At 47.6% G+C, this 72,089-nt stretch overlaps 1 protein-coding gene across 1 annotated transcript; it reads right to left on the reverse strand.

The window, feature by feature from the left end:
* Nucleotides 1-5,002: 5,002 nt before the first annotated feature.
* On the reverse strand, nt 5,003-48,894 carry HOMEZ (homeobox and leucine zipper encoding). Its single transcript, XM_086923758.1, has 2 exons — nt 48,466-48,894; nt 5,003-9,919 (listed from the first exon to the last, which is right to left on the reverse strand). The coding sequence occupies exon 2, from the start codon at nt 9,700-9,702 to the stop codon at nt 6,976-6,978; it is 2,727 nt and encodes a 908-aa protein (XP_086779884.1). The 5' UTR covers nt 9,703-9,919; nt 48,466-48,894; the 3' UTR covers nt 5,003-6,975.
* Between the last annotated feature and the right edge of the window lie 23,195 nt (nt 48,895-72,089).

Raw genomic sequence — 72,089 nt, forward strand, 5'->3', positions numbered from 1 at the left:
GGTTGCAGAATTGTTTAAGCTGTGCAATCTTGTAGGAATACAAATCCTCAATAATAAACTCCAATTCTTCCTCCACACTGGGTGCCTTTCCACTCAGACATGATGCTTTGAAGAGTTACTCAAAAATTGTACCAACCGAAAAAAAGTAGTATGCGGTGGCGTAGTGGTCTGCACTCACTAGTGATGTACACCAATCACTGTGGGTCTAGTACAAATTCAAGTTCAAATCCCACCGCTGACCAACAATGTTAGAACTGGGGTCTCTAGTTGGCAGAGGTAGGTACCACTGTCCAAATAGGGACCCTTGCTTCTAGTCAGGGTAAGGAGGAAACCCTCTGAGATAACCCCTGCTCAACCCCTTGGTAGCTTGGCACGAGCAGTCAAGGCTTATCAAAGGCAATGTGTAAAGTATTTGTACCAAAACTCATAGTAACACAGTGAAAACACCACAAACTGACTCCACAACAGTTTAGAAAAATAAAAGGTATTTAATGTAAACTACACAAGACCAAAACGACAAAAATCCAACATACACAGTTCAAGAATATGGTTGCAAAAGAGTTCTTAGGTTTAGCGATAAAATAATCCACAGATGCGTGAAAATATCACAGTGGCATCACGTTTAGCCACAGTACCTTGAAATGCGACAAAGTTTCAAAACAGAAGCTGGTGCGGTGGAAAACAAGTGATGCGTTACTCCTGAGACCCTGGGGGTGCGGTGGCGACAATTCCGCTAGATGTAGCGGCGTGTAGCGACGAATCCGGTCTATATGGGGAGGAAGGCGATGACTTGAATGGATTCCGGTGCGGACATTTCCGTAGTGAAAAATGCTCTCAAAGGCACGATGCAATGATTCTTGGGGGCTGCGACGATCTCCGGGGCGACGATGCGCGGTCCAGCGGTGATCTTCCTCTCGCAGCTCCTAGATGCAATGGCTCTACGATGTTTCTCGCAGCGACACGATGTGGTGATCTCACCCAGCGGCGAGAGGCTCTGCGACGATGTTCGCAGCGGCGGAAATCTTCCCGCTAATGAAGGGTGCGATGTCTTTGGGTAGCGGTGACAGGTGCTGCGACGATCTCCGTCTTCGTAGCAACGGGAATTTTCTCACTCGTCGGGTTTGTGATAAATTTGCTGTAGCAAAGTCTCTCAAATCTTGGTTTCCAGCTTCCCAACACAGGTACAACTTCCAGAGGCACCCCACATTGACCACGTACTCCAGGAAGGACAGAACTCACTCAGTAGAGTTCAGGGAAGCTGGGGATGAAGTCCTTTTGTTCCTGGGAGTTCATAACAGGGAGCCAGCTCTCTCTCAGGCCCTTGTAGATTTCTGCAAGCAAGGGGACACAGCACAAAGCAAAGTCCTTCCCCTCTCCTTGGCAGCAAAGCAACAGCAGGTCAGTCCAGCACAGCAACAGCAGGACAGTCTTCCTTCTTTAGTTTCAGCTTTCTCCTTGGCAGAGGTTCCTTCTTGATTCCAGGATGATCTGATTTTCTGTTGTCAGGGGTCCTGTACTTATACCCCTAAAAGTCTTTTTTCCCCTTTGTGCAGGAGGGCTCTTAGCCCGGTCTGAACCAGTTCAGGGTGTTCCTTGAGCACTTTGTTTTCTTGGCTTCTCCTTTCCTTTCAGAGTGAGGGGCAGGGTCGTCAGCAGCCCAGCAGGAGGTGGAGCCAGCATTGTGAAAGGCAGGTACAGCCCTATTCAGGCCCAGGTGCTATCCCCTCCCACCACTCAAGATGCAGATATTCAGCCTCGGTCACTCTCAAACCAGATAGTCACCGTAAAAAAAACCTTTCCTAAAAGATGGGTTATTAAATTCTGAGTTCAGGGATACTAGACTTATGTCCTACCATGCTCCTATGGGAAGATATGCTGGTAGCCACTGTAGCCAGCATTCCCCATGATAGCCTATGGGCAAGGTAGCCTTACAATAGTGAAAAACGAAAATGGCTGCCAGTCACTACCAGAGCATGTCACCTGCACTAGTACATGCTCTACCTTTCACATACACTGCACCCTGCTCAGGGGGTACCCTGGGCCTTCCATAGGGGTGACCAATGTGCACAGAAAGGAAAGGGTTTGGCCTGGTCAGTGGGGACACCGAACAGGAGGACATGGCAGTTCACAGATTGCACACAGGCACTGCGGAGGCAGGCCTGAGACACTATTTTAGGGCTATTCCTGTGGGTGGCGCATTCAGTGCTGCAGGCCCACTAGTAGGATTTGTATCAACAGCCCTGGCATACTCAGTGCACTTTACTAGGGCTTTCTTGGTGAGACAAATATGCCAATCATGGATAACCAATTACAATCACAATTTACACAGGGAGCACTTACACTCTGACACTGATCAGCAGTGGCAGAGTGTCCAAAGCATCTAAACCAGCAAAAACGAAACCAAGCACAGCATCAAATATACAGGAGGTAAAGGCAAAAAGATAGGGGGAAACCACACCAAGGATGCCAGGTCTAACAATATTGTCCTCTGTTTTGGAGTGCTAATTGTCACTAATGCAGACGACAATTAGTGGTTGCATTGAACCACACAGACAGAGCCTCTACCCACCTCAGTCCTTGCCTCGAAGAGGTAACCAGATGGATGAAAAAAGTCCCACCGACACTGAACGGCGACAAAACTGAGCTTATGCCCCACTGCAGTAATTTTTTCCCTAATGCGCATTCCATCTGGCCAGCCTGTACGGGCCCTGTGCCCTCCCAAAACCAGAAATAAAGAGCCTAGGCTTCTGGCTGGACATGGAGCTCAGTTTTAAAACCCAAGCTAGAACGATAATCGCCACTTGCTTTGGCATGTTAAGAATGCTTCCGAAGGTGCTCCCTCTGCTTCCATTCAAACCTAGAAAATTGATGGTCCAGGCACTAATAATATCACACCTGGACTACGGAAAAACACTTTATACCTGGGTGCCCCTAGCTCGGTTCTGGCAAAACTCTAAATCGTACAGAACTGTACTGCCAGTATCCTTTTGGGGATTCCAAGTCGCCAATCGGCAAGGCCTGTCCTGTAGTCTCTCCATTGGCTTCCGATCAGAGAAAGGGTTCACTTCAAGGCCTTGTGCATCACTCACAGGGTGTTGAGAGGGAAAGGACCAGCCATTATCTCCTCTCTGGTCCAACCCTACCGAGCAAACAGACGCTTACGCTCCGATGATCTCTATCTAGCCTCCGTTCCCAGAATCAACAGATCCAGAAGTGGTGGCCGACTTTCCTCATATAATGCGGCTAAACTTTGGAATGCCCTCTTGCTTCAGCTACGAATGAAATCCAGCCACTCTGTCTTCCGTAAGGGACTGAAAACCAGGCTCTTCCCTAAATGATCCTGCTGCAGCTTTAGCTCTGTACCGGTTAGTGCTGGGATGCCTCCGGGTAACCACGTACTTTACAAATGTTACTTCATTCATTCATTCATGATAGAGCCTAAGGCACCAAAGAACAAATTCATACGGGTCTGCAACTAACACCTGCTTCCTTCAGCACAGTTTGAAGCCTATATAGTCTTCAGTAGAGAGAGTTCCCTAGCACCTTCACTGAAAATATTGTTTTGAAAGTCGATGAAGAATCAATAAAAATATGCATCAACGGATGTGATAAAAAAGCAATTGGTGTCAGCACATAAGGGTGGAGCATATATCTGGCCCATACCATCACTTCAGGGGGCAGAATTAAGCCACCACAGAGTCCTGTGGCACCACCTATTGGCGCAGGAGCAATTTCTAGAAAAAAGTTTCCAGATCCATTATGGCTCGTAGGGGAATTCACAGGATGAGGTGGTTAGAAGTGCATCTTACTTATGGGCCACATTAAGGGTGGCCTTTAAACTATCTGGTGACAGATTCAGAGACTCTAGCAGCGTTTGCAAAGGATCCTCCGGTGGGATGATAAAACCATGGAGGTCCGAGTTTTTTGCAGAAACTGATCCAGAGAAGCCAAAAGCCTCAGCCTCTTTTTAGGCATAAAGAACTCCTCAGGAGCTAGATTCCAATGAGGCGACGTCAAACTGATTGGTGGTATATGTGAAGGTGACATCAGACAGGAATTGTTTGACTTCAAAGACTTGCCAGACTGGTGTCGTAGTAGATTTTTCAAGGTCAAAAACTAGCCTGTTCCTGATAGCATGCAAGTTGATTCATGATGCTTTCGATGAGGGGTGATGCAAGTGAGGATGGCGATATTTTTATTTTTACTGTCTCCTAGATCTTTGTTCTCTTGGTCTCTCTCTCTCTCTCTCTCTCTCTGACAGTCTGTATGAGAGGCATGTCAGTGGAATCAGAGTGCTCCATGGAGGCAATATTGGTATTTTTCGTCTCCTTTGCCCTCAGATCATTTAGCTTGTCATGAATCCTGTAGCCTTCCAAGGGCTAGATGTAGGTAAATCAGATTTACAGATCCAAAAATACCGAATTTTACTGATTCGGTATTCATGAATCGGTAAATCTGATGTAGGTAATTATTCGATAACAAATACCGAATCGGTAGGATTCGGTATTTACCGAATCGGTAAAAATACCGAATTGTCAAGGGGGACAGGGTGTCACTTTGACACCCTGTTGCACCCCTGTTTCAGGCTTGTGTGCCATGTGACACACATACATGCCCACAGGTGTACATGCACAGATGTGCATGTACACAGGAATTCATTATTTACCACCCAATAGTATTGGGTGGTAAATAACGATTTTTTAAGGGCCTGTGCCACCTACATATTGATTTACAGAATCGGTAAATTTAACGATTCAGTATTTTACCGCTTCTGTAAATTTACCGAAATCGGTAAATTTACCGATTCTGTAAATCAAAGGCCCCCTACATTACAAAACCCAAATATCGCTCGGAAACGGACGAAATCGGCCGTTACCGACCGGTATTTGGTCTCCAACATCTGGTGGCCCCAAGTCTTTAAGAGTCAAGTTGGACATTTTAATACAAAACTCAAATTCCTTTATGGATTGAGATAATGGTAACAAACCACACACAAACTTGGTATGTGTCAGTAGCAGCCTTTTTTTTTTATTACACAGAACAGGATAAATCCTAGACAACAAAAATACCACATCTTCGGAGTTAAAGACACCAAGCCAAAACAAAAAGGAATAACTGATAGGAATAGGAGAAAAAACATCCAGAGTGTGCCGGGATCCCACATGCACGAGCCGGAAAAGATAACGGACTATGTAAGGCAACTGCCAGTACAAGGCATCATGAGAAAAAGAATTCCATGGACTCTTCAAAGGGGCAGAGTGTGTTGTTAAATCTCCTAACAGAAGCTGATCAGACTGCCCTTTTCCTCAATATTCAGATATTTTAGGCAGCAGGCTACGCTATATGAGATGTAATGTAACTGAGCTCAAAATTAAAAAACTTGTGTCTTAATAGGCTTTTTGATGGTAGTTTCTCATTTGATCAGGCTGGGCTCTTCGCCGTATACATGAGATGTAAAATATTCCGGGTCTGCGCACGCTAGGTATAATTCCATTGATGTATAATTATCATTGAGTTACATAATCTTGGTTTGAACAAACGTAAGGTATGTGTCAGTCATCATCCCTAGGCTATGGAGAGAGACCTCGAGTATACATTGTGATTTTCTACTTCCAAAAATTGTGACAGTACTGAGCGTAAAACAGCAACGAAGCACTTTCGTAATGCCACAAGCCTTAAAATAAAAGCAATCACATTAGTTTAATTCTATTTGACCTATTGATAAATTAAAAAAATAACTATTTTACTATTACATTGTTATTCGGCTGTAGTGTTGTCTCTCTCTCTCACACCGTTGTTTTCCAAGGTTCTCAATATATAAAAGAAAACATTTTCAAAATTCTTAGTATGTGCAAATGCTAGCCTAAAAGAAAGCAACAGAAATGCAAAGATATAGCTTGTTTGAAGAGCAGCTTCATAAAGGAGTCAGATTACATACATACATACATACCTTCATGTCCATATTCAAAGAGGTTTTGCCATGAGTTTGTTTAAAAAAAATGTTTGGGATTTGCACTATTAGGAGTACGGGTTATATATACACCAATAACCAATCCACACTACAAAAATACTTTTCTGTGAGACGTCTATATTCAGTCAGCAGACTTGAAAAAATAATGAAAAAGAAATCTGTCCAGAGGAGGGCAACTTTATTGTCCAGGTCACCCTCTACCAGTAGGCACTATATTGATATATAGATGTCTTGTGTAGGCCGACTGAAATGGCATACTATGATGTAGGAAAGACACCTTTACAGGCCTGTCCTGTGTTCGATGTTTTTATTTCTCCGACTAGTAAATTACTGAAATATGGAGTATAAAAACAACGTTTTTTGGGCTGCACAAACAAATTTAAAAAAAATGAAACCAGGCCACTGTTTGGTTATGTATAATTCAGTCAGCCCCCATCGGAAGTTAATGGGGAAGGTTGAGGGGGATAAGGGGGCAGCAGGAGGCGTCAATGTGTTACATCCCTCCTCTGGAGTGTTGAGCAACAGGTAGGGCAGAGAAAAAACTCAGTCACTAATGATGCGAAAAGGAGTGTTTCTGAGCATGCTTTCTCAGATAAGATGGGATGAGCAGCTGCTACCGAGCTTTCCATTACATTCTGATCTTTGTCTGTGCCCGAGTACCTGATTGCGGCCAGACATATAGCTCTACACAGTGAACACCGACAAGTAATGAGAGGACCAGAATCTTGAGACACTGGCCTGGATGTACCAGGAACACTGTAAACACTTTATAAATATCAGATAGTGTTACCATTGTAAGTCTTTCTTGTCCACGTGTGCTAAGTGTGGGAGTACTTTGAGACAAAGTGATTCAGTTACTGAGGGATCTGGTAGAATTTCCTTGGTAAATGACAATTCAGTAATTGTCTTAATTTTCAATTAAGTCTTCAAGTCGCTTTAAAATAGTCCACTGGTTAAAAACAGTGGGCTGCGGCAAGGACGAGGATTTGGGGAGAATGTGCTATCTAGTCCTGGATGATCACATCATCATCATCATCATCTTCCTCATCTTCATCAGCATCGTCGTCTTCTTCATCCTCATAATCTTCCTCCCCCTCACCCTCACCCACAGCTTCATCCTCCCCCTCCAGCCCTCCTATATCATCCGCCTCCAACAACCCATCGTCATCAAGGCAGATCTCCACTTCTACTTCGGCTGGCTCAATGGCTTTCCTTTGGAACCAGTCCTGGACCTGCTGTAACCGTAGCCCAGACTCTTCCACCAACCGTTGAGTGTCACCCTCATTGATCTGTCGGTGCAAGTCCCAGTACCGTTCCAGTACACTATAGTCAACCCGAGGGATAGAGGCCTTCCTAGGTGCAGGAGGAGGTGGTGATGGGGACAGTTTTTGCACCTCCATTGGCTCCTCTGGTCTGCCATTGGGAGGTGAAGAAGGAATAGGAGGTGTTGAGCACCCACCTTTCCAAGGGCTTTCATTGCCTGTGCCGTTCTGAGAGGGCTCGAAGACTGGAGGAGTGGCTGGCAGGCTTGGGCTGGCATCGTCACTGTCCAGCAGCTGCAGTTGCTGCTGTGCCTGCTCCAACCAACTTGGGCAGCCCTGCACATTGTCACGGAACCACTTCAGCTGGCCATGTTTCAAAGCATACCGGGTGTCCCCAAACCACTGAATTATCTCTGGTCGTGGTAGGCCAGTGATTTCCTCCAGCTTCTTGTAGTCCTCACGGCGTGCCCACTGGCACTGCAAGAAAAAAGACTTAAGTATTGCTAGCTGTTCTTTGGTCTTGCGCTGCCGTCGCATGATTGGGAAAAAGTTGCCATCTTCATTGGCCATTTTCGTGTACCCCGGTCCCTGTGCACCCTGGGGATTTGTGGGGTTGGCCCCATCCAGGTCCCAAGAAGAGGCCTCCAGCCTCTTCTGCAACTCTTCTTCAGAAGGCAGACATACCACTGCATCACTCACCTCAGTGCCATCTACATCAAACATATTCCCAGCAGCCGCCGAGGGCAGCTTAGCAGCAGATTGACTCTGGGCTTCCAGAGAGGGGGAGCAGAATGGACTAGATAGTTCCCAGTTCCTCGAACGCTGATGAGGTTTATAATCCAGGCCATTGTCCTCCAGTCTGGGGGCTGTTCGGTCCTGCCATTGCTCTGATAAAGGGTAACCATGCTCTGAAGAGTTGCCTGGCTCCTCCTTCAACTGACTTACTGAACCTCTCAGATTTGGCTGGGAAGACTCCCCCATTGCTTCTTTATGAGGAGATGGGTGAGGGTCCAGTGTTAAGTCATCTTCTGTCCTTGGTCGCTTAGAAAGGTGGTGCTGCATGTCCCCAGACAACATTGTTTTAACAGACTCTTTTGTAACACAGTATGATGCCTGGCGTGTATTGGTGAGCGATGGTGGTCGAGAGTTACTTTGAGATGCTGGTCTGTTGATGTACAATGGGGGGCTAGAGTTAGTCTGTGTTAGCAAGCTCACATTACTGTGAGACGGCGGACGTGGGTTCTGCACAGACGGCATCATGCTGGTGTAGAAAGGCAGGCCGGAGTTGGATGGTAGTGGTGGCCCAGCATTAGTGTAGGGTGGTTGCCGTGAGTTGTTCTGCAATGGTGGTGTTGTGCTGGCATAGAAAGGTGGGTCACTGCTGGACTGCATAGCCAGCCCAGAATTAGTATAGGAAAGCGACCGTGAATTGTGTTGTGATGAAACCGTGCTGGTGTAATAAGGCAGGCAAGAACTGGGCTGTAGTGGTAGCCCAGCATTAGTGTAAGGGGCATGCCGCAAGTTATGCGATGGCAGAGGCAGGCCTGTGTAGAAAGGTGGGCCAGAGCTGGACTGCACTGGTAGCCCAGAATTAGTATATGAAGGTGGCCTCGAGTTGTTCTGTAGTGGCAGCATGTTAGCATTGTATGATGGTGGCCGTGGACTACTGTGCAGTGAGGGCACTGAGTTTGTGTACAATGGCGTGCTGGTGTTGGATAACGATGGTGGCCGTGTGTTGTTCAATGAGGACACACCGGTCATAGATGCCGGTCGTGCATTTGTCGCTGATGAAAGCGCAGCCAGAGATGGCGAGCACGAGTTGGCCAATGAGGCTAGCCCAGTCAGAGATGGGGGGCGCGTGTTAGCCAACGAAGATAGCCCTGTCAGCGAAGGAGGCCTGGAGGTGGTCAAAGATGAGAGGCCAGTCAAAGAGGGAGGGCGGGCATTGGTCAATGATGAAAGTGAAGTCAGTGAGGGTGGACGATGAACCATCTCCACTTTACCAACTTCAGTTTTCCGGAAACTGTTGAAGGCAGCTGGTGAGCTGGCTGTGTCTCTGGTTGTTGCCCTTTGCTCTGTTGGTGTTGGTCCGCGTCCGGCTGCCCGCCGTGCCATGGCTACTAGAGGCTTGAAGTGTAGTGCGTCTTGGCTGCGAAGGAGTCGGCCTCGTGTCTCTTCTATCTCCTCTGAAGACCAGCTGATGCCACAGCGGATTCGCTGCACCATGAACCACGTCTTGACCTTCTCCATTTGCAGCCCATAGCAGAGGCAGAGAAGGGCAATCTCAGGTAGACTGGGGTATGGGAAGTAACTAAAGGTGTGGATAAGCTGTTCATTGTCGTCCAACTCACTGGTCAACTCCGACTGCGTCCAGATTAGCTGTAGGTCCTCGGATATAGGTGGCAGACATATGAGTCCATAGGAGCTGGTAGGACAGCCACCTGATCCCTTATTGGCCGTGGGGGGCATGGTCCCAGCTGGGTCAGGCCTGGATGATGCAGACAATTATTCAGTGAGATGTCTTTTTCCTCGTCGTGCCCACCTATGTCCCTGTGGCAGTGTGTCCTGAGCTCTGGTCAGTTCTATGGTGCTCTCGACTTCCTTGCTTTTGCACAGTTGGCACTTCTCCCCTTCTGGCAACGGTGTCTACTACCTTGACATTATTCTGTTTTGGTCATCAGTACACCTACGGAGGAATCAAAGTAGAGTAAGTTCAGTTTCATCTGAGGAAGGTTAAATAAAATCATCTTATTCTGAGCACCCATGCACGTTTAACCTGGCATTCCTAGTAGCTTAATGCTGCATCCTCGTTCTACCCATCTCATCATCATACTGCTTTACCCCTAAACATCTCATGTCACACATCAAAGGCAAGAGCTATCTCACGGGGAAAAGCCAGGACGGGTTCCCAAGGCAAGCGCGGAGATACCCCTTCGGGGATCGATTCAGGCGCTATATAAGAAACATAATAATAATAATAATAATAATAATAATAAGAGCTGCAGAGGTCACCAGGCTGCTCAAAATCCCAGATCGCAACTATGCTGCTCTCTCTAATTCAGGTCAAGGGAAGGGTCCGCTGGCACATTATGACCAACTTCCATACAGCGGTGTGATCAAAATATAGACCTACTGTAAAACACATTAACCCTAAAAAAAAGAAGACTAAGACAGTGCAATAATGGAATGCAGCAAGCTGGTATTCGGAAGGTTACACTATAGTGGCAACGTTATGTGGTTTGCGGGAAAGGCACACACAGATTTGCATTTCTATAGGTTCTACAGGTTTATTCCATAACATACAGTAGAATATTCTCCCCAAAAGCATTACTATAGCCACCTACCATTTACAACTGCCATCCCCAAAGTACAAACCATGGAGGCAGATGAGTTTGTGTGCTAACTGAGAGGAGCATTTGGTATGTCTTACACCCAGAGATTAAGACACATATCGACACATCCTAAAAACAGGAAGAGAACAACTCTTTCAAAGCCTTCTACCTGCTACTGTCCGGCGTCCAGCAAAGTCTTTACAGCCCTAGAGTGAGTGAAGTGCAGTGTCCTAAGGAAGTATGAGGCCTGCGTCTTAGAAGGGTTATGGACAAATGCCCCGCATCACTCCTAAGCTAGATTCGGGAGAGACAGACGTTTGCGGTCCACAGCGCAGTCTCGTTCATTAGGCCCTAGAAAGTTATAACCGGACCAGCGGTTATGTTCACTTTAAGGTTCTCTCCTTGCGGTACCCACCCCCCTCTGAAAATATGGACTCTGAGGAGGATCGATCTGCCACCTCTGTCTGCTTTATCAGGGACAGCTGGACCTTGAACTTGGTCTGTCTATTTCGAACACTGCTAGCATTCGATCACAGACCTGTGCTTAAATGTATTTCTCTATGCACTGAAAGGTAAGAGCATTGTGTTACAATTAAATGAATGATACGTAGACCATGTGTGTGTATGTGTATATATATATATATATATATATATATATATATATATATATATATATATATATATATATACAGTGAAAAAAACAGGGTTTCACAATCGTTATAGTTAGGAATTAGCATTTAAAAAACCAGTGAAATTCACTGAAAAAACTATAGGTTTCACACCAGTTATAGTTAGCTGAACAGTTTACTCATACATAACCATTGAAATTCCCACGTTATAGTTAGTTGGACTCACTATAACTCGCGCGCCCGCAATCCACTGCTGATGATGTCACATATTACATCATTCATGAAATGGTCAGTGACATCACTGATGACATCTCAAATAACATCACTGATGACATCATCCAGTGTCTGTGTGTTTCTGTAAAGTGAAAATTTTAAGTTATCAAGACTGATGCAAGCTCTTTCACATAAGGCTAGCCCCATGTGAAAGGATGCATTGCTGGAATTGCGTCACTTTTGTGACACACTCCAGTAATGCATCACTTTTGCGCTTACAGATATGTCAGAAATACTGACTTATCTGTAACTCCTTGCGACATAATGCGTCATATATTAAATATGACGCATGAGTAGAAGACTGAAGGCATCATTTATGAGGCTATCCGTCACTTTCATGCCACCGGTGCGTCAGTATTTGTGATGCACCAGTGGTGTAAAAAATGCACCTTGTTGAGTCATATTTACAAAGTGATGTATCAAGGTAAATGCGTCACTTTGTAAACCCCTGCGCCACATTATACCTGCGCCAGGTTTAATGTATGCAAAGGGGATGTATTGACGCAAGAAAGGGTCGTAGAGGTGACGCAGTGAAATCTATGAGATTTCACTGCGTCACTTTTCGGACGCCATTGTGTCAAAATCTTGGGCCTGCCTCACAGCAGGCGTAAGACAGATGCAGGCCCTTTTACATGGGACTTTCCCCATGTGAAAGGATGCATTGCTGGAGTTGCATCATTTTTTGTGACACACTCCAGCAATGCATCACTTTTGCGCTTACAGATACGTCTGAAATTCTGACGTCTCTGTAAGTACTTGCGACATAATGCGTCAAGACTGAAGGCCTCATTTATGAGGCCATGCGTCACTTTTACACCACCGGTACTTCACTTTTTGTGACGCACCAGTGCTGTTAAAAATGCAACTTATTGAGTCATATTTACAAAGTGACGCATTTAGGTAGATGCGTCACTTTGTAAACCCCTGCCCCACATCATACCTGCAAAGGTGTAATGTATGCAAAGGGGGTGTATTGACGCAAGAAAGGGTCGTAGAGGTAACGCAGTGAAATCTAAGACAGATCACTGCGTCACTTTTATGACGCTGTTGCGTTCAAATCTTGCGCCTGTTTCACAGCAGGCGTAAGACTGATGCAGGCCCTTTCACATAGTCCTGGCCCCATTTGAAAGGATGCATTGCTGGAGTTGCATAATTTTTTTGTCACACTCCAGCAATGCATCACTTTCCTCTAAACACTCAACATTTTTTTTTCTCTATTTTTTTACACTCTTTTTCCCCGTGGTACGCTCAGGGTCCGCGTACCGGAGAGCGTACCGGGGAGCGCCACCAGCGCCCACCCCGCGAATTTTTTTTTTACAAAAAAAAAAAAAAGGTTTTTAGCCCTTCATGGTCCTTCTAGGCCCCCCTCAGAAAACCTAGGGGGTCAGGGGGTGTCTACTCTGCCCCCTTTTAATTATATCCCCCTTTCTTTTTTCACCTCTTGTGTCTCGATTCTACCGAGACACAAGATGGCGGACTCTCCGGACTGTTTAGAATATTAACAGGCACCCGACAGCCAATCAGCTTTCGCTCGCGCACACCCGTAGCGCGTCGGGTGCGCTCCCCGGTACGCGCACCGGAGAGCGCCGGCAGCGCGCCTATAGATATATATGTGTTTTTGAACTTAATTTTCATAAAAACCACTGGAGCAATTTTCGCCAAACATAGAAAAGGCACATCTGCGTACCAGTCCCTACAATTTTGCCAAGTTTGGCGTAATTCCGTTCAGCGGTTCGGGCTGTAGACTTGTCAGACCGTCCTATGGAAATTAACATGGAGAAAACACGTTTTGGGACCCCCCTTTTTACTCAACCCCCACTTCACGAATCCCCCCGAAACTTTCAGGGAAGGAGCGGAGCGCAGCGAGACCATTTTAAGAAAATTACAGGCAGATCCTTCAATCAGCACCAAAGTTATTCCCAATAGAATGTTCGGAATTTCCTATGGTAGCCAATCCTAACTATAACTACCTACTATAGATTATTTATATATATATATATATATATATATATATATATATATATATATATATATATATATATATATATTCACAACACTTTCCACTTCTCGTAGCAGAAAACAGGCGAGCACACTGGAATCTGATTAATAAATTTTATTCTGCAAACCCCCCTTGTTGGACAGGCCACATGAAGGGCTCGCTCCCCCTCCGCACGACCGGGCCCGAGCCCGGCCCCTCAAGTGTTACACGCCACCATTCCCCGTTTCCCGTCCCCTCTGGGACCCCTGCCTCTGAACATCTCGACCTCATGGGCCCGATCCCCTACCGGCCCACTCGCCCGACCTGGGCGCCATCTTGGGCACAGCACCACGAGGCCGCGTGGCCTCCGACCGACCCTAACCCTGGGCCTGGCCAGGCCTCCGACATCCCGGCACCACCATCCACCCAGGAGGTGAGCGGACTACTTGGCAGGTCAATGGGAGAGAGAGGTGTCGATGGCTCTCCCCCGCCAGGTGCCGATCGCCCCCAGCCTCCCCGGGCGCTGGCTCCACCCCCCTGCTGGGTGTCTGGACTCCCTCATCCCGGACCTCCCGACCTCCAAGTGCGAGGGTCCGGACATCAAAGGGCGCCAGACCTATAACTGGGGCAGCTCCAGAGCAGGAAGGCAGTTGTATCCTGGAGTCGAGAGACACAGAGAAGAACTCATCCTTGACGGACTACTGGCGCTGCCGTAGCCCTGCCTTGTGAACTATCGTCCTGCCTGCTGGTGCTGCCGCAACCTGCTTAAACCTTCATCGTCGTCGGGACCTGCTGGCGTGGCCGCGGACCGTTTGTAACTACCACCTTCATCGGGACCTGCTGGCTCCGCCGCGGACCGTCGCTACCTTCAACCATCTCGGGACCAGCTGGCTCCGCCGCGGCCCGATCATCTAGAACGCCGAGCTCGAGGATTGAGAGCTATTTCATCTATGCAATTGGTAACAAGACTGTCCCGCTACCCTTTTCCCAATCCAGAGACCAGAACCGAGGGGACCCCTGAGTCCAGACCTCCTTGTATCATTTTTCCGTACTTGAAGAATTGCTTATAAAGTATCGTTGAACCTTATCCTTGTGTGGTGTACGTCTGTGGGGGGGGAAGTTACTTGTCTGTACGATCGCTGGAGACGGCTCTCCCCGGAGACCTCTCCCTTATCCTCGGCCGACCCTCCCGGTCCGTCTAACATTGGTGGCCAGCGGCGCGATCCGAATCACCGCATAATCGTACAGAGAGTAGCTCACCCCACGACGAAATCACGATGACAACCAAAGAAAGCGGATCCACCGAGAAATTCCAGATGGAGAAATTGGAAGAATACAACCATCGTGAATTAAAACAATTCTGCATTGAACTAGGTATCGCTACCACCGGTCTAAGTACTAAAGACGACTTCAAGCATGCCCTTGAGTCCTGGGCAGAAACCGGGGCCGTCAGGCCCCCGGACCAAAATGTCGCAGCAATAGAAAAAGACACCACGGCCCCCGAGGAGCGAAGAACGGGTCTCTCGCAAGACGAGATCCAGGAACGAGAAAGAACACGACTACATGAACTAGAAATGGCCCGGCTCAAAATGGATGGTGAACTCAAGTTAGCCGAACAGAAACTGAACCTAGAACATTTGCGGCTCCGAGAAGAACGAGAAGAGAAACAGAGACAAAGAGAGCTCGAGGAAAAGAGACTGGCATATGAACATGAGCGCAAATTAGCTGAGATAGACTTACGCAAGCAGAACAAAGAATTAGGGGTGCCCGAGCAACCCCGCACCCCAGGGGCAACAGAGAAAAAGGTACACATCCCCAAGGATGTCGTTCGAGAATACTTCCGAGGGGACGACATCCAGCAATGGTTCAAGGCCTACGAGATCGCTATGACCTCCCACCGGATCGATCGAAGCGACTGGGGAGCCGGTCTATGGGGGAGATTCCTCAACGAGGGCCGCGATGCCCTGCTACAGCTACCAGAGCACCTGATGACCTCCTATGACCACATGAAAGCTGCCCTCCTCACCCGCTATGGGCTCACACCCGAAATGTACCGTCAGAGGTTCCGAGACTGCACCCGGATCCCGGGTACAACTTGGGTGGAATACGTGAACTATTTCAGCCGAGCCTTCGAGGGTTGGATCAAAGGAAGCAATGTCACAACTTACGAACAACTCTTCAATCTCATGGTGTGGGAGCACCTATCAAACAACTGCTTCATCGAGCTCAGGCAGCACCTCCTCGACAGCAAATTGACTGATCCACGGCAGCTCGCCGCCGAGGCTGACCGATGGGAAATCACCAGAGTGGGCCGAAATGGGTCCTATGTACAGAACCGGAACCACCACGGTCAGCACCGTCCCCGAGGAGGAGGAGGGGGCCAAGGACGGGGAAGGGACAACGCTCCGGCCGCCACTGCTACCAGCACCACACCCCCGGCCAACCGGGGCAACACTCCGGCGCGGCCGGGGTACAGAGCCAATGTCACGTGCCACCGATGCCAGCGAGTCGGCCACTACGCAAACGACCCAAATTGTCCACAGAGCCAGACTCCGAGACCCCGCCAGATGGCTGCTGCTGCCCTGGGGGAAGAACAAGTCTCCGAGGAACATGAAGAATATGAGCAAGAACACCAAGAATGGGAGCCAGCCGCCATGGCTCTAGCATGCTTAGGGGGGAGAGACATGGTCCCGCGGGTCCCCCTACCCGCCAACACCCGGAAGTACAGTCAATGGGTGAGCATTAATGGACGCCGGGCCGAAGCCCTACGTGACACCGGGGCCAGTGTAACAGCCGTCCGCTGTCACCTGGTGACCCCAGAACAGATCCTACCAAACATTCTCTGCCCTGTCCGTTCAGCCGATAATTCAGAGAGTCTATGTCGGATGGCTTGCGTCCCCTTCGAGTGGGGAGGAGTCTCCGGCATGTTGAAGGTGACGGTCCGAGATGACGCCCCCGTAGACTGTCTCCTAGGAAATGACCTTGAAAGCTCTCCGTGGGCCGCCGTAGAGAGGAGAGAGCACCTGGGGATGTTGGGCATCCCGGACTGGGCGTGCGTCACCACCCGGTCCATGGCCGCCCGTGCCATCCCCCGACCCGAAGAACCTGAATGGCCGGCACCTCCTCCCCCGGTCGCTCCAGTAGAAGACGTCGACCGTGCCGTCCCCCCAGAACAAGCACCAGAGGGGCCCGCTCAGCCTCAGGACCTTTCCGGCCTGGATCAGTGGCATCAAGAGGGGGGGCCCACCCAGGAGCAGTTTCGCCAAGAACAGAAAACCTGTCCCTCCCTCGAGGGACTCCGCCAACAAGCCCTCGCTCAGAGCGCAGGGGATACTTCCGGAACACATTGGGTCTATTGGGACAATGACCTGCTATATAGTGAACAGAGAATCGCGGAGTTAGGGGCCAGTCGAGTGCTAGTGGTGCCCCTCCGCTTTAGAGACTTCTTGCTAAACCTGGCCCACGATGTCCCCCTGGCTGGCCACCTGGGTCCAGATAAAACCTACAGCCGCCTGGTGACCCACTTTTTCTGGCCTAAAATGAGGAACGATGTACTCCAGCACTGCCGATCTTGCCCCACGTGCCAAGCCAGTGGGAAGAGCGGCCGCAAACTGAAAGCCCCCCTGCAACCATTTCCAGTTGTCACCACCCCGTTCGAGAGGGTGGGGATAGACATTGTGGGGCCCCTCGACCCCCGTACAGCACAAGGACATCGGTTCATCCTGGTACTAGTGGACCACGCCACCCGCTACCCGGAGGCTGTCCCCCTACGAACTGTGACAGCCCCGGTAGTCGGCCAGGCCCTGATGGGGATCTTCTCTCGTGTGGGCTTCCCCCGAGAAGTCGTCAGTGACCGGGGCACAAACTTTATTTCAAAATACATGAAGTCCCTCTGGCAACAGTGTGGGGTCACCTACCGATTCACGACCCCCTATCACCCTCAAGGAAACGGACTCGTTGAGCGGTTTAACCGCACGCTCAAAGGGATGATTGGGGGGTTGGAAGAGCCCCTCCGTCGCCAGTGGGATGTGCTACTACCGTGCCTTCTCTTTGCCTACCGAGAAGTCCCCCAGAAATCCCTCGGCTTCAGCCCGTTTGAACTCTTATATGGACACCCGGTACGAGGACCGCTCAGCCTAGTCAAAGAAGGCTGGGAAATGCCCCCTCTAAAGAACCCTCCAGATGTTTTCAAGTACCTCCTAACCCTCCGCAACCAGACCCGACGATTCAGAGAGATGGCAAAAGCAAACTTGGAGGCCAGTCAGGAGGACATGAAAAGGTGGTACGACCAAAATGCCTCCTCCATCGAATTTGAACCCGGCCAACAAGTATGGGTAATGTCCCCCACCGAACCATGCGCCCTGCAAGACAAATGGACGGGGCCCTTCAAAGTAATCGAGCGCAAGGGCCCTGTCACCTATCTCATCGATATGGAATCTTCACGGAACCCCCTCCGGGTTCTCCACGCGAATAGACTGAAACCCCATTTTGTGCGTTCAGAACTCAGCCTCCTGATGGCCACCGACAATGGAGCCGAGGAGGACTCCGAACCCCTCCCTGACCTCCTACGGACTCGGGAGAAAGACGGCTCCGTGGATGGGGTCCGACTCTCGGAGGCCCTCACCCTGGAACAGCGCCAAGAATGCCGAGACCTCCTGCTGCAGTTCGCCAGCCTCTTCTCCCTCACCCCAGGGGTCACCCCCTGGTGCATACACGACGTGGACACGGGGGACAGTCCCCCTATCCGCCACCGGGCCTACCGCGTACCAGATCGGGTACGGGCCTGCATCCAAGAGGAGGTGGCCAGAATGCTCCCGCTCGGGGTCATTGAGCCCTCCGACAGCCCCTGGGCCAGCCCAGTAGTACTGGTCCCCAAAGCGGCCGCCCCCGGCACCACCCCGGAACTCCGGTTCTGCGTCGACTACCGGGGCTTGAATGCGGTCACCAGAACAGACGCCCAACCCATTCCCCGGGCAGATGAACTAATCGACCGCATGGGAGCTGCCTGCTACCTCAGTATCTTCGACCTGACGGCGGGCTACTGGCAGATCGGCCTCACACCCCGGGCCCAAGAACGATCTGCGTTTTCCACTCCTGATGGCCATTATCACTTCAAGGTCATGCCCTTCGGCATGAAGAATGCCCCAGCCACGTTTCAGCGGCTAGTGAATCAGGTCCTGGCGGGACTTGAAGGATTCAGCGCCGCCTACCTAGACGACATCGCTGTATACAGCCACCACTGGTCCGACCACCTCCGAGAGGTGCTACAGGCCCTGCAACGAGCTGGCCTCACGATCAAGGCCAGCAAATGCCAAATTGGCCAGGGGTCCGTGACCTATCTCGGACACCAGGTGGGAAGCGGTCTGGTGGCCCCTCTGCAGCTCAAGATCGCCGCCATCCAGTCTTGGCAGCCCCCCATCACCCAGACCGAGGTACGCGCATTTTTGGGACTTACAGGCTATTACCGGCGGTTCGTGAAAGACTATGGTAGCATAGTGGGGCCCCTCACGGAACTCACATCCAAAAATCAACCAAAGAAGGTCAACTGGACCCCAGACTGTCAAGCAGCCTTCGAGCAACTGAAGGCCGCCATGTGCTCCGCCCCTGTGCTCCAGGCCCCCGACTACAGCCGGGAATTCATCGTCCAGACGGATGCCTCCGACCATGGCATTGGGGCGGTCCTGTCTCAATTGAACCCCGAAGGCCTTGACCAGCCAGTGGCTTTCATCAGCAGGCGACTCCTGGCCCGAGAACAACGCTGGAGCACCATCGAGAGAGAGGCCTTCGCCGTGGTATGGGCCCTCAAAAAGCTCCGGCCCTATCTCTTCGGCACCCACTTTCGGGTACAGACCGATCATCGACCCCTGCAGTGGCTAATGCAGATGCGGGGGGAAAACCCGAAACTACTACGTTGGTCCATCTCCCTGCAGGGGATGGACTTCACTGTGGAACATCGACCTGGGCAAGACCACGCCAATGCGGATGGCCTGTCACGCTTTTTCCGCCTCGACGAGGAGAGTCCCCAAGAGGATGGGTGACTCTCCCCGCCTTCAGCTGGGGGGGACGCATGTTGGACAGGCCACATGAAGGGCTCGCTCCCCCTCCGCACGACCGGGCCCGAGCCCGGCCCCTCAAGTGTTACACGCCACCATTCCCCGTTTCCCGTCCCCTCTGGGACCCCTGCCTCTGAACATCTCGACCTCATGGGCCCGATCCCCTACCGGCCCACTCGCCCGACCTGGGCGCCATCTTGGGCACAGCACCACGAGGCCGCGTGGCCTCCGACCGACCCTAACCCTGGGCCTGGCCAGGCCTCCGACATCCCGGCACCACCATCCACCCAGGAGGTGAGCGGACTACTTGGCAGGTCAATGGGAGAGAGAGGTGTCGATGGCTCTCCCCCGCCAGGTGCCGATCGCCCCCAGCCTCCCCGGGCGCTGGCTCCACCCCCCTGCTGGGTGTCTGGACTCCCTCATCCCGGACCTCCCGACCTCCAAGTGCGAGGGTCCGGACATCAAAGGGCGCCAGACCTATAACTGGGGCAGCTCCAGAGCAGGAAGGCAGTTGTATCCTGGAGTCGAGAGACACAGAGAAGAACTCATCCTTGACGGACTACTGGCGCTGCCGTAGCCCTGCCTTGTGAACTATCGTCCTGCCTGCTGGCGCTGCCGCAACCTGCTTAAACCTTCATCGTCGTCGGGACCTGCTGGCGTGGCCGCGGACCGTTTGTAACTACCACCTTCATCGGGACCTGCTGGCTCCGCCGCGGACCGTCGCTACCTTCAACCATCTCGGGACCAGCTGGCTCCGCCGCGGCCCGATCATCTAGAACGCCGAGCTCGAGGATTGAGAGCTATTTCATCTATGCAATTGGTAACAAGACTGTCCCGCTACCCTTTTCCCAATCCAGAGACCAGAACCGAGGGGACCCCTGAGTCCAGACCTCCTTGTATCATTTTTCCGTACTTGAAGAATTGCTTATAAAGTATCGTTGAACCTTATCCTTGTGTGGTGTACGTCTGTGGGGGGGAAGTTACTTGTCTGTACGATCGCTGGAGACGGCTCTCCCCGGAGACCTCTCCCTTATCCTCGGCCGACCCTCCCGGTCCGTCTAACACCCCTTCACCCCCGACAGACGCGTTTCGCTACTCTAGCTTCGTCAGTGTCAGGAAAAAAAACAAAATTATATATGAAGAAAGCAGTCCCTCTTAGAAAAGAAAGGCAGGAACCTCTGCGGGGATTGAAGGCAAGACTCTTTATTTCATTATTTGTGGCCTCTTCAGCGCCTGCGGTGGTGAAAACGGGAGTCCTCACGCTCTGCAGTTATGAATGCACCCCTCCACACCTGATAGGTGAGAATGTCAGCTCCGCCCCTCAGCCAGAAGTAACACAGGTGGTGATGTAAAGGGTCCGAAGAAATCAATGGACTCCAATGCCCAGGATGCACCAGTGGCTCCCAGGTAAGTAGTGCTGGGGGACGGTATTGGAAAAAACCAAAGGAATAGCTGTGGGAGAGGGGCTCTGCAAAGCGTTCTTGCCCGCAAAATGAAAACAAACAGTCTCGCCTCGGGTCCCCAGGACCTCCACCACCTTAGGTCCAAGCAACAGTGTAGCGTATATATATATATAGATATATAGATCACAGCTTTATTTTTCAAATAGGATTCAAGTTATGTCTAATGCTATGCCCCACCAGGAGCAGCCTCCTTGCTGCTCCACCCTTCCACATCAACTGATTCCTTCTTCCACTCAATGCATCCTCTCTGTTGCTGCCCTTTGCCTTGCTGCTCAGTCTATGTGATGTCATCAGAATGTTGAGAGTGTTTAATCACTTACTAGATTATAACCCCTCATCAGAATTGAAAAAATACAATCATGCAAGATCAATGTACATACAGGCAATAAGACGAATTATAAATAAAATGTGCGGTGGTAGACATACACACATACAAAAAAGTCAACGAGCGTCAAGAATAACACAAAGCTTCAAGATGTAACACTAAAGGGTAATTTTGCAACCCTTAACAACAGGATGATACAAATACTTCAACCAAAAACAAGAGGAAATCCAGAGAAACTACAAGCATTTGCAATGCAATAGGTCTCGCATTAGGAAAGTTTGAGCTATTGGTATTGTAAATGACACATTTTTTATTTATGTGTTGGTTTTGAAAACAGCAAAATTAATAGCTTTGTCATTTACAATGCCAATAGTTATAACTTTTGCAACTGTGACACCTATAGCATTTGTAATGCACTATGTGTTGTATTTATGTGATTTAGATGTATTGATATTACAAATAACAATGGCTTTTAATTTTTTTAAATAATTAATACTTAAATAACTTTTGTGAAGATTATGTTCTGTGTATTTTATTGTGACGAAAATCCAAGAACAGAAGTGAAATATTAACTTTTTTTGTGACAGACATTTGTAATAAAGCTTGAAACATTGAGAGAACATATTTGAACCAGTTGTTGTTGAATGGTTGCACAGATTGATGCTGTGGTGGCGCCGAGTGATGTTGTGGTGGCGACGAGTGATGCTGTGGCGTTCAGTGATGCTGTGGTAGCGCATAGTGATGTTGTGGTGCCAGAGTGATGCTGTGGTGCCCCTGAGTGATGCTGTGGTGCCCCTGAGTGATGCTGTGGTGCCCCTGAGTGATGCTGTGGTGATGCTGAGTGATGCTGTGGTGATGCGATAGAGTGAGTGCAATAGATAGATAGAGTGAGGGTGATAGATAGATAGAGGGAGGGAGGGCGATAGAGGGAGGGCGAAAGATAGAGGGATGGAGGGCGATAGAGGGAGGGAGGGCGATAGATAGAGTGAGGGTGATAGATAGATAGATGGTTGTGTGTGTGGTTGTGTGGGGGGTTGTGTGTGTGGGGTTGTGTGTGAGGGGTTGTGTGTGAGGGGTTGTGTGTGTGAGGGGTTGTGTGTGTGAGGGGTTGTGTGTGTGGGGTTGTGTGAGTGGGGTTGTGTGAGTGGGGTTGTGTGTGTGTGGGGGGTTGTGTGTGTAGGGTGTTGTGTGTTGGGGGTTGTGTGTGGAGGGGTTGTGTGTGTGGAGAGGCTTTGTGTGTGGAGGGGCTGTGTGTGTGGAGGGGCTGTGTGTGTGGAGGGGTTGTGTGTGTGGAGGGGTTGTGTGTGTGGAGGGGTTGTGTGTGTGGAGGGGTTGTGTGTGTGGAGGGGTTGTGTGTGTGGAGGGGTTGTGTGTGTGGAGGGGGGTTGTGTGAGTGGAGGGGGGTTGTGTGAGTGGAGGGGAGGGGGGTTGTGTGAGTGGAGGGGGGTTGTGTGAGTGGAGGGGAGTTGTGTTTGTGGAGGGGCTGTGTGTGAGTGTTGCCAAGGGACACGGCCCTGGGACTGAAGTAACTTCTGATTAGGCCGATGTGTGTGGTCGGACAAACTGCAGTCAGTGCAGATAGCCATGGCTGAAGTGTGCTGACCCGACGAACCAGGCTGCAAAGGGTTAATTCCAGCAGTAGAACAGACCAAAGGATCAAAGGTGACCCCCCAAAGTCACCCATGTCTGTCTATGTGTGTGTTTGCCATTTATTTTTTTGATTACATGAGGTTTGTGAAACACTAAAAGCGGTCTCTAAGCCAGACCAAAAAATTGTTCCATCAAAGGAGGCGTGGCCGTGAAGCAGCTAAATATGGAGCAATCGGAGCTTTAAACTTCACAAGTCCAAGTGTAACGCGCCATATCATTTACTTTTAATCGCGTAACATGCCACATAACTTGCTTCTGTTGTGCCGCATAATTTAGCTATGTCTAGGACATACCCTAGTCCCCAATACCACAAAATTTCACTAGGCTTGTTCACAGGAAGAGGCGATGCTCAACTTCTCGCACACTATGTCAGTAACTTGTCACATCAACCCGCCTTGGGACAGACGGCCACGAATCAGCCGTGCAGGTGCACACGAGGCGTGCGTGGGGGTGTAAACCTGAGCCAGGCCCACTTTACTCATAGCCGCTGGGTTCTGTCAGATCAACCCAAGCACTGCCTAGAGCTCAACACTAGACCCCATTGAGGATCACGCTACCGGACCTATCAAGGCTCTCACGCAGTCCCCGGCACCCGTCCGCGGCTGCTGTTCCATCATACTAGGACTTCGCCTCCCGCTCCCCGGTTGAGAATTGTATTGTAGGCATGAATTCCTATGTCCTGAAGATGATCCTACCATTTTAATAAGGATCGAAACATCGTCGACACTCTGCACTATATGCTAGACTATATTATATATGTGAAGTCGCAATAGTGTATTTATGAATTATCAGTCTGCCAAATGTGAACTGTATGCAGACTTTTCCTTCTTGCCTAAACCCACACTCCCTATGTATGTCACGATTGTCCTTGTGTGGTAGTTGGACACGGCTGTGTCCCTCTTGATACTACATGGATTAATGATTATAGAAATATACTTGTTATTAAACACTGTCTGACTGGACAGACAAATATAGAAACAATTCTTGTTCTATATTCATCATCTCACGCTATCTTTACTGTCTAGGGACCATTGTGTTGTAAAACGGGTTCTGTTCCAAGTCACTCCTCCGCGCTTTCGGCCCCACGTACAGTTACCCACACTGGAAGCACATAGCGCACTGAAAATTGTGTTTTTTCTATCGGGGCTAATGGTTTAAAAAAAAGTCGAAGCAATATGAGAAACGGAGCGGTGCAGGTGAACTAGCGAACACTTGGTGATGTGCAAATGTGCAATGATAACTACTTGTTACATCCAGATTTTCTCACAATATTGTTAGTGTTATATAGTTCTATCCATACAACTGCATGTCAGTGCGAATTCGGTGTCCTTTTCAATGGAAAATGTGCTGTCTACATGACAGTGTCTACCACACCATGATTTTGTAATAGATTTGTAGTAGTGCCCTCCAAATGCAGCACTGATTACATACTATATTCTTACCACTGTCCTGCGGAATGGGCATGGCTCATTTGCTATACCTGTTTTTCTTCAGTCGCTAAGACTTCAGTGATGTAACATTGCGGGCAGCACCCCCACTCTAAAAATAGTTCAGACTCCACTGTCCCCTGCGCATCCCTGATGCTGCGGATGCTTTGTGAATTGAGCCCATAATGTGTAAGTGAATAAGCTCTAATCTTTTCCTGGCCATTCACACACTATATTCTAAGAGACAGTGACCCCATGGCTTTAATTTTATTACTGGCTTGATTAGAAAGCACTAGACAGGCAGTAAAAAGTCTCAACATTGTGACAGGGTGGCATAGGATATGAAACAAACATTCTCTACATTCTACAGACTCATCCGACTAAGGCTACTGCCTTTCACAGGGGCTGATCCATGGTCGAAGGCAGCTGCTCCAGACGGAGAAACGTCATCTCTTCTCTCAACACTGCACAGCGTCTTGACAAACATGAGGAGCAGTACGTCTCATAATGATGTCTGCTTGTGAATCAGTGACAAGAAAGCAGGGGCCTATATATCAAGCCATTTTCCCGTTCGCAAACAGGCCGATTCTCAGAATCGGACCGTTTGCGAACGGAAAAAGGCCGTTTGGGATGTATCGTCCCAAAAAGGCATCACAAATTAGAGGATCGCAAAATTAGCGATTCTCTATTTTGCGATTGCATATAAGGAATCGCAAATTACGATTCCTTAAATGCAATGTATGAAGCACAGAAAAAGTGAGATTTGGCCTTAAGGAATCGCAAATTATCACCAACTTCAAGTTGATGGTAATTTGCTATTTCTTTGAAAAATGCACCTTTTTGCATTTTTCAAAGTGCCATGTGGCGCACATACATGCCCTTAGATGATGTATGTGCGCCACATGTGCACACATACATATTTCAGGGGTGCAACAGGGTGTCCTTTTGACACCCTGGCACCCTTAAAATTGCATTCTCAATTTGTGATTCTCTAATTGTGAATCGAAAATTGAGAATGTCTTCCCATTCATTACGATGGGTCTCCTAGCCCATAGGACTGAATGGGAAGGTATACCTTAATTGCGATTCGCAATTTGCGAATCCCAATTAACCCATTTACCGCGGCGGCAATTCCGCCGCAGTGCGGGGGCTTTGATGAGTGGGCGGGGCCGCGTCGGCCAACGGACTTGCGCATCACTACGGAGGTAGTGCTCACGACGGCTGTTGGTCCAACAGAGTAAATGTATAGAGGGGTCCCCGTGGGTGGGAAATATTTTATGCACAAACAATAGAGATTCAAGGAAACTAAGATGGTACTCAAAGGAAAAAGATGTTGTCATTTATTCAACAACACAAGATAGTCCAACAGAAGCACGCAACGGGTTAAGGAATGCCAAGGAATCGCAAAACATCTGCAATTTTTTTATTAAATCCTGTTTTGCGATTCTCAAATAGCGATTCTCTAAATATCGCTATTTTGAGAATCGCAATAACGGTATTTGATACATATGCCCCTAAATTCCTTTTGTTCCACCAACCCCTGTTTTCTAAAATTGCAGAACGTTTTATTACCTGACTGACAAGTGTAGGTGAAGAGTTCCTAGACACACCTTTTATCACCTTTTTTTTATTTTAAAGCAGAACCCAATCACCCACCTTCAAAGTTTTGTTTTGTTTTTAAAATGTTTCCTAGAATCCAAATGAAGCTTCATGTCATTTTGTTTAGTCTCAACCCAAGATCTAATAGAGTCCAGTGATTCAACTTCTTGGCCGACTTTGCTGGAAAGCCAGATGGGACACAAGTTAGTGTGGACCTTTCTTCCTCTGAGCAAAATGAAAGGTGCAACCCCAGTGGTACAATGAGGTTCGATATTATATGACCAAATCTTATTCTTCAAGAACATTTTAACATCCAAACCTGATTATATTGTAATTTGGACACCCACCTTAATCAGTCTGTTCCCCTTTCAACTAGCCCATTGGAAGAAGGTGAGTAAAGAGCTACTTTTAGAAGAAGAATATCATGGTGCTCTAAAAACCTACACATCCGCTGAGAAATGAAATGAGTTTCGTTGTCTGCGACAGTTGATTTAGGTGGTCCCTCCAATTTAAAGATATGTTCTGAAAATGTTATGACATCCGTCAGGAGTGGGACCATCGCAAAACCAATAAATCATCCACTTTGAAAAATAATCTACTAATAAGAATAAAAACCTATTATCAGGAGGCAAAATTTCATAAAGACCAGAGAAGTCAAGACCAACTTTATCCTAGGGTCCCCTTGGAAAAGATACAGGATGTAAGGGTGTTTTAATGGTTTTCCACCTTTTGTCAGAGAGTAAGCACTCTACACACCCGACTCTCCAGAGCACGCCACTAATAATATTTTTTAAGGTGCGGATAGGTTTTTGTGACGCCAAGGTGACCATAATGAGAGGTCTGGATAATTTCCTTACGCAAACTTTCTGGAGGAATGAACAGATCATGACGCATTACCATCTCATCAGCAACTGAAAGTCCTGTGGCCACGAAAGAACATTATGAAATTTCACCAGAAAGTGCTCTATTCTCTGGCCAACCTTTAACAATGAATTTGTTAACTTTATTAAGGGTGTGAACTTTGGCATATTCCTCTCTCAATGTGCATTCAAGGATGGGGGCACAGTCCATTATAGCATCCACAGCTGCAACCGCCCATTCTGTATCTTCTGGGTCATTTTCTTCACACTCCAAAGACATGCGAGATAAGCAGTCTGCTCTGAAATTCTTCCCACCAGGAAGATGCTTGATAATAAAATGATATTCGTGTAGTGTAGAAAGTAAGTCTACTAGCCTGGCAGATGCCTTGTTTGTTCCAACACCGAGAATGTACATTAGAGGTTTGTGATCTGTAAAAACATCAAACTTACGACCCCAAATGTATGATCTGAACTTGTGCATTGCCGATACACATGCAAGTGCTTCTCTTTCGATGGTGCTGTAACAGGTTTCTGCAGTTTGTAAAGTTCTAGAAGCAAATGAAATGGTATGTTCTTCACCAGCCATCCATTGCCCAAGTACAGAACCCCACCCAGACAAAGTTGCGTCTACACCATATCATTGCAGGCTCCGCACACGCTTTTTGTTGCTTCGTGTATGACAAACTGGGCAGCTCAAGTCCACGTTACATAGCTGTGGGCCCTTGCTGACCGCTCTCTCTTGCCTACACTGCAGACAGCAGTGTTCACAATTCAGATCGAGTTAATTAATTTGTGCTTATATAGAGCAGGAATCACTCCCGAAGGGGTACCTCCGCGCTTCGACCGCTGCGAAACCCTTCCTGGCTTCCCTGAGAGATGGTCCCTTAATGGGTATCTCCAGGGTGAGACCAGGCATCCCCGGCAGTCTGGTGGGGCCGTTAGTGAAGATGGGGCAAGCTAGTGCCCAGAGTTGCCGAGTGTGATCGCTGATCAGAGTGGGCACCGAGGCGAGAGAATTATCGAGTCCGCTGACCCTGGTCCAGAAACCTGCCTCGTCGGGAATCGAACCCTGGTCCCGGGCCGTCCTCTGCTCTAGGGTCTGCCGCCTCTAACCAGTGAGCCACACTACTGCAGATGATGCAGTGTTGATGGCAACAGACATTGCTCCTAGTACAGCCTGCCGCAGCGCGCATCATCGCTGGCTGTGCACATTCTGAATGCTTTTTATGTGGCTATCTGAGTGCACTAGAACTGCTGGACCCTTTATGATACAATCATTTTGTGTATTATTTTAGATCTATTGCCTGCGTCTCAGTATACCACAAATTATGGTTGTTTTACAATAGAATTTTTTCTGTATTATTTTACATCTACTGTCCCTACCTTACTGCAGCACAAACTATTGACTCTTTTATTACTGAATCTGTGTGTGCGATCGATGGTAGCAGCATTCAATGAGGGCTGGTTTACACTCATCCCACACGCATCCAGCACAGACGTCACCGGTACGGGATTCTAGTTTTCTCCCAAAGAAATAAATACATTATATACATCTTTTTTTGTGAAGATATAAAACATTACTTAATTTTTAAAGTTAAAAAGAAGAATAATAGACTTCCAAAATATTATTTATAAAATTTGAAATAATATAGGTTTGTTATAAATATTAAAATATGAAATGAACATTTTTAAAAACCTTCGAAATTCACTGAAAAAAACATAGGTTTTAAAAACGTTATAGTTAGGAATTAGCATTTAAAAAACCTTAGAAATTCACTGAAAAAAACATAGGTTTCAGGGACGTTATAGTTAGTGCAACATTTCACTCATAGAAAACCATAGAAATTCCCCTGTTCTAGTTAGTTGAGCGAACTATAACTCGTGCCCCCGCAATGCACTGCTGATGACATCACATATTACATTATTCATGACATGGTCAGTGACATCACTGATGACATCTCAAATGACATCATTCACGTGAAAATCTGATGCAGCTCATCAGACCCTAATATAACGCTTGATACACCCACTCTAAAATACAGACTATCATTTTCGAAACCATGAACACACCAATACCAGTTAGTACATATCCACTCACTAATTCCTAGGTATACACACACATCCATTCATTCACCCATAGAGTCACTCATACATAGTCAGCCATCAATACAGCATTGTCATATCTAGTCACATATCTATTCAGATACTCACACACTGCCTCTCATTCATACAGTTATTCACACACCTAGTCAGTAATGGAAATAATGAATCACACTTTTATTTATTCACCTGTACAGTTATACTCATACCACCTCACTTATTTAAACATATACTAACACATACTTACACTCTAATACAATAACTAATACAAGCACACACTGATCCATACAGGCACTCTCACAATCACTCACTCTCACATATAGTCATTTATAGAGTCAAACACTCATATATACTGCCTTTCACAGATGCAGTTACTGACACATGTGACACTGAGGCATCCATTCACTCACCAAGACACTCATAACTACACTCACCAAGCCATACAGCCCTTCACAGATACAGACTTGAACACATATACCCAGTGAATTATCCACTCACACATCTATGCACAGATCACATCCCCCACCCACCCATACAAACACTCAGGCACCCATAAAGATACTCAGACAAGCAATCAATAGCTCATATAGATTCTTATTTAGCTGCTAACCAAAACATGTAACCGCTTACAGACCAACTGACAACCTAAACTGTTTAAATGTCTGTATCAGTCGCTAACACATGCATTAGGCAAGACACAGTTAATCACTCAGTTATACAGTCAGTCACACACCTACTTAATCATCCATCCTGACTCTTATACACCCATTCACTCTTCAATACACCTTGGTGTGTATATATATATATATATATATATATATATATATATATATATATATTGTATTGTTGTAGGTGTACTTGTATAGCGCGGTCCTGTCGCCCCAAGGGCATCCTGGCGCTTGAGATCCGGTCAACAACACTTCCACTGCTCAGACATTCCTAGGGAAGAGATGCGTTTTTAGGGCTTTCCTAAACGGGAAGTAGTCCCTTTGACTTCTCAAAGGGAGTGGCAGGGAGTTCCAGAGTTTGGCCGATGCGACACTAAACGAGCGGCCACCCATCCTTACTCTCTGGAACCTCGGAACCACAAGCAATTGTGCCGAAGAAGAACGAAGGGACCGCGAGGCAGAGTACCAAGCGAACATATTCTGCAGTGGCACTGGGCCCTGTCGATGTACCGCCTTAAACACTAGGCACGCCGCTTTATACAATACACGCAAGTGCACCGGCAACCAGTGTAGGTCCCTTAAGGCTAAGGTGGAGGAGCTAAGGTTAGGGCAAGAGAGAGCCAGCTTAGCGGTCATGTTCTGCACCCGTTGTAACTTCCCCAGCAGATTTTTTGGAGCCTCCAGAAGCAGCGCGTTGCAGTAGTCTAAACGACTCAGTATGGTCCCGCGCACTACTTCTGGCCTGGCCTGCTCCGGGAGAAGGGGCAAGACTTTACGCAGCATGCGTAACAGCATCATGCACGTGGAGATGGTCTTATTAACATGCATGTCCAGCTGTAAATTTGGGCCAAAAATCACCCCCAAGTTACGAGCTGGCTCCGCGGCCGACACTGTCTCGGGGAAAGTAGATGGCCAGAAGTTCTCTGGAAGTACCAGAGGAATCCGGTCCATGGAGCAGTGGAGCACCTCGGTCTTTGTGCTGTTGAATTGCAAGGAATTGGCCTGAAGCCAGTCCGCTGTAGCTGCCATGCAGCGATGGAATGTCTCAAGCGGGACCGCATTATTTCCTTCCAGGGAGAAGACCAGCTGGGTATCATCAGCATAATTGAAAGCCGAGATACCAAAAGATTTTATAAGCTGGACCAGAGGGCGGAGGTAAAGATTGAAAAGTATAGTACCTTTCACAGATGCCAAAAGGCATGCGATGGTTGTGGCTGTTCCATTCCAAGGCTGACCTGGTCTGTATGTTTCGCGTGAAATCTAATGCCATTTGTTGTCTGGAGGTGCATGTTGCAGCATCTCTATGTGATTGTCACCATATTTGTTCCTGTGATCTAGATATAGATATAGATATAGATATATATATATATATATATATATAAAAAACATATTTACATTTTATAGAAACACACATTCACTGGAGGATGTTATCAGTGATGTCATTTAAGATGTCATCAGTGATGTCACTGACCATGTCATGAATGATGTAATATGTGACATCATCAGCAGTGCAATGCGGGGGCTCAAGCAATATTTAGCTCAACTAACTATAACAGGGGAATTATATATATATATATATATGTGCTGTATCTTTTCTGTGTGTGTGGGAAGCCTGCACCACAAGTACATGTTATGTGCCTGTTTTTTGTAAAAAGACAATGATGCTTGTGGTGTGCCAGGTCCCTGAGAGTGATGGAAGTGTCCACCACAAGTGCATGTGCCTTCCCTGTTCTGTGTGTGAAGGCTTGCCCCAGTGCTGCCTGTGGTGTACCTGGTCCATGCTTAAGGGAGGTGTACATCACAAGTGCATGTGCTGTACCTGTTCTCTGTGTGAAGGGTTGCACCAGTGCTGCATGTAGTGTACCAGGTTCATGTGTAAAGGAATCGTGCACCACAAGTGCATGTGCTGTACCTGTTCCCTGTGTGAAGGATTGCATCAGTGATGGATATGGTGTACCCGGTCCATGTGTAAAGGAATCGTGCACCCAAGTGCATGTGCTGTACCTGTTCTCTGTGTGAAGGCTTGCCCAGTGCTGCATGTAGTGTACCCGGTCCATGTGTAAAGGAATGGTGCACCATAAGTGCATGCGCTGTACCTGTTCCCTGTGTGAAGGATTGCACCAGTGCTGCCTGTGGTGCACCTGGCCCACGTGCAAGGGAATTGTGCACCACAAATGTCTGCGCTGTATCTGTTCTCAGCGTGAAGATTGCATGTGGCGCTTTATACTGTAGCAAATAAATACACCTTGTACTGCACATTCCTTCCGCCGCCCCTTCTCACACAGGGCTATCATTAAGAAATGCGAGGAAGACGCTTGTTTCGCAATTGTTTCAAAGCTTTGTCAGTTATAAAAGCGCAAGCAATAATAAAGATTGGACAAAGACCACACAGCTTGTGAACCGCGTGAAGCCGGGCTTCGAACCACGTGTCCTCCTTCCGAGGTAAACAAACACTGCAAAGACAGCAATTATCAATGCGCGCCCATTTTCAACTTGTATCTAGTCATGAAAAGACACAATACCGAAGCTGACGTACCACACACACAACGTATAAAAAGCAGCGTACGATATGATGTAACATGCACATTAACCCGAAATAACATTACGATTGCTCCTCTGGATTCATTGATACCATGCCCAACACCGCGCAACAACTCGCTAAAATACACAAGGCGCGTTGATGCCATAACAATGTAGATTGACGCTATGCAAATGTAAATAACATAACAGACCCCCGCAAAAAGCCCCGGACAAACCTTTCTCGGGCGTCTTTTGCTGGTATTTCTCAGTTGGGAGCAAGTAATGCCCCTTCCTCGTTTAACACCTGTGACGCTCTTCCAGTCGTCTGGGAATTTTTGAGGAAATTAAATCAGAGAAGCGCGATTGCTTCTTTAAAGCTCCGAGAAGCCTTGCAAGTCCTAGAAGCCGCAAGGAGTTTTAAGACGTTCTTAAAATTCTTTGATAACACAGGATGGGGAAGGTTTGGATTTTCTAGAAGGTTCTCGAAAATTCCGCATTGTTCTAGGGCGCGCGAAAAGTTCTGGAAAGCTCCTGTTTGATGCCCCGGAAAACTGAGACTTATTGGAAGAAGAGTGACTGACAGGATGCTGTGGATGGTTCTAGCGGTTCGTGGCCACCTAGAAAGTTCCAGCGTAGAGCGATAGCGCTGGGAGTTCCTAGCAGCTTGGGGAGCAGCTCCCGGAAGCCCTGGGCAGCGCTAGAAGTTCAGAAGCTCGCAGCCGGCCGCGCTCCCTCCGAGAACCACCCCGGCTTGACATAAAAGCAGAGAGAGAGATGCGATCAGTCTCCAGTCCCCACCCTCCAGCGAGGGGGAGTCACTGGAAATATTTCACCTCAATAATTAGACATCGAAATGCATGGGGAGGAGGAGGGCGGGGGCTGTAGGAAGGAGGGAGCCCGCCTGACTGAGGGGCGAGGTACGGAGCTCTTTACCTGCAGGCTGGAGGCAGGGAAAAGTGGGCAGCAGCCCAGATCCACAGTATGGAAACATCGCTGCGAGGATTTATGAATCAGTATGGGCGTCAATTAGTGGTCGCAACTAAACCCGCCCCTCCCGTGAACCCTGGCACTGCCAGTGCGACCCCTGGCCTGAGAGGTCGCCGCAGCAGTGCCAGGAACAAAAGCCAAACACTGCTCCTCTCGCGAGCCTTTTAAGACGCTTTCAATTGCAGCAAGCGGGGGCGTGTGGCTGCCATAAATAAATTCGGCAGTTCACCTCACACTGCAAGGAAACACAGTGTTACCGCCGTTTTCTTTCAATTCTTTTATTGTCGCTGGTTGAGAGCAGCTAGCATAAAAGGCGATGTTTCTCGGCGTCACATGGAATTGTCAGATGAAAGGAAAATAAATGGAGGTATGGGCACAAAAGAAAATTTAACCGATGACCAGGGACAGCAGAGAGACGCAGAAGACACGCCAAACAGAGAGAACAAGGCGGAAGAGACGTGAGACGCCAGCGGCCACTCGCGTGCACATCTCCTGTCCTCGTAGTGATCGGGAGGGTGCCGCCGCGCTGCCCGCGGCGACCCGGAAGCTCTTGGCCGGCCGGCCGGCCAGCCAATCCGCCCGCGGCCGACCGAAAGTCCCGCCTCCTGAGGTCCGTGAGAAGGCCTGCCGGCGCATGGAGCGCTCTGCCGGTCCTGGGTAGCCCGGGTCCCCAGAAGGAGGCCGGGGAGAAGGAGGAGTATGGCGCCTGTTGCGGGGCTCCTCTGACCTGAGGGAGCCCCGATTCAGAAGAGGAGACGCGGCGTGAGGAGCCCCGCCGGAAGAGCGCAGTCGGTGAGTGGGGCCCAGGGCTGATGTGAGGTCCGTGCGTGCCTTTGTGTATGCCTGTGGGGGAGGGAGGGGGGGGGGGGGGGGGAGTGTGTGCGCGCGTGTGTGCGCGAGGGAATGTGAGTGCGCATGCGTGACTGTGTGATTGAGAGAGAATGCGAGGCAGGGGATAGTGTGCCGTGTGCCTGTATGTGTGCCGTGTGCCGTGTGCCTGTATGTGTGCCGTGTGCCTGCGTGTGCATGCGCGCGCCTGTGTGTGTGTGCGTGCATGCAGAGGGGTGGGGGCTGCCTGTGTCTGTGTGTGAGCAAGGGCTGTGTGTTGCTCCGCGCAAGCGCAGCTCAGACGCGCGCTCCCGAGGTGAAATCTGACATTGTCAAAGCGCGCGTCTGATAGCTGTCCACATTCCTAAATACGGGCCACAATAGGTCTGAAGCAGACACCTTCAATGCTCACGCATTGAGGGTAGGTCTGCTCAACCTAAAAAACTCCACAAATAAGCTGGAGAAAATAGTCAAAAGCTATTCCTTTCTAACTGCTGTGCTGTCTTCTCTGCAGCACAAATGGGGTCAGTACAAAGCAACCTACTGTTACAACTACAGATGGTTCTTTTATCTCATTTGCAGATCAAATGTGCTTAATGTTGTGGCAGTAGACATTGCTAGATGTAATCTGCAGGGAGAATAAAACAGGCACTAACAACGCCACTTAGTGCAGCTTTTTATTAATGAAATTGTTGGTTACTCAATGGGTGATGTTTGGTGTATGAGAGTGTGAATGGGTGAGTAACTGAATGTGGGGGTTGACTGTGTGGGTAGGTAAATTTGACGACTGGTTGTATGAATTGGTTGGATAACCATAGGAAGCTTGATACGGATGGGTGAATATGAGTGAGTAAGTGAATGATGTAAGGTGGGAGAAAGTGAAATAATTGTTGGATGTGGGTAGGTAGGTAGGGGAATGATCTTAAGTGAGTAGTTGAGTGAGTAACCGGGTGGATGACTGTGAGAATGATAAGGTGGATAGATAAAAGCTTGTTAAAACACCATGAGTTGACTGAAATTCAACCTGCTGTCTTCAATAACCTATTTTAATGACTGAAAATATAACAGTGAGTGGGAATAGCAATGTGAATTAGGTGAATGAGTGGAAGGGTAGTTAGATGAGAATGTATGATTGAGTGAGTGAACAAGTGTGAGTGGGTGAACAGTAGAATGGGTGTGTGTAGCCTTTGACAGTGTCATGTATGTGCATGTAACTTGCATGATCGAGGTAATTATTAGTGGCAATATTACATGTCTCTCGGACATCTTTCCAGTGCTTGCCGTCCTTTCCCTGGATCATAAAATCAAAGCTGGTCCGAACAGGGCCCCCAAAAAAACATTTGGCCCACAGGCCCAAAAATCTTTAAAACGTCCCTGAAAGTTTTTTTAAAAATTACACAGACAGGCACACAAAATACCAGTCAGTCATGTGTTGTTTAAACAGCTTGCAAGTTGCTAAATATGGTTATAAATAAGAAGTATGTATTCATTTGTAATGTTAACAAGCTCTCGGTCCCCCCTTCTTTTTGTTGATTCATTTGTAATGTGACTTTTCTATCTTTGTTCACTTTTATTATCAGTCATGGATCATTCATGCAGCTCTAGAAAACAAAAGTTCTTTCTATTTATGTTTGCTGTTCAAAGTATGCACAGACAAGTGCTGAAAATACATCTTTAGGTGACTGATTATTTTTATACCATCTGTGACATCAAGATAATGAGCTGGCAACCCTAATCATAAGAATGGAAGTTTTTTGAGGGATCAGCACGTTATTTATTTGCTCCACCCTGATCCCTGGTTACTGCCATAATAGCAATAGTTTAACACATTTGAAACCCTACGCTGCCGTCAATAACATGCGGAGTTACTTTAAGTGTCCAGGAATGCACCCTGCATTCAGACCACTCACTCCTCATTCTCGCCCTTCACTTTCACTCTCACCCAGCACTCACACTGACCCGATGCACTCACACCATTCACCCACTTACCCTCCACTCACAGTGATCACTCTGCACTCACAGTGATCACAATGCGCTCACAGTGATCACCATGCACTCACACTATTCACCCACTCACCTTCTCACCTTGCACTCACACTGATCACCATATTTTCACACCGTTCACCCCCTTACCCTCCACTCACAGTGATCACTCTGCACTCACAATGAACTTGCGCTGTTCACCCTGCAGTCACACGAGCACACTACTCAACCTGCACTCGTGACACTTCACTCACCTGTCCCCCTCTCTGTTCAATCTGCAATCTCACTCGAATAAGCCCACCACTAACCATACATTCATTCGTCCCACTCTGCACTAACATGCGCACCCAAATTTATATGGTCGCCTCACTCACCCCTGTACACAAGTATGGGCATGTCGTGCCCCATTAAGGTTTTCGTCCTAAATTACAAAAGGAGACATCTAAATGCACTACAATCCAGCCTTCCAGGGGCCCCTTGATAGAGACAGTTCTGTTTTTCCCTGATGGACTGGAATAATTCCTAAACAAATTCTTGTAAATACCGTTTTGTTTAATTTCTTTTTAATGTAAGTGATGTGAGGGAGTCTATTACTATTTGTAGAGAAATGTTTGCTTCATGCAACAACCATAAAAAACTTATTGTATTGAATGTTATTCGCTGAATATGCCCGGAATGTGCGCGTGGCGGTCGAGTCCAGAAATTTCTGTCAGGTGTTGGGGGGGGGCCCAATATCTAAAAAAAATCAGCTGGGGGGGCTCAACCTACAAAAGTTTGAAGACCTCTGCCTTAAGGTGTCGGTATCTTCCGAGTGGTGGTGCTTTAATCAGTGTTTCGTCGCAACAGGCAATGCTTATGTGCATGCATAAGTATTGTGTGGGTGGAGAGCGGTTGCAGTTACTCATCTGCTTTGTGCCAGGTGTGGATTATGGCAGGCAGTGTACCAGTACATGGAAAGTGCCCCGCAGGCGCAGATAGTCGGATAGGTCTGGCAGAGTGAACCATTTGCCCTCGGTTTGTAGGCTGCGTTGTTGTTTTAGGTGGCATGTTAGTGTCTGACAGAATGTCACATCCATGAACGAAGCCCACACCGGTGCCCTGTTCTAATCAGTATGTTTTACAACACATTGTGTTTAAGTGCAAGGAAGAGCACCCTCTAGGTGCATATTGGCCTGTGTGCTGAAGGGTGGTTTGTGCACTTATTGTGTTAGTGAAGTGCAGAGTCTCATACGGCTGGCAGAGTTACTCATGATCACTGTGCCAGGTGGTGCAGCACTTGCAGTATGCTAGTGGATGAAGTATGCCATGAGGCAGGGTCTCCTAGGGCTAGCAAAAGGTTCTTGTATGCCCTTTCACAAGAAGTGTGGCTTGTGATAGTCTGACCCGATGCAAGGAGTAGCAGATATCCCCTTAAGTTGGCACTGGCCTGGATGTCCTGGTACGACGACTTACACCAGCTCGATCATCTCCTCATTATTTCTAGGCTTTTAATATAGCCTCTAGCAGTCGCAGAGCAATGGGGCAATGGGAGTGTGAGAGGTGACATGCAAGGGATCACTAACAAAGGCAGTCGTCTGGAAGCAGGGGACATCATTGAATGAGTGTGTGGAGAGAAGAAACTCAAAGGGGGTGTGGAGTAGAAGAAACAGTTGACAGATAAGGAGAGCACGAGTGAGATGAAGCAACAGTGAGGGTAGGGAGGAGCAGCAAGAGAGCAACTTGGAACAGGCAAGGGAAAGCATATGGATGAGAAAGTGACAGGGGAGGACACAAGAGCGCAACATGTAGGAGGTGAGGACATACACACGGATGACAGAGAGCAACAGATAGTGCAAGGGGACACAAGGAAACAGCTGGAAAACACATGCACTCTCGTGAAGTGCTTAACCTAAAATAAAAAATTAGTGCTTGAAAAGCCACTCAAAAAAGACGGGAACAAGGCTATACTTCATGGGAAGGACAAACACCAGACTGGCAAGCTAAGACATGAATAAGGAGGCAAATGAGAGTAAAAGAAAAGGCAACTAATGGCAAGTAGTAGGGGGCTCCAACAGGGGCCCCCTTATGTTCCAGGTAGGCTCACAGTATGTCTTTTGCAACCAGACAGCTGCACTACGTGGTAGGCTCGGCCTAAATATAAATGAAAAAATAAATAAATAAAGGAGGGTGGAGGTGAACCACTTGGGCATTGGGCTATCCCCCTATGCCAGAATTGGCTTAGCAGTCTTTTTTACCCCCTCCCCAATCTGCACCCCGGCGGCAGAACGCTTACTAGATTCCAGTCTTTCCGCTTCTGCTGCCCTGTTAGATTTATCAGCTGTGTTTGACATGGTGTCCCATGCCAGGCTGCTCATGCATCTGTGCGACTCCGGCATCTGTCTCACTACCTTTAACTGGTTTTGCTGCTTCCTATCCGACCATCCCTCAATGAACCTGCTTTGGCCCTTTTCAATCTAACTGTACTGAAGTCACCTGCAGAGTTCCCCAGGGCTACTCGCTGAATTCTACCTTGTTCAAGGTCTACATAGCCTCCCTCATCCCATCATTTAATCCAGAGGCTTTGAAGTCATCTTGCATGCAGATGATGCATAACTAATTGTCTCCATTTCTGAGGACCTAACAGCATGCAATCAAACCTCAATGCTCCCATGTGTGATATTGCAAGCCAGATGCAAGACAACGACCTAAAACTTAATCGAGATTGACTGAGGTGGTCCTGTTCGGAAAGAAGACTCTCACTGGTCCAGAAAATGGTGGTCTATTGAGTCAAGTCACATTCCAGTGCCAGCGTTTTCGCTCAGAAACCTTGATATCATTCTTTGCAACCAATTTTCCATGGCCAAGCAAACCAACTGTAGTGGCCTCTTGTTTGGACAAATGAAACTGCAAAACGTGCTCCTGACTACCTATTCACATTCGTAAAACCAACATTCATGCTCATACCAGCAGAACGGACTGCGGGAATGCACTTTATGTCAGCTTTTCTGAACATCTGATGAAGAGGCTTCAAGCTGTATAGAATGTAACTGCCAGATTGACACTTAATATTTTCACTCATACCTCTCACACCAGCTCTGGAATTTCCACAGGCTGCAGGTAGATAAAAATGTGCAGTTTCTAAACTCTTTTGCCACAAGTTAAAGCCCCTCCACAAAGCTGGTACTATCTATCGCAAAATCATACTTTCATTCCTCAACAACTCAAGGACCCGTCTGTGCTCCTCCCTTTGTCTAGCACACTTTCCTCATATCCGTCTCAAATGCGGAGGCCCAGGTTGCAAAGCAGTTGAACAAGTTTCCTCAAACCTTTCTTCAAGCTTGTTTCAAAAAATCCAAAAGAAATCTCAAACCTTCTGATTCATTGTCCTTCTTCACACTCCAGTCAGCTCAGTTTCCCACTTCAGCACCAGGATAACCTTTATTTGGGCGAGATATGCACTCAGCAAACCATGTCAAATATATATATTTTTTTTTATATAATGGGCTGTGGTGGCACATTCTGGCATCAGAAACCCCCTACCCCCACCCCAAACTCCTAAAGCCCCAACAATCTGTCTGCCCCCACCCCTTGGGCATGGAACATCCCGATCGCCATTGCCAGCAGGACGAAATCTGTATTCTTTGGGTTCTTTTCGGCACAGTTTTGACAGATGAGGCAGTAGAGCGGCGGTAAACCCAAATTTCCTCTTGCTCACCATGATAAATGGTTGCATTATTTGGGCTCTGGATCAGGTGGAGGCCAGAAAACCCAAAGAACGCTGGACATTTCTGAAACATAGAGAACCAAGCAAATCCAGGATAGTGTAACTTGTTTGTATCCCACTAGATGTTCCTAACCAGGGACCATGGGAAATGTCATGGTCCCAGGTTTTATTTGTTCCTGTTGCAGGCATTAGGCGCAACCATGCAAGTGGGGTACCGTTTTTAATTGGAAAAGTGTGGGAACTCTGTGTATTAGGAATTGTTTTGCTCCCCCCCCCACAGATCCTGGAACTTTCCCTCACAGAACCGTTATCAATTGAATTGAGGTGACTAGTAGGCTGCAGATGGTTCAGAACTCTGCCGCAAGATTGCTATGCCAGGTTCCTAGAGCTATCTCGGTTTCTGGCATGAGCTTCAATGGCTCAGGGTGGAGAACCGAATTAAATTCAAAGCCCTGAGCTATATGTTCAAAATCAAAACAGGTGTGGGCCCCCAGTATCTGTAGACCTTGGTTTATCCCTTTGTGCCTTCCTGTTGCCTTCGCTCATTCACTCAAGAGAAATTTTCTGTGCCCTTAGTCAGACTATCTCGGATGGGCAGTCGATCATTCGCTGGTCTTGGTCCCTCCTTATGGAACTCCCTCCCTTTATCAATTTCGAATGAAATTGTGTTTGTCCAATTCCGCAAATCCTTAAAAAAATTGGCCTTTTAACCAATAATCGTTAAGCTGATATATGTTCTTGTTGACGCCGGGAAACCCTTTTTGGGTAGCTGTTGCGCCTTATAAATTACATTAACAATAATAATTTCTCTCCATTTTTGGCTTGCAGATGTAAGCCACTCCGCAAGAAAAAACACATTTAGCAAAAGCCTTCGGAATCAAAGGATAGTATGGGTAAATCCAAACTCAGAGTTGTACAAATCACCAATATTCCTAAACTCAGTATCTTGGGCACACTTTAGAAATACATAGGTTTATATCATACCCATTTTTTATTCATTAGATTTTACTATGTGAACTGAAACAAAGTTGGTACACAATAAACGCCCGGCCAAAGCAACAGAAAAGGATTTGGATGCCAGCCTTTTGGCTTTGTCAATGCTTGCTTTGTTACGTTTTTCAAAACGTTCTTGTTTCAGAAGCTTGCAGGCCATCGTTGTAGTACATTGTTAGTTCTTTGTGGGTTGCCTTTCTAGTCTTCTTGGGAATGCTTACTTCTTCTATTCTATATTCCATGTTCTACTCTGCCTTCTCTCTGTGTGTTCCACTCTGTGGCAGTTTACTGGTTGCTGCTGCCGTGGGTGGTCTGCTCTTACGCTGTCTCCTACTTTGAATAAAGAAACCTGCAGAAATCATCTACTGTCTCTGGACATCATTTACTACAGTATTTTGGCGACGTTTCCTGAACCCCTGCAGTTTTCCATCACCTCGTGACTTGAGAGACTAAGAGCAGACCGATTTGAGCTGAATCCCCGTCTACGCTTGCACATCCTGCCTAAGAAGATCCGACGGCTTCACATTGGACATCACAACGGAACCGGCAAGTTTTTACCTGCTTCTTTCTCCGTTCTCTTCACTTAGTCCTCCTGCCGTCTCCCTTCTGGCTGTCTCCTGCTCCTGCGGCGTCCCTTCAATACTGATGACGCATTAGAATCTTCGAGGGAGTCAGCGATTCTGCCGATGACGTCTGTTTGCGCTCCTCTTCCTCTGCGTGCCTCACTCTAACGCGCCGCGTCTCTCAGACAACCAGCGCGTTTGCGTGTCTACGTCCTCACGCTGGGAGCCATTTTGGGTTTCCATGGTTACGGATTCAACTCCAGCAACGCAACGACGATGCGCTCGTCTTGTGCGCATTCATGACAAGTAAACCTTCAATTTTATTGCTGTTTGTAGCCTTTTTCCTGGAATACGTTGCCTTAATTAACTCTTTATTTATTTATTGAAACATTTCCGTTTTTTTTTCTTTTTCTGTTGTTGTGTCATTTCCGCAATTAATAACATTAATAACATCCTGTGCTTCTCACCACAACTTAAATATGTCTGAGCAGCCATCCTTTCAGTCTGGCTCTGTTGTTCTACCGCCCAGTTTTCTTTCTTCGCCTGGCCAGCCCAGCATATCATGGGAAGACTGGTTTCCCATGTTTGAGAACTACCTTGATGCGTTGGATGCTCAAGAGTTTTCAGCCAAACGCAAGAAAGCACTTCTTTTGGGTTCTCTTGGCAAGGAGGGACAACGCGTCTTCAGGTTCTTGCCGCAAGTCCTTTTAGCTGGTGCACAAGCCCCATTGGATGAGTATAAGGAGGCTGTGTCTCGTCTTGAGGTCAGGTATGCCAAGGAGGAGAACCTTGTCATGAACAGGTATAAATTTTACACCAAAAGTCAAAAAGCTGGTGAGAACATAGACGACTTTGTTTCTAGACTGCGCGAAATGTCAGTGAAATGCAAATTTGGCAACATGACTGATGAGCTGATCAGGGATCAGCTTATCGTACAATGCAATAACAAAAAAATCCAGGAACGTCTTTGGGCAGCGAAGAATCCCAATCTGCAAACGGCAATTGATTTGGCAAAGGTTGTTGAACAGTCCCAGGGGTGTATGAAAGAGTTGGAAAAGAGAGCTACTTCAAGTGACGTTGGTGAGGTGTCTTGTCATTCGTATACGTTTCCAAGTCAGGAAGATGATGACCAAGACGAAGTTGCTCTTCTTAAACAGAGAAAGTTCAACAAAAAAACTGTTAATGTTAAGAGTAATAGCACTGTTAAGCCCCTTTCTTCTAAGCAATGTCTTAGATGTGGTAGTCTTGCACATTCTTCTGATTCTAAGTTTTGTTTTGCAGCTAAGCAGGAATGCATGAAATGTGGTAAATTGGGGCATTATGCTCGTGTTTGCAGAAGTAGAGCTCGTCCTTCTGTTTCATGTGTTAGTGACATCTCAGTGGGTAAGGATGACACTGACAAGATTTTGGTGGTTGGTAATGACTGTGATCTTCAACATGAGGACCACAAACGCAGAAATAGACCTAAGGCTCTTTTCTTCATTAATGATAAAAATGTTTACTTGATGGTGGACACTGGTTCGCGTTACACCATTATTCCCAACTCCCTCTTTGTTGATTTGTGGGGTATGGGTCCTCTTTTTCCTACAGATATTTCTCCTGGTGGGTATCAGGGTGAACCACTGAACATCCTTGGGTATTTTGAGGCTAACATTGTGTTTTCAACTAGACAAATTTTTGGGAAAGTATATGTCTCAGAATCTGGTCCTGCTATCCTCGGTTGGATACACCAGTATGACCTTTGCATTGTTGTGAATCCCCGAGCCGATCCTCAGGTCATGGTTGTGGAGGACTCTGAGTTGTTCTCTTTACTCTCCAGATTTAAAAATGTTTTTGGTGAGAGTTTGGGTCGGCTCAAGGGCTATTCACATAAGATAATAATCAAACCTAACTCTGTCCCCGTTCAACACAAGGTGAGACGCATTCCTATCATCATTAGGGATGAGGTCAAGGGTCTTCTTGATGACATGTTGAGTTCTGGGGTCATTGAACCTGTTGAAGCCTCCCCTTGGGTTTCGCCCATTGTCGTCACCAAGAAGTCTGACGGCAAGCTCCGTTTCTGTGTCGACCTCAGGTCTCTCAACCACTGTGTTGTTGCTGACACCTTCCCGCTACCTAATATATCTGAGCTAGTTACCACTCTCAATGGGGCAAAAAAATTCTCAAAATTGGACCTCAGGAGTGCATACCATCAAATTGACTTACATAAGGACTCTAAATCCCTAACAGCTTTCATCACTCCGTGGGGTACCTTTCAGTTTACTCGTCTGCCGTTTGGCCTCAAGTCAGCAGCTAGCGTTTTTCAACGCATGGTGTCAGGTATCTTCGAAGGTGTGCCCAAGGTAGTCTACTTTCAGGACGACATCCTGATTTATGGTCTTACTGAATCCCAGCACAATTTCACTCTCAGTGTTGTCCTTGAGAAGTTATCTGATGCTGGTCTAACTTTACGCAAGGACAAATGTTTGTTTGGTGTGTGTGAAGTAGACTATTTGGGCTACACCATCACTTCCTCTGGCATAAAACCCAAAAGGAACTTGTGTGAGGCTATTCGTTCTGCACCCTCACCTTCTGACAAAGACCAGCTACGTTCCTTTATGGGATTGATAGAGTATTACTCTAAGTTTGTACAGAATTATTCTGATAAGACTGTGTGTATAAGATGTTTGCTTAAACGGGGTGTAGGTTTTACTTGGGGACCTGAACAAGAAAAATGTTTTGTAAACATCAAAAATGAAATTTGTGATGCCAAAATGTTATCTCCCTTTGATGTACATAATAGGTCTATTGTCACTGTTGATGCTAGTGCACATGGTCTAGGGGCTATGCTGTCTCAATTGAGTGGGGGATCAGAAGTCACCATCGCTTTTGCCTCCAGGACCCTTACTGATACGGAGAAGAACTATTCCGTTATCGAAAGGGAGGCATTGGCTGCCTCTTGGGCTGTTGAATATTTCCGTACTTATTTGTGGGGCATGAAGTTTACCCTGCGATCTGACCACAAGCCTCTGATCAAAGTCCTTTCTCCTGGTGGGGCGGGAAAGGGTTCTGCCCGCCTTATGAAGCTGGCGGCTGAATTACAAGAGTTTCAGTATTCGGTGGAATACATCCCAGGTTGGAGGAATGTCCAAGCCGATTGTCTTTCGAGACTGTCTATGGATTGGCGTTCTCCTCACAATTCAGTTGTGTCGCTAGACTTGGATGATGTAGCTGTGGCCTCGGTTGAAGATGCTGTTTTTGTAGGTGAAGGTGTTTTCTCTTCCAGTGACTGGTCTAGAGAAATGTCTGTTGATGCCACTCTTCAAGAGGTCATCAAACTTATAAGGTTGGGGCCTAGACGAGAGAGTTCTGTTCCTGTTGCTGTTCGGCCTTACATTAAGGTCTTAGATGACCTTTCTATTGTTGGGGACATTCTTTTTAAAGGTGAGAAATTCGTACCCCCCTTTGGGTTAAGGACCAAGTTATTGGCTTTGGCACATGAGGGGCACATGGGCCAGACCCTTACCCAAAGACGTCTTAAGGATCACTTCTGGTGGCCTGGTGTTGACTCCCAAGTTGTGGAGTGGGTTGAGAATTGTTCTCTCTGCAGGGAAGGGGAGAAGCGGTTGAAAACTGGTCCTAAGCTGCCTGATGATGCACACATTCCTTCTCCAAACTTGCCCTGGCACACCATTGCCCTTGACTTCATTGGCCCTATGGGTGAGTTAGGGGAAAATGACAGATTTGCCATTGTTGTTGTTGATGTCTTCACCAAGTGGTTGGTTGTTCATTTTACCAATGATATTACTGCTTCTAACTCTATCAGGTTTTTGGGAAATCTCTTCAAGGATGAGGGTTTGCCTTCTGTTTTAATTACAGATAATGGTCCACAACTCATCTCCAAGGACATGCAGACCTTCTTGATGGAGTGTGGTGTCTCCCATCGCCGTACTTCTTTGTATAACCCCCAGGGCAATGCTGTTTGCGAAAGAGCCAACAAAGTTGTCAAGGGTATCATACAGATGGCGTGCAGTGGTGGTCATATTGTCAGGAAGATGGTGAATGAAATGCTATGGGCATATCGTACCACCCCTTTGGCTGGTGCAGATTTGTCTCCATTTCAGTTGATGAGAGGACGTGATCCTGGTTTGAAATTATTTCCGTCCTGGATGAGAGATGTCGTTACTCTGCAGGCTCAGGGTAATTTTCCAGATGATCTCCGTACTGATGTTGCTGAATCTTCCCTCAATATCATTTCTTCTTCTCCTTTTCTCGTGGGAGATTTGGTCAAGATCAAATTGGGAAGGTTACAAAAAGGTTTGTCCAAGTTCAAGGGTCCATTTAAGGTCAAGAAGGTGCTCATCCATTGTGTCATCCTTAATAATGGCGAATGCTGGAACTTCAGGAGAGTTGCCCTTTATAAGAGACAAAAGGGTCCTTCCTCTTTGTCTCCCTTGCACTCTGATGCTTCTGTTTCTTCCACTCCTTGTTCTGATGACTCTGCTACTAGTGGTTACTTGTTGGCCAATGACACTGATGGTCACTTAGTTTCAAATGGTGCGTCCCTTGATTCTCATGCACAAGATGAAGTCAATGTTTCTGGTGGGGGTGATGCTCCTGCTCTGTTGCAGGGTCCTGTCCCTGTCCAAAGTTCTTCTCTTTCTGCACGTCCTCTTAGGCCTCGGCGGCCTCCTACTTACCTGCAAGATTTTATTTGTTAAGTTTCATTTATTCATTTGTTTTTTTTTAGTTTCTCAAACAACAGAAAGGAAGAAGATGTGTAGTACATTGTTAGTTCTTTGTGGGTTGCCTTTCTAGTCTTCTTGGGAATGCTTACTTCTTCTATTCTATATTCCATGTTCTACTCTGCCTTCTCTCTGTGTGTTCCACTCTGTGGCAGTTTACCGGTTGCTGCTGCTGTGGGTGGTCTGCTCTTACGCTGTCTCCTACTTTGAATAAAGAAACCTGCAGAAATCATCTACTGTCTCTGGACATCATTTACTACAGTCGTCACACTAAAAACTCCAGAAATTGATAAAAGCAAAGAATATGTTTGCCGTCTCAAACGGCATACATGGCCATAGTAGCCCTGGGTCCTGAAGGGAACAACTTTATGAGTTGGTGTGCTCTTTGTGGAAGAGAAGAATGCTGTATCTTACAGTGACGTTAGTAAATGGTGGAGTGACCCAGTGCTCCATGCTGTACTGGGTGGAAGAAAAATGTATATGATGCCAACAACAGACCAATGGATGACGACGGATGGCTGAAAGCCTTTGTCAGTAAGTGTTACACATAATTTGTGTAAAATTGGATGTTCTTACAATTGCTACACCAAAAAATCATTATATGCCGCAGTTGATGGTTCTGGGTATCACATATTTTTGGACAACCAACAAACACCTTATCTTCCTATGACTAGAAGAGTCCGACGGACACAATAATATATTACTTTTGTGAATCAGCCATCGGGGCAAATAAACATACATATGAACAGATGGTCATATTTCAATTATTTTCTTTTTTTGTTACATTATATTTGATACCAACAATTAGTTTATTTGAATAATCCCAGAACGTTCTTTACAAACGGTAACTCTTCAAACCCATTCTGACTCCAACATCTTGCGAACATTCTGCAGAACCAAAGGAATAGCCCATTTTACTGGCCTCTTCCTCTTCAACATTAGTATCCTGCAGGTAGCTAAAGTACTCGGCTCTGATCTTTTTCTAAACGAGACAGAAATCAGTAATCTATGTACCCTAACACCACACTTTCAACACTGTTTTAGGACTGACCAAGGAGACAGAATCCTGCCCCTCAGGATACCATGAAGGCTAATAGAAAGACACTTTAAAAAACTATACTTTCACCTCGCACTCTTGTAAACAAAAGTGTAAGCACAATGTGGAAGATTTAAAGCATCGCTCAGAAGAACCTCGTGCATTTCGCCAAACCTGTCACAAATCGCATATACTCACTTGTCCCAGCCTTGAACAAATAGGACATGGTTGTGGTCTCTGGAACGAATACTCTGAATCCGCAACAAGATGCTATAGTTAAAGAAATGCCTCCAAAATTGGGCAAAATATGAAGATATACCCACCGTGATTAAATGCAATACTGCAGATTCAGCCTTAAATACGATATAATACTGTATAAAAAATAAGGCCTCCAGATACAGTAGGCATGCTACATGCGTTGACCCCAGTGCTAAACACAATTGTCAAAGGAAGACTGCAGAACTGAGCACTATAACCCATGCACTACCTCCATATCTAGACCATTCTCTAGGCGTTGACTATGTGGTTGAAGAAAACACTTAAGATGTAAATGCAAGTGACCAATAGCCAGATGCGGCCCCCAGAATTGGGCACAATATTTACATTATGGCCTTAATAGCTTGATAAATCACTCCAAGTGGAGCACCCTAAAGGAGATGCACTATAAAAAATAACCTTATCATTTCCCAGACCCACCTCTCGCCTTACACTCCCCCTCTCTTACCCCCGACCACCAAATTTCCCATAATTCAGTAAAATACTTCCAATGAATCGCGGGCACTCCACGCGTCGCGTCACTCCTTTTCCTGAAAAATGGTTACCAGATGACACCATGTCATCAGGGACACCAAGACTTAGATTTACCAAACCATTGCATTATGTAAGTTTTAGTCCTGGATCGCCTCAATTGTACTAACTTTCTAAATTACAATACATTGTAGACGAAACGCCCTCACAGGAATGCTTTGCCCCATTGTTAGGAGTTATCTGCTAATCTTTTCCTACAATTACTGCATTCACTAGCACCGTTTGCTGGTTCCTCGCCCGGTTATTCCACAGAACCAATATCAGATTCAGGTTACTTAAATAGTATTTTCAGAATTCGTGTGTGCAACTGCCTTAAAGGCTTTGCTAGGTTTCAAGCAGATCACATCCAGAGGTAGAGACAGACAGTCAATAAGCCTTAGACCGAGAAGGAAATAGACGAGTGGGCACAAGTAGAGAGAAAAATACTAGTTAAGGGATCATAGATGGGCAGAAAGAAAGTAACGGTAACGAAGATAGACATAGGAGGGAGACAAATTGGATAAGGGAGAAGATGAAGGGTGCAAATTAGATAGGGGTGGGGTACAGATATTAGGATGGCTAGGCAAAGAGAACAAAACGAAAAGAGAGGCAAAAAAAGGGGAGGGGTGACGAAGTGACACAATAAGGGGGGTCTGACACCGGGCTCGAGACAATGGGTCAGACACAAAGAGAATGTTTTAGCAGGTGGTCTGGGGCGCTAAAAGGCTGCGAGCGCATTACTTCGTACTCACATGTATGGTGGTTTAATCGAGCATTCGTCCTGATATTGCCCACTGAAATTAAATGCTCGTTTGGTCGATTTGCGAGTATCTCTTGGGTCGATCAGTGGTAAGTCGATCCGAGGATCAATCAGCGAGTAGATTCTTGGGTCCACAGTGAAATTATTATTAGGTCTATTTTTGAATCAATCGGTGAATCTAATACGGGGTCCTTTCGGCTAATCGATTCCCGACCGCCAAATCGATTCTTGGCCAATCGAGAAGTAGATCCATCAGTCAGTGGCTGGTTCTGATAGAGGATTGCGCGGGTGGCCAGATTTCCAGAATTTCCCTCCATAGTCCGCTATCTGAGATTGGAATCTGTGGTCCATTACCACGCTTTAAACGGACGTCTCCAGTCCCGTAATTAAGGCCAGCGCTGGCCAGATCTGAATATAAAACGAGCACAACTCACCTTCAAAAGAAGCCCAAAACAAAAACATTCGTCCTACCAAAACAAGCCCAACTGGAAACATTTCCCGAAGAGGCTCGAAAAAGGGTATAACGAATGCCACTAAACGAGGCATTCACGCCAAGGGTCGAAAGGAACAATTAGCGCGTTTGAAAGCATGGATCCATCATGTTGCTTATGGAATTTGAATAAGGCGGGCATAAAAACCTCAGCCTGAGATGCCTGTATGCCATGAATATGGGCTTCCTAAGTTAGATAATTTCTGCTGATGTTTCCGAAGTTTCCTTTTTAATTTCATACGCCTTTTATTATTAGAGTATCCAAATACAATATTGTATGTATTGTCGCATGTGCCACGGTTCGTTTATTTCAAACGCTTTACACACGAAAATATGCTCCTTTGCACTTTATACGGAATCTGTTATTCTGTGGACGCCCATCCCATTCCAAGATGGCACCCACTTCAACTTCTCTTGGAGCCTTTTTTTTTTTTGCTGTAGCGACATTTTGGGAGGCCTTCTTTAGTGTTTCTTTGAAGCTAATGACGCTAATGCAGGGGTCTTCAACCTTTTCTACAATGAGATCTGATCAATGAAAATCGCAGTGAGCTACAAAAGGCCAAGTAACTCACAAATTGTTGCAGACACCCCTTCCCCATCTTCATTGAATGACTTTACACCTAATGTTCATGTAGCCCAATAGTATGGTGTGAACACAATACTGTAGCGTCGCGCTCTAGTCATCGCGGGATACGCAATGACGTAGATCGCAGTGGCCATTTTGGAGGCGCATCCTATGCCGCTAGCCGTGCCGTCCGGACGTGTTCCCGGCGCTCTCTTGTGCATATATAATAAATCATTCGCTTTGCACATTGGAGTTCTGGACTTTTTGGTACTGTCCAGAGGTGTCAGGGACAACACCCAAAGACCCCTGAGTTCTACCTGTCTCGGTGCACAAATAAACAGAAACACAGGCTTCTCGATGGTGGCGTCAAAGACCAAAGGTTTATTACTGCAGGGACACAGAAGTCACAGAAACTACACCCGGGCAGATTCTAGGAGCCTGTTCGATTTGTACCAAGTGGGTTGCTCCTTAAATACAGAATTTTTAGCTAGGGGCAAAATTCTTCACATGTTGGTATGTTTCTAAACCTTTATGTCCTAAACAATAAATATTTGGCGTTACACAAGAATCGTCAACAATATCTGATGTCAAAACATTACGAACGAGGGGTTCCCACTGTTCCATCATAATCCCATGTCAACTTTTCATTCAAGAGCCGGACCGCCTCATCGTAAATTTCGTTACCTCCCCCTAATAAAGGCCCAGAAGGAAAGGAGCAGAGCCAGGTGCAGAAGATAGAAAAGCAGGATAAGAGATGTTTGTGGGTTGTAAATGGGCAAGGCTACCAGCTTCGGCCGCCTAATCATGATCAGGCCAACGAACACGAGAACCAGTATAGCAGGACTGGCCTCAGGCTGGGGAGGCAGCTTTTGCCGAGTCATGCGGCCACAGCGTTTCTGTTCTAAAGTGCACGTGTCACTAGCAAGGTGAATCGCCGGCTAAAGCTTACGTGTCCTTAAGCGAAATGGGTTGATCAGAGGTCACTGCGTGTCTATGTGAGGGCAAGGAAACAAGATGGATGCCATGATCTAAAATGAATGCCATCGGTGTATCAGAAATGTGGTTATAACAGGAGTGCTCTTGCTCGTAACATAGCGAAAACACCAGGATATGCTAAATGGATCATTTGCGGTTCATTGGTACCAAAATTATGAGTTTACGACAATGTTGAAAACACGGGTTCAAATCGTCACGGAACCTCAGACCCTCCTTTTGCCCTTACATAGGCAATTACTCAGTCTATGTCAGAGTCTATCTCAATGTTCATTAGGTCAGTGATATGTTGTTGCATCATCATCCTTTCTCGTACCTTGTCTCCAAACACAGGTGGTTTTCTAAAACAGGTTGCAGCACAGAGGCTACATAAAGCGGAACCACATTGGATAATAAGGCAGCACGAGAATAGGAATACTAGGATAATACCAATGACCATCAGAACCTTCCATCCCCACGCTGATATTAGAGTCCAGAGCCATTCCATTAAGGACCAATTTCCCTTGTCTACGTGAATAGAGTCGGAAATCTTGTGTAGCTTGGAGATCGCTTCATATACTGTCGGAGCATTATTGGGGATAAAAACACAGCAGCTCGATTGGATCATTCTGCATACCCCACCTCGATCTGCAAGTATTACGTCAAGAACCATACGATTCTGTAACATCATGAGACGATCCGCCTGGAGCTCAGCTGTTAAGTTACTAAGGGCACCAGCAGTTTCTGTAATAGTAGATTCAACTACGCGTGTTAGCTGACGTACATTTCTACTATTGGCCATAGGCCCCCAAAACGGAAGGAAACCTTTGAAAAAGTCTCCGGCTTCCTGACCAGCGGTATCTTCTTTGCTGAAAACACCTCTTGCTACTCTGGTCTTGTGATAATCTGGGGAAGCAGTGTACGTCGGAGGCAATAGTAGAGCAATATAGCATGAACCTGAAAAGTCAGCAGGCAACCATGTATATGCCCTATCCAGACAGATGAAGTAGGTACCCTTAGCAGTGAGAAAGGCAGGGGAAGAGTTAGACGGATACACGTAAGTCTCAACGCAGTCACTCTTCCCTAGCCGAGCTCTTGGATTTCTCCCATTACCTTGCAAACAGACTTGACCTCGGTGAGGCACGACCCAAACTGGAGTGGAGCTCTTACGCTTGCTTTCACCCAAACTAATGCGATACTCTGTAGAATTTCAACTCAGATATACTCGTAGTTCATCCCTAGGATAAGATGGGGTGTTATTGACGGCTTTAATCATGTCAATGATTCCCTTGACTAGAGCTTTATTAGCCGAGTTATATTTAGCGGAACGTGGTGGACGCGGGGGATAGGTCTCAAGGGCATAGACAAATATAGCCTGAAAGGCCTGAAATGATCCATTATAGCTAAAAGGCAAGACCAGATAGGGAATGCCTTTATCCATAGTGTGTGGTATCAATCCACATACCCAACAGTCTGTTGTGTTAACTACCAGTTGGTGTTGATGCAAGAGTTGTACAAAAAGTGTTATTTATGAATTCTGAGCGTCGAGCTTGCTCATGTTCAGGGAACGGGTGAAAAGAATGGTAAGAAGCAACAGTAGAAGAAACAAGATCAAGGGGAGGTACTGTACTTGTTATCGGTGCAAAAATTAAATGTACACCAAAGACGATTCCACCCACCAACGTTATTAAAACAATCAAAAACGTAATTGCACATTGCATCAGAAAACATTTGTTATGAAGAATCTTGTAGAGTCTATTTCTGCGAACATAAATTACATTCCCTCGGTGCAGCTCAGGAAGCTCCATCTTCTACAACTGCTCGCGACCACTGATGATATGTACGTAGTTGAAAATGCCTCTATCAGCCCTGGGAGTTCCCAGAACTAACAGAAAGACCGACCTTGTGTCTGGCCCCCGCAGATTCAACTAGGCACAAAGCCACTATCCTACGGCTACCCAGACGGCAAGGTAATTAAAACAACAAAATATACTTAGAGAAATACAAAATATTAGCAAACTTCCTGGCTGGAGGCAATGTATCAAATTGAAATATGAAAGAGATAGGCAGTTTCCTGCTTTATTTGTCCTTAAAATGAGAACGGAGGTTGTATCTCAGTTTTCCTGGCGTTGTTTGGTCCGGAAATAGACTGTTTTCAGCAGGAGTTACAATGTTCGAGTCCGCAGATGGCAAGTGTTCGTTTGATGCAGAGGACAAATGTTCAGTGTTCAAAGGAACAGTTTCAGAAGGGGAGTCAGAGTTCGGTGAATCAGTAATTAATTCTGCATCGCTGAAAGGAATGTATCTAGGAACTGGTTCTGTTTCAGAGGCACCAATTCCTTTTCTCACTCAGTTATCATAAGGAAGTGGAAGGGGAACACGCTTTGCATGTGTCGCGTGGATCCAATTCTTTCTGCCAGCCACACGTATAGCAGTCCTTGTCGCCAAAAGAACTTGAAATGGTCCGACGAACTTCGGTTGTAGATTTTTGGTCCGTCCAAAGTTCCTGATGACAACTTGGTCGCCGGGTTTCAGCTGATGACCTGGACTTTCCGGTGGCTTTGGCAATGCATCGAAAACCTGTTGGTGAATGAGACTCAATTTAGCAGTCAAGTCAAAAAGGTAATCAATTAGCATTGGATATTCCAGTTGTTTAAACTCTTTCGGTCTAGGTACCCCCCAAACGTTTGCAGGTCGACCGAACACAATCTCATAAGGGCTAAGCCCTACTCGAGAATGTACATTCGCTCTTGTGGATAACAAGGCCAAAGGTAGTGCGTCTGGCCAGGACAAGCCCGTGGAGGCTTGTATCTTGGCCAGCTTCAGCTTGAGGGTGCCATTGTAGCCTTCAACTAATCCAGCAGACTGGGGGTGATTCGCACTGTGAAATTTTTGTTTAATATTTAAACCTGCACGCACACTCTGCATAACTTTCCCTACGAATTCACTTCCGTTATCTGACCATACAATCCGTGGCATACCATATCTGGGGAAATATTCTTTTAGAAGGATTTTGGCAGTGGACAGGGCAGTATTGTCTTTCAGTGGATATGCTTTGATCCATGTGAATGAAGTCTAACTGAATTACTTCGAAGGGGCAAGAAGGAGGAGCGAAGTGACCAGCGGGTGTGGGGATTCCCTTGCCAGGATTATGCATCAGGCATATCATGCAATTTCTCACCACTCTTTCTGCACACTTACTAATTCCATCATTCTTCCAGACTGGAGCCAACATCTTACAAATCCCTTTAGAACTGATGTGCGCTGCTCCATGTGCCATCGTTACCACCGCAAGCACATACGCATCAGGCAACATCCACCGCTGCTGTTCCGACAAATCAATCCAACACCCATTCGAGTCCAACTTACCCATGTTCTCTTTCCATGCAAGCTTTTCCTCTTCAGTCGCTTCTTCCTGAATTGCTTTCACACTTTCCACTGTATCCTCACACATTCCTGATTCAGTAATCCATCTTGCAGACGTTGCAACATACATTCTACTCATCGTATTTCTAGCTGTCTGTTTAGCGGTCTCATCAGCAAAAGCATTTCCACGCCCAACATCATCCGTGATTGCTCGATGAGCACTGCACTTCACAATCGCAACTTCAGTCGGCAAGGTTAGAGATTCCAACAGGTCATTGACTAGCTGACCATGTTGGATCTTAGTCCCATGGGACGTAATGAAACCTCTTTCCTTCCACAAACGGCCAAAACTATGGGCAACGCCGAACGCGTACTGACTATCTGTGACCACATTCACTCTCTTTCCCTTAGCTAAAACACACGCTCTTGTCAATGCAATTAATTCTGCAGCTTGGGCAGAATTCTGACTCACTCTTGCAGTCTCCACAATCGTACTCAAAGTCGTTACTGCGTAGGCAGCTGTTACATCACCATTCTCCAATTTAAAACAAGACCCGTCAACATACAACGTGCCATCTGGTTCTGATAATGGAGTGTCTTTGAGATCAATCCGTCCCTTTGTCTCTTCCTCGGTTCTGAAACAACAGTCGTGAGGCTCAGAATCACTCGACTCCTGACTAGTCGGCAACAATGTTGCTGGATTCAATACATTGCATCTTTTAATCTGAATATGACTTGCTAGCAATGTCAGCTCATAGCCTGATAATCTAGCGCTGGTAAGGTGTTGTGTCTTGGTTCGGTTCATGAGTGTGTCCACGGCGTGAGGAACCATGACCACTAGCATGTTGTTCATGACCAAACCAGCAGATTGTCGAATGGATGCTGCAGCTGCTGCTGTAGCTCTCAAGCAACTAGGCAACGCTCTGGCTACCGGATCTAATGTTGATGAAAAATACGCACAAGGGCGTTGTTTATCACCAAATCGTTGCGTCAGAACACTCAACGCGCAACCTTCCCTCTCGTGGACATAGAGAGTAAAAGGTTTACTGTAGTCGGGTGTACCCAATACAGGAGCTGAACACAATGCATTTCGTAACTCAGAGAAACTTTGCTGGCATTCGGCAGACCATGGCACTGGACTCGGAACACCTTTTCCAGTCAAGGCCACCAATGGTTTTGCCAAAAGAGAAAAATTTGGGATCCATTGCCTACAGTATGAAGTAATACCTAAAAAGGCACGCACTTCTCTCTGTGTACTAGGAACATTCATCTGCGTAATTGCTTTTATTCTCTCTGGGGTCAACCTTCTTCCCTCCTTTGACAAGAGATGACCTAGGTAGGTCACTTTTTGGCAACAGTATTGCATTTTGGAAGGTGACACCTTGTGATTTAAATTAGACAAATGATGCAGTAAGGAAATTGTAGCTGCTTTGCAAGTTTCCTTGTCATCGGCAGCCACTAGAAGATCATCGACATATTGCACTAAAGCAGAACCAGAAGGAAGTACAAAGGAATCTAACTGACTTTTTAATGCCTGACTGTAAATGGATGGGCTTTCACAATAGCCTTGTGGAGCACGTTTAAACCTGAAGCTTCGGCCTCCTAAAGAGAAGCCGAAAATATCTCTGCTTTCCTCGGCTATCGGAATGCTGAAAAAGGCATTCTTCAAGTCGATAACTGAGAACCATGTGGCTGTAGCAGGAATCAACGTTAACAATGCAGTAATATCTGGAACCACAGGAAACTGTGGAATCACAATTTTGTTAACCTCTCTGAAATCGATTACAAACCTATAGACTGGAGGCTTTGAAGGATCTGTGCGTTTTAAAATAGGCAATACAGGACTGTTACAGACATTTCCTCTAGTTTCCTCTATTACGTCTTTCTTGATCAAATCTTGCACGATCAATAAAAGCGCACGTTCACCTTCACTAGAGATCTTGTATTGTGGGATTCGTGGAAATTTGACATTTGCTTTCAAAGTGACTACATATGGTGGAATTTCTAAAAGACCAACATCGTTAGGACCAGTCGCCCAAAGAGTATCAGGGAGAGAACGCAGCTCCAGTGGGAGCGCATCCATTGACAAATACATCGGGGAGATGATTCTCTTACCTAATGTAAGCTGTACTCCTGCCGGAGAACAATACAAAGTCGCATACAGGCGTTTTAACACGTCTAAACCAAGCAGATTTTCATTACAACCAGTGGTCAAAATCAGGGGTGCTTTCAATTGACGTGGTCCAACAGAAATAGACAAAGGACCAGTGTTAGACCTATCTGCATCTGGGGATACTCTAACCAACATTATTTATTTTTGTCCCCCTTAGCCTCCCAGAGTTTCTGTTTTTATTTTTTTTTATATATGTCCACCAGGATTTTTCAGTGCTGTCAGGGGGCTAGGTGTTCCTTGGTGATGACGCCATTTTTCCCTCATAACCTGTGAGGCCTAGTTAAGCCCCTTGAAAATCTAGGGACACCCAGAAACCTAAAATGGTGTCCACCAACTGCCATAACGGACACTACTGGAGAACAGGCCCATAGGCTAACATGAGGAATTTTCTAGAAGCATCCAGTGACTTCTGCAGGTCTCAGGCCACCCTATAAAAGGCCAGTGACCAGCAGCCATTTTGTAGTAGTCTCAGGAGTGACCGGTGAGGAGAGAGGCAACTTGGGAAGGAGGATTGCGCACCAGAGGTGACCAGATCGACCTGTGGGCCGGCGGTCGCGTTATTGGGAAGTGCCCCCTTTCAATCTGACCAAACCCCACTGTCACGTCATCCATAAAGCGTGACCAGAGACTTTATGACCAGATTGTGAACCGGGTCGTGTTGTGAGAAGACCCTTATTAACTGCAGCCAAGCGACCCCTGTGAGTGACCTGCGCTACTGCCCTGAAGGCTGTGGGTAACTCAGGGCTCTGCTGATTGCCTGAGGAGTAAGGATCAACCCTGTCACAACCTACGCGACAACCTCGCAGCTTGTGGTGACCAGCGGTGAAATCAGCAGGAGTTCCTACCTGTGGAGAGCGCTAGCTGTCTGCCTGTTTCAAGCGCGAAGGGAAGTGCCCAGCTGTTCTGTGTGACGGCGGCGGGAGGCGGCGCTGGAGGAGAGGCGGAGTCCGGAAGCCGAAGGAAGCCAGCGGCGTCACAGGAGGCGTGCCTGAAGGCCAACCCGCCGGTCGGAAGAGGCGGAGCCCAGGAGGGCAAGCGCCGGGCGCCTCGACAGCGGAGAAGCGAGAGCGCCGTTCACCTCATCGGCGGAGCATCGAGAGCCCCAACAGACTCGCCGGTGAGACCGCGGCGAACCGGGCGGCCCACGCTCTTCAGGCCCCGCCTACGGAGCACTCCTCCAGAACGCCGGAGGCTCGAGCTTGATCGAGCCACTTCAGCCGGTGTCCCCGTAAAAGAAGTAAGCAGGGTGAAGCGAAGGGAGCGGGAGGCGGCAGCACCGGGTGTCTAAAGACACTAAAGCGGCGGAACTAAGAACGAGGGAATTAACTGAGAAACCGCCAGAAAACAAAATACGAGGAATTGGGCTATTGATCCGCCCAGACCACTTGAAACTATCTCCCAACTAGATAAGAGGAGGGGAGAGAGCGGTGTGCAGGGAAAAACAGGGCTCAATAGTAAAAACCCTTACAGCCTGTTATTCATGGAGGAGGCAGATCCTCCACCAGTAAGGTGTAGCCTGTGAATTGTCCAGGGGGGAGCCTTGTTAATTCTACTTTGTCTTCTTTTAGCCACATAACTGGTGGTTTATGCTGAGAAGATCCACACCTGTGGTAGAGGTCTGTTGAGCTGAGCTGAAGGCTAAGAGCTGAGGGGTAATGTACCTGCCTGGGTGCTGTTAAATAGCATATTGAATCTGTAGAGTGCAATTTCCTTTTTGTAACTACTCAGCGGAGAAGTATATTGTAACATTGACAGCAGCTTATCTCAAATGTGATGTACCTTTGATTCTTATGTACTGACTGGGAAAAGTATTGGATGTGATTTGAGATCTATGAGAACTGTGTAAATTATTTGTGTACTGCTTTTATTTAAAACAAGAACAAGAAAGAATATTATTTTTATAAAAGGTACTGGTATTTTCCTAAGATTGGTGTTGTGTCTTTTATTTTAGTGGTTAATCACTGGGTTACTGTGAGTGGGTCTTGTAAGCACTTAACCAACGCCTTGAGTTTAGCTGTGTCCACTACTGTGCCAGGCTACCCTATGTAGTCTAGGATACCCTAGGTCTAACATAATTGGTGTTTCAGCTGTGGGATTACGGATTTGTGCTTACACTCACTTAGTAGTAACGCAGTGCCCACCACGGGACCACACCTGGAGTTTTCTCCCTGCGGCCCTCCTAATCTAAATTTTGCTTTTTCTAAATTAATTACTGGTGGTGGGTGGAGGTTGACCCCAGGTCACTTTTTGATTTCTCCTGTGCAAAAGTTTATACTCTAAGTAGAAATGGAGGTAAATGTGGAAGAGCTGGAAAACTGTACCGTGACCCAACTAAAGGAATGGTGTCAGCAGCAGGGGGTGTTTTTTAAGAAAGGCGCCAGGAAAGTTGAGCTGCTGACCAGTATCCGGGCATGGGTGGAGGCTCATTCCGGGGAGGAAGTAGATCCTGAGGGGAGTGACAGGGACACTGTCCTGGAGACCGCAACACTGTACCAGGCGGGAGGGGGGAACCTTTTAACAGGTCCTAGGACACCTTCCAGAGTGGGAAGTAGTGTCTCGGAGAGGGGTTTGACCGACGCCGAGTTAGAGGACAGGAGGGAGGAGAGGAGGATGAGAATAGAACTAGCCAGGATGGACATGGAAAGGGAGGACAAGAGGTTGGCACATGAGCGGACCATCAAAGAGATGGATCTACAAGCCCTGAACCTAAGAACCCCCAAATCTGAGAATGGTGGCAGCGATACCCAGACCAACATCAGAGAACCCAGACCTTACTTACCGAAAGATGTTATGGCATACTATGTACCCAGTGATGATATTGCAAAATGGCTAGCCGCCTACGAGGTCTCACTGAGGGCCCATGGGATCTTGGAGGCCCACTGGGGGGGTGGGTTATATAAATACATGCCCCCTACTGGCAGGGATACCTTGTTGGCCCTAGATCAAAGTGAACAGACCTACTACCCTGCTATGAAGTCGGCGCTGTTAAGAAAGTTTGGGTTGACCCCTGAGAAGTATAGGCAAAAGTTCCGGGGCAGCCACAAACTAGGCACACAGAACTGGGTAGACTTTTTGGATTACGCCAGGAAGGCCCTGGAGGGTTGGGTGAGAGGCAGCGAGGTAGGGGACTATGAGGGTTTATATGACCTCATACTCAAGGAACACCTACTCGAGAAATGTCTTCCCGAACTACGACAGCATCTGGTGGACAGCAAGCTGACCAGCCCCAGGAAGCTTGCTGAGGAGGCAGACATCTGGGTTAGTACCCGGGTGTCAACTAAGGGGACTGGAGGGGATTCCCAGAAGCATGGACAGGGCGCCCCCCAGAAGAAAGAGGGAGGGGATAATAAGAGGGAGTTCTCAAAAGGTCCACAAAATACTTCGCAAGGAAGGGGCAGAGGATTCATCCCTAAGAGTAACCCCCCTCGCAACCCTAACCCTGGCCAAAGCCAGCAGCCAAGGGTTGTTCATTGTTTTGAGTGTGGTGGTGTGGGACACTATAAAGGAGATGTGAGATGCCCAAAAAGACCACCCCCTCCCACTGGAGGAAAAGCCCCGGGAATAACTAGTGTAGTGCTCGGGGAGGAGATGCCTTTGGGTAACGGAGGGGAGCGGGCGGGTGTCACTTTAGTGTCCCTGGGAGATAAGGAGATGGTTCCAAAGACCCAACTGCCCTCTAATACTACTAAGTATGAGCAGTGGGTCACCATCAACGGCCGTAGAGGGGAGGCTCTGAGAGACACAGGAGCCAGCATGACTATGGTAAGGAGTCAGCTGGTGTCTCCAGAGCAGGTCATCCCAGATGTACTCCATCCCGCCGTAATGGCTGACGGCAGATTGGGCCCCTACCCTGTGGCTGAGGTTCCCTTTGAGTGGGGAGGGGTTGCAGGTCCACTTCGAGTTGCCGTAAGCCCTGCCGTGCCTGTTGACTGCCTGTTAGGGAATGATATGGAGCACAATGCTTTGAGGAGGGTGGAGTACCAGACTCACTCTGAGATGCTGGGACCCCCTGACTGGACTTGTGTCAGCACAAGGTCCGCGACTGCCCGAAGGGGGAGTTCACTTACGCTGGAGCCTGGAACAATGGCCCAGCCGGCTGCCAGAGAGGAGAAGGACAGGAGGCCGGAGGACCCTGCCTCGACATCTCCACCTCGTGAGACAGACGGGCCACCTGCGGAGGTGGATCTGGAGTCCACAGGGGAGAATGTTGCTTCCCTGGAGAACCTACCCATCCCTACTGAATGGCATGTGGAGGGAGGTCCTTCCCGGGAAGAGTTCTGTAAAGCTCAGAAGGAGTGTCCTACTCTCGAGGGGCTGCGGCAACAGGCCAAAGCCCAGGCAGCAGGGAACATTGTAGGGAGCTACCAGATTTACTGGGAGGATGGACTCCTCTACAGTGAGCCCAAGGCACCGGGACATGGTTCATCCAGCGCCTTGGTGGTCCCTCAATGCTTTAGAGCCTTCCTTCTGGAACTGGCTCATGAGATACCATTGGCAGGACACCTAGGACAGGACAAGACCTTTGCCCGGCTTGTCCCCCACTTCTACTGGCCTCGAATGAAAGTGGCGTCTGATACATATTGTCGGACGTGTGTGTCTTGCCAAGCCAGTGGGAAAACAGGGGTGAAGCTAAAGGCTCCCCTGGAACCACTACCTGTCGTTAGCACCCCCTTTGAGAGGGTGGGCATCGACATTGTAGGGCCATTGGATCCACCAACTTCAGCTGGTCACCGGTTCATCCTGGTTTTGGTGGATCATGCCACACGGTACCCAGAGGCCATACCTCTGAGGACCATCACTGCACCTGCAGTGGCAAGGGCCCTGATGGGGATCTTCACCGAGTGGGTTTCCCCAAGGAGGTTGTGTCCGACAGGGGGACTAACTTCCTGTCAGCATACATGCGGGCTATGTGGAAGGAGTGCGGTGTTACCTATCGGTTTACCACCCCTTACCACCCACAAACCAATGGTCTTGTGGAAAGATTTAACAAAACCTTGAAAGGTATGATAAGGAGTCTACCTGAGAGCCTGCGGAGGAAATGGGACGTCCTCCTACCCTGTCTTTTGTTTTCCTACAGGGAAGTGCCACAGAAGGGAGTGGGCTTCAGCCCCTTCGAACTTTTGTACGGGCACCCTGTACGGGGACCTCTCAGCCTGGTGAAAGACGGATGGGAACAGACTCCCAGGAAGCTTCCCCAGGACGTGGTGAGCTACATGCTGGCCTTCCGGAGCCAAATGGCTAAGTTGTGGAAGCAAGCTTCAGACAACTTGGAGGCCAGCCAAGCAGTTATGAAGGAGTGGTATGACCACAACGCTCACCCAGTGGAACTGGAGCCTGGACAAAAAGTGTGGGTAATGGAACCTGGAGAGCTAAATGCCCTCCAGGACCGTTGGACAGGCCCCTTTGAGGTTTTGGAGAAAAAGGGTAAGTCCACCTACTTGGTGGATCTTAAGACCCCGAGGCAGCCCCACAGGGTGCTGCATGCCAATCGCCTCAAGCCACATCATGAGAGGCCCGAGGTTGTCTTAATGATGGTGACCGATGGAGCAGAGGAAGAGGAAAGCGAACCTCTCCCTGATCTTCTCTCGTCCCAAGAAAAGGATGGGTCGGTGGAGGGAGTGATTCTCTCGCCATCCCTGACTCCTGAACAGCAGAGGGATTGCCGCCAGATCCTGGAGCAATTTTCTTCTCTGTTCTCCCTTGTCCCGGGTAGGACCCACCTGTGTACCCATGACGTGGACACAGGAGACAGCCCACCTGTGAAGTCTAAAATCTACCGGCTGTCGGACAAGGTGAAGGCCAGCATCAAAAGTGAAGTCGCCAAGATGCTGGAGCTAGGAGTGATTGAACCTTCTGGTAGCCCTTGGTCTAGCCCGGTGGTTTTGGTACCAAAAGCTGCCACACCAGGCACCACACCCGAATTGAGATTCTGTGTGGACTACCGAGGCTTAAATTCAGTAACCAAGACTGATGCACATCCCATCCCACGGGCGGATGAGCTTATCGACCGGCTGGGAGCTGCCCAATACTTAAGTACCTTTGACCTAACTTCAGGGTACTGGCAGATTTCCCTTACCGAGGGGGCGAAGGAAAGGTCAGCCTTCTCTACACCTCAGGGACACTACCAATTTCGTGTGATGCCCTTTGGGCTCAAGAACGCCCCTGCCACTTTTCAGCGGCTGGTGAACAGGGTCCTTTCTGGTATGGAAGCTTTTTCTGCTGCTTACCTGGACGACATTGCTGTCTTCAGTAGCAGCTGGGAGGACCATTTGTAGCACCTGCAAGCTGTTCTTCATGCCCTGCAACAGGCTGGCTTGACAATCAAGGCCAGCAAGTGTCAGATCGGACAGGGGTCGGTGGTGTACCTAGGCCACTTGGTGGGCAGAGGGACGGTGCAGACCCTCCAGGCAAAGATTGAGGCTATCATAGCCTGGGAGCCCCCCAAGACTCAAACGGAGGTCCGAGCCTTCCTGGGCCTCACTGGATACTACCATCACTTCGTGAAGGGGTATGGCACCATCGTGGCCCCCCTCACTGAACTTACTTCCAAGAAACAACCCCGACGGGTAGTCTGGATGGAGGCTTGCCAGCGCGCCTTCATGACCTTGAAGCAAGCATTGTGTTCCGCTCCAATTCTCAAGGCCCCTGATTTTGCTAGAGAATTCATTGTCCAAACAGATGCGTCAGAACATGGCATTGGGACAGTGTTATCGCAGCTAAATGATGAGGGCTTGGATCAACCTGTGGTCTTCCTGTCTAGGAGACTACTCCCCAGGGAGAGGAGGTGGAGTACAATTGAGCGAGAAGCCTTTGCGGTGGTTTGGGCACTGAAGAAGCTGCGGCCATACTTGTTTGGCTCGCACTTCCTGGTTCCGACTGACCACCGCCCCCTTCGTTGGCTAATGCAAATGAAGGGGGAGAATCCTAAGTTGCTAAGGTGGTCCATCTCCCTACAGGGAATGGACTTTAGGGTGGAACACCGGCCTGGATCGGACCATGCCAATGCAGACGGTCTATCCAGGTATTTCCGCCTTAGTGATGAGAACTCCCAAGGGATTGGGTAGCTCTCCCCACTTTCAGCTGGGGGGGACGCGTGTTAGACCTGTCTGCATCTGGGGATACTCTAACCAACATTATTTATTTTTGTCCCCCTTAGCCTCCCAGAGTTTCTGTTTTTATTTTTTTTGATATATGTCCACCAGGATTTTTCAGTGCTGTCAGGGGGCTAGGTGTTCCTTGGTGATGACGCCATTTTTCCCTCATAACCTGTGAGGCCTAGTTAAGCCCCTTGAAAATCTAGGGACACCCAGAAACCTAAAATGGTGTCCACCAACTGCCATAACGGACACTACTGGAGAACAGGCCCATAGGCTAACATGAGGAATTTTCTAGAAGCATCCAGTGACTTCTGCAGGTCTCAGGCCACCCTATAAAAGGCCAGTGACCAGCAGCCATTTTGTAGTAGTCTCAGGAGTGACCGGTGAGGAGAGAGGCAACTTGCGAAGGAGGATTGCGCACCAGAGGTGACCAGATCGACCTGTGGGCCGGCGGTCGCGTTATTGGGAAGTGCCCCCTTTCAATCTGACCAAACCCCACTGTCACGTCATCCATAAAGCGTGACCAGAGACTTTATGACCAGATTGTGAACCGGGTCGTGTTGTGAGAAGACCCTTATTAACTGCAGCCAAGCGACCCCTGTGAGTGACCTGCGCTACTGCCCTGAAGGCTGTGGGTAACTCAGGGCTCTGCCGATTGCCTGAGGAGTAAGGATCAACCCTGTCACAACCTACGCGACAACCTCGCAGCTTGTGGTGACCAGCGGTGAAATCAGCAGGAGTTCCTACCTGTGGAGAGCGCTAGCTGTCTGCCTGTTTCAAGCGCGAAGGGAAGTGCCCAGCTGTTCTGTGTGACGGCGGAGGGAGGCGGCGCTGGAGGAGAGGCGGAGTCCGGAAGCCGAAGGAAGCCAGCGGCGTCACAGGAGGCGCGCCTGAAGGCCAACCCACCGGTCGGAAGAGGCGGAGCCCAGGAGGGGAAGCGCCGGGCGCCTCGACAGCGGAGAAGCGAGAGCGCCGTTCACCTCATCGCCGGAGCATCGAGAGCCCCAACAGACTCGCCGGTGAGACCGCGGCGAACCGGGCGGCCCACGCTCTTCAGGCCCCGCCTACGGAGCACTCCTCCACAACGCCGGAGGCTGGAGCTTGATCGAGCCACTTCAGCCGGTGTCCCCGTAAAAGAAGTAAGCAGGGTGAAGCGAAGGGAGCGGGAGGCGGCAGCACCGGGTGTCTAAAGACACTAAAGCGGCGGAACTAAGAACGAGGGAATTAACTGAGAAACCGCCAGAAAACAAAATACGAGGAATTGGGCTATTGATCCGCCCAGACCACTTGAAACTATCTCCCAACTAGATAAGAGGAGGGGAGAGAGCGGTGTGCAGGGAAAAACAGGGCTCACGAGTAAAAACCCTTACAGCCTGTTATTCATGGAGGAGGCAGATCACCCACCAGTAAGGTGTAGCCTGTGAATTGTCCAGGGGGGAGCCTTGTTAATTCTACTTTGTCTTCTTTTAGCCACATAACTGGTGGTTTATGCTGAGAAGATCCACACCTGTGGTAGAGGTCTGTTGAGCTGAGCTGAAGGCTAAGAGCTGAGGGGTAATGTACCTGCCTGGGTGCTGTTAAATAGCATATTGAATCTGTAGAGTGCAATTTCCTTTTTGTAACTACTCAGCGGAGAAGTATATTGTAACATTGACAGCAGCTTATCTCAAATGTGATGTACCTTTGATTCTTATGTACTGACTGGGAAAAGTATTGGATGTGATTTGAGATCTATGAGAACTGTGTAAATTATTTGTGTACTGCTTTTATTTAAAACAAGAACAAGAAAGAATATTATTTTTATAAAAGGTACTGGTATTTTCCTAAGATTGGTGTTGTGTCTTTTATTTTAGTGGTTAATCACTGGGTTACTGTGAGTGGGTCTTGTAAGCACTTAACTAACGCCTTGAGTTTAGCTGTGTCCACTACTGTGCCAGGCTACCCTATGTAGTCTAGGATACCCTAGGTCTAACAACCAGATACGGGGTTGTGAACAGGGGCGCCTGAAAAACCTACTGAAATATTTGTTAAGCCAGACAAAGGTGCGCCAGGGAGTTTCGCATGTATGATAGAACTTTTTGCTGCACCAGTATCCAACAGAAACGGTTCGACTACACCTGATGTGGCTACTGCGACATAAGGCCCACTCTGATCTACTGGAACTGATACTACTCCCTCTCTTTGTCCATGGCTGTCCTAGTACTCATTTTGCTGAAATTCCTCACTAACTTCACAGTAATCTTCAACGTGATACTGTTGAGATCTAGTAGGTTGGGCAGACTGTCCGTTTCGCTGATCAAAATAATTAGAAGGGCGATCATTCGTTTGTGGAGGTATAGCACCTCGTCCTCGACCTCTAGAATTTTGCATAGAACCACCACGACCTCTCTGAGCTGCTGCAGCATTGTTTTGTGCTAGTACTGGACACTCATTCTTATAATGACCTTCCTTTTTGCAGTACGCACACTGATTCCATTGGTATTGTGGTCTCTGAGAATTATAGTCTGTCCTCTGATATGGCCCTTGCTGGGTATTTGTCTGATTCGTGCGAGGCGGATATCCTTGTTGCAAAAGGACTTTAGTTTTTAAATCTTTTGTTTTCTTATCTGACTTTTCTTTTTCTTCCTTATCCCTATTTTCATAGTACTGAGCAGTTGCAAGTATCTGTGCAGTTGTAGAGACAGCCCACGCACTTTCAGAATCTTTTAATTTATTACTGAGCTCTGGTAACAGATTGTGCACAAATCTATCAACAAATAATCTCTGGCCTCCTTCCGTGCTCATATCCTGACCACTGTGATCTACAAAAGTTTCTTCAAACCTTGTGAAAAAGTCGGAGACACTTTCGTCCTTCTTTTGCCTGCATGCGGACAACTTGTCCCAGTTAACACGTAATGCTGGCATCAGAGTTTTAATTAATTCGATTATTCTACCAGGTAGATCAGCAATTAGAGGTTCGGGTTTAGAACCACCTATTTGTTGACCATCTGCCACTATTATAGCTGCCCAATCACCACCTAGGGCAACTGGATGATTTTCTTTACGAATTTTAGCCCAAATTGGTTGTGGTACTACATTGCCAAATAACATGTCAATGTCCGCTAAATTCATAACGCAAGCTTCAACTGTTTGGGCCAACTCTTTGTAATATCCAGCTGGATTCTTACGCGGATCTGGCAAAGCCTGTTTTACTGCTAACACTTCTGCTCGCTTCCACGGAATATGTATCCACACTCTTTGGAATTGAGCTGGAGCGGCTGCAATACCAAGCACTGCATCAGCTTGCACAGCCTCGCGCCATATTGGAGGAACTTCTCTCATAGGATATTGACGACCTTGTTTCGTACTACGCTTGTCTAAATCTCTTGGTGAACGAAGGGAAGGATCGAATCTAATATCTAAAATTAATTCCATTGCTTCTTTTATCTCTTGACCAACTATCATACCTGCAGCGAATTTTTGTTGAACTTGGATTAATTCATCCGGTACCTGTTCAGATTCGCTCTCTTCCCATTCTTCACGTAAAAGGGAACACATGACATCAAACACATAGCGCTGTGTCGGTTCCTTCCATTGCATGAATGTATCTAATACATCTCGTACATTATACCTCCCAACTTTCGAAATCCACCTAAGGGCAGTGGAGTCTAAGATTCCACGTTCTTCACTACTAGGGAGCTGACTACGTCTCTGAACGGAATTAGAGACAGGACTCCTAATCAAAGTTTTGTAAAAGGGAGATAGAATATTAGTGACAGAATCAGTGATTCTCCGACGAACAGAAAGCGGAGTCATATAGCTTGCAGAGGTTTGGAGGAGAGTAGTAGTTGGGACAGAGGAAACAGCAACAGTAGGGGTAACAGGCAAAGTAGCTTGTGAAACAACAGGAATCAGCGGTACAGGCATAGGCAGAGGAGCCGGCAACCCTGGAAGAGGGGGTGCCGGAGGAGGAACATTAAGATTAACCACAGGAAGTACAGGAGCTTGATTTGGGGGTGCAGGAGCAGGTATACCAGGCTGTCCAGCAACCGGTAATTGAATATTCGGCAAGGGTGGAGCTGTAGCACCCTGTGCATATGGTGGGGGTGACCTCAACAAGTAAGACAATAGGGGATCCTTTTCAGGGTCCTCTACTATCTTAGCTGTACTTGATGGCAAGGCAGGATAGCACTTGTCTATCGCTAAATTACGCTCTCTATTGGCCACCTCCATTGCTTTCTCAGATTCATTGAGTTGCAGCTGCTTGGCAGACTGTTCTAAAGTCAACTCTTGTTCTTTTTGTTCTTTCTTTAACTTTTTAGTTTCTCTCTGTTTGGATTCTTTTCGCCAATAACGGAAAGAATCAAACATTGCCGGCCGGGCTTTCTTCTTAAACAATTTCATTTCTAAATTATCAAGAATTTCATGTTCAAAACTACCATGCAGTGGCCAACTAAGGACACCGTTTTTTTCCGTGTAGCGGATCCATACCTCGTTATAAGAGATAGGGCCCACACCGAACTTGCAATAAAGATCATAAAGAGGAGTTCCAATCGGAGGAACCAGACATGAGTCCTCCAACCGGGAATCCCTGTTGCAACCAAAACACGACAACATACAATTTTTCCGACTTACCATTTTATAATCCGGAACACAGAACAGACACAAACAAAGGTGCGCACTCGAACCAAGAACTTAGGCCTACCAAAGCGAACAAATGTATCGATACCCAAACTAAACCAAATGATTATCGTAACTAGAACAACCAGTGATAATCTTACGAAACCAAACCAAACCAAGGACTAAAAGGATTATCCAAACAGGAGCAAACCCTTACGAAGTAACCAAACAACTAGCAACCACTTAATACTTAACTGAGGCACTGAAGACGTCACCAAGGAGAAACCCGTCTTGTCTCGCCGTACTAAGGTCTGCACCTCGGGTCCAAGACAGGGCGACAGTCAAGGCAGCGGACCACTGCAGCCGTCCGAACGGGAACCCTCGTGGAAGAGAACGTCGGGCCACTTTTGTGATATGCCGGGATCGATGAAGTGGGGCGCCTCCCTCTGGAATCTTCACACGAAGCTTCTCGAACTCTTCAGGCTTTTGGACCGGTACCGAATGACGTCGCCCCACATTGGGCGCCAATTGGAGTTCTGGACTTTTTGGTACTGTCCAGAGGTGTCAGGGACAACACCCAAAGACCCCTGAGTTCTACCTGTCTCGGTGCACAAATAAACAGAAACACGGGCTTCTCGATGGTGGCGTCAAAGACCAAAGGTTTATTACTGCAGGGACACAGAAGTCACAGAAACTACACACGGGCAGATTCTAGGAGCCTGTTCGATTTGTACCAAGTGGGTTGCTCCTTAAATACAGAATTTTTAGCTAGGGGCAAAATTCTTCACATGTTGGTATGTTTCTAAACCTTTATGTCCTAAACAATAAATATTTGGCGTTACACAAGAATCGTCAACAATATCTGATGTCAAAACATTACGAACGAGGGGTTCCCACTGTTCCATCATAATCCCATGTCAACTTTTCATTCAAGAGCCGGACCGCCTCATCGTAAATTTCGCTACCTCCCCCTAATAAAGGCCCAGAAGGAAAGGAGCAGAGCCAGGTGCAGAAGATAGAAAAGCAGGATAAGAGATGTTTGTGGGTTGTAAATGGGCAAGGCTACCAGCTTCAGCCGCCTAATCATGATCAGGCCAACGAACACGAGAACCAGTATAGCAGGACTGGCCTCAGGCTGGGGAGGCAGCTTTTGCTGAGTCATGCGGCCACAGCGTTTCTGTTCTAAAGTGCACGTGTCACTAGCAAGGTGAATCGCCGGCTAAAGCTTACGTGTCCTTAAGCGAAATGGGTTGATCAGAGGTCACTGCGTGTCCATTGACTATGTGAGGGCAAGGAAACAAGATGGATGCCATGATCTAAAATGGATGCCATCGGTGTATCAGAAATGTGGTTATAACAGGAGTGCTCTTGCTCGTAACATAGCGAAAACACCAGGATATGCTAAATGGATCATTTGCGGTTCATTGGTACCAAAATTATGAGTTTACGACAATGTTGAAAACACGGGTTCAAATCGTCACGGAACCTCATCCTATGCAGTGTCCGCACCTCATTTAGGGGACCTCCCCAACTTCACAAATACTGCTTCGAGGGGTACTATTAATGACTCCCATGTGCGTCACTGAGTGTGGGGGGAATATATGAATGTGTGTGACTGGGATATATGTGCATACATGCCAACATTTTAGGACAGTGAGATTTTGAAACAGAAATCAGGAGAATGTAATTTTCATTTAGGAGACCTCCCCAATTTCACATTGGCGACGAAGGTTGGGACCTGAAATAAGAGGGCACCAGAACCCATCATAGAGAAGAAAAAGAGGGGGACTTGAGGAACAGCGACCCTGGAGGCAGGACAACAGCAAGAGAGCGTGGCAGAGGACCATCACCACACTGCAGGCAAGCACCCTGAGCAGTTGCAACCAGGGAAAAGGGGCAGGAATACCTCATTGAACAAGAGGAAGGAGGGCAGCCCCAACCCAGGCAAAACATACATAGATCCCCACGGGGGGTGGAATAAGCCAACACAAGCACGACCAACATAGAAGCGCGCCAGAGAGGGAGGCAAATCACATAGCGGGACCAACCACCGCAGGGAGAGAAGAAGACGCGGAGAGACATTACGCCCCTCCAGGAGCACCGTCACCCACCAAAGCACCTACAAGGTATCCGGGGCCCTGGCGGAACAAGCGCAGCACGGAGAGGAGGGTGCCTTAGAGCCCCAACAGAACCAAACACACAGCAGAAGTGAAAGCACGCCAGGCAGTCCCAGGGGAGAAGAAGCAGCGCCAGAAAGACGCGCTGAAATGTGTGTGCAGGCGTCTTCACTCACAACTCCTATTCCGTTTCTACCCAAACCGGGGGAACCCATGATGAAGTGGGAGGACGGGAAAGAATATTGCATGAACTACTTATATGCCCTACAGGATGAAGATGGAGAAGCTTTTCCCAGCAAGAGGAGGTAGAGAATATTACAGCACAATTTAGGCCCAGAAGGAATCAGAGTCTTCCAGAATCTAGTCTCCACTCCGCGACAGGCCGCAGACGACGATGTGTTTCGGCACGCGATAGAAGACTTAAACAAACATTATAGACCAGTAGTGTGCACGTCCATAGACAGATACAACTTCCAACAGAGGAAACAAGCGATGGGCGAATCCATAGACGACAATGTCGCAGCACTAAAGAAATTAGCAATCATGTGCAAATTTGGCGCCTTGCATGATGAGTTCAACAAAGACCAAATAGTCATGGACACGACAAACACAGCAATCCAGGACAAACTATGGATGAACGGAGACGCTACCCTGAAAGAAGTCATAGCCATGGTGAAAAAAGGCAGAACTTCCCAAAAGATGTACGGATACAGCGAAGAGAGAGACCACCACGAGACCCATGGTCAATAAAGTCGACGAAGCAGAACCACCAGAGAGAGGGAAAATGACGGCAGTGGAAGGAAGGGCGCAAAATAAATGGACTACGCGACCCAGACAGCCAAAGAAACTGAACAAAGAGGGCACAAACACGTGCTACAGATGTGGAAGCTCGTCCCATGCGGCATTCCGAGCGAAATGCATGTATTGTGGAATCGTAGGACACTTTCAAAAGGTGTGTCGCTGCAAGCTGAAGAGACCAACAGTGAAATATGTGACGCAAGACCTAGGAGTTGAAGAAGAAGGAGGAGTGGATGAAGAAGACAATGTACGGTGTGTCGAAGAACAAGTGCTAGGTATTGACTACAGACGCTCCAAGAAACCACAATGTGATATGGTTATAGGAGGTGTACCGATTAAGATGGTGGCAGATTTGGGTTCCCCGTATACCATCGTACAACGAACAGTATGGAGCGACGTTTTTTTTAACCTAGCCTTGGACCGCACTTTGAACCCCCAGACATGCGCCCAGTCTCATTTACAGAAGAACCCAATCCAATGGTAGGGTATCGAGTCCTGAAGTTCGAGTTCAAAGATCGCTGCGCAGAGTGCAAACTATATGTGGCCGAGAAAGGTCCGTCTGTTCTCGGGTGGATGGATCAAGGTGACTTGGGCATACAATTAAACCCAGGAGGCGACACACAAGTCCTGATGACCAGCACCGGACATCAACCGAATTTCAATCAGATGAAAAGCGAATTCCCCAATGTGTTCGGAGGAAAAGTGGGTAAGCTAGCAAAATTCACGCACATAATAGATCTCAAGGAGAACGCCTCGCTGGTTTCCCACAAAGTAAGGAATATACCCATAGCGGTTGGGGATGCAGTACAACAGGAGTTGCAGAGACTGGAAGACAACGGGATCATCGAACCGATAACCTGGTCAGAATGGCTGGTCCCGTTGGTAGTGGCAATGAAACCCAATGGCAAAGTCCGTCTATGTGTGGACTTACGCGAACTGAACAAGTGCATCATCGTAGAGAAGTTTCCGTTACCAAGGATAGAGGAAATGCTGGCTAAAACTAAGGGGATAAGATGGTTTTCCACCACTGATCTCACTTCAGCCTATCACCAGATAGCTCTACACCACACGAGCCGGAAAATGACATCCTTCATAACACCTTTCGGATGCTACAAATTCCGTCGGATGCTCATCGGCCTGGTGTCAGCAGCGGCAGTGTTCCAAAAACTTATGCACAGACTGTTCAGAGACATAGAGGGAGTACAGTACTTTCAGGATGATTTCTTGGTGATGGGCAAGGATCAAACCAACCACGACAAAAAGCTGGCAAAGGTGTTGCAAGTCTTGGAAGGGAACGGTCTGACGGCCGAGTGGGAGAAGTGCGGGTTCGGAATGAAGTCAGTCACCTACCTAGGGCATGAGATCAGTGAACACCCAAACAAACTACCGTCAAAGCGATATGTGAAGCACCAGCTCCGAAGAACAAAGAGGAAGTGCAG

Source organism: Lissotriton vulgaris, chromosome 5 (assembly GCF_964263255.1).
Source record: "Lissotriton vulgaris chromosome 5, aLisVul1.2, whole genome shotgun sequence".
Taxonomy (NCBI): domain Eukaryota; kingdom Metazoa; phylum Chordata; class Amphibia; order Caudata; family Salamandridae; genus Lissotriton; species Lissotriton vulgaris.

Coding starts and splice junctions, on each gene's coding strand:
- HOMEZ (XM_086923758.1), bottom strand. CDS start 9,702: ATGCCCCCCACGGCCAATAAGGGATCAGGTGGCTGTCCTACCAGCTCC.